Source organism: Peromyscus californicus, unplaced genomic scaffold (assembly GCF_007827085.1).
Source record: "Peromyscus californicus insignis strain IS unplaced genomic scaffold, ASM782708v3 Scaffold_3__1_contigs__length_106647218, whole genome shotgun sequence".
NCBI classification, from domain to species: Eukaryota; Metazoa; Chordata; class Mammalia; order Rodentia; family Cricetidae; genus Peromyscus; species Peromyscus californicus.
The window spans coordinates 46,104,946-46,176,606 of record NW_026294551.1 but is presented as its reverse complement, the minus strand read 5'-3'; the positions used below and the strand labels follow the sequence as shown (position 1 = coordinate 46,176,606).

Sequence of the window (71,661 nt, the reverse complement as noted above, 5' to 3'; positions counted from 1 at the left end):
ACACAGCCAGTCCATGGCCATCCTGGGCTACATAAGAAAGGAGTCCCAAGTCTCACAGAGAAATTTCTTTGTTCATTTTTACCTTTGCCTCATCCACCAGTCCAAAAAAACCCTTCAACTCAAGACACAAAGGTCGTAACTACTGCCTTCAAAAGCCTTCTGAAGACAGGATGTGGGAACACGCTGGCAACGCTGATGCTTGAGAAAGAGGCACGTTCTTCACTTCAGATTCCATCTGGAGTAAGTACCACCTTCCTTCACTCCTCCTTCCTCTTCCTCTTCCTCTCTAAAGACTCAGACCATATGCTAACTCTCTCACAAGAGATGGTCCTTACCATTGCAGCTCATGCACATTTTGTCAGGGGGAAGAGTTTCTGTAAAGTTGTAACTGAGTAAAATCCATATATATATATTATATATATAATATGATCTTGTTACATACTAATTACTGAAGGTCCTTCTAGTTCTTAAGTTTTAAAATCCCACACAATGCCTAAATGTTGTCAATGTAAATGACTAGTTGTGCTGCCCCCAATAAGAAGGTGCACAACCGGCATCAGAAATGAAGCAGTTCTGACCTGTGGGAGTCTCCCCTTATTCCATTCTCCCCTAAGCAGAATCAGAAAGAAAGGCAGGGAAATCGGTTTCTGTCCAATGTCAGAGGAAGTGCTGGGGGTGTCATTTGCTATTTCTGAGCGACATTCTGTCTCCCTGGCTTCGGAGCACTGAGTAACCAGGCTTAGATTGCCCGAGTCTAGACAACCAGTTTGCCCCTCAATTTCCCCCCGTATGCAAAACAAGAGTATGAGCGGTGTCTAGAGGATGTGAGTGGTGGTTAGGTTGCCCGGTTGTGGTCAACATCAAGTGATATAATGCAGTCACAGAAAGTGCTTGCCACAGTGTTTCTAGTGATGACATCGACAGCTTAGCCTCATAATGAAGGTGCTAACTTAAGAATCCTTAAAATCTTACCCAGCGCTCCTTACACGATGGTCCTTCAAAAATAGGGGCGGAATGACAGAAATTGTCCCCTCAGGCTATGCCCTGCACAAATGACAGCCCCAGAGCAGGCTTCTTGACAATGAGCAAGATTAGGATGCACTGCAGCCCGGCCTTCGTTCCAGTTACAGAGTGTCACCCTCCACCCTGACTGCCCCCCACCCCTTAGGCTGGCAAGCATTGTTTGAGCGCCTAGTGGGTGTCGGGATCACAGCCTCCTGCCCTTGAAGACTTCACGTGGGTGCGAGAGCAGGGTCAGGCAAACACTCACTTGTTCTTGCGGATCCAGTCGATAAGGGCGCGCACCTCTGGCACCTCATCTAGGGAAGGGGGCTTGCCGGTGCTGAACTGGTCCGGGAAGCTGCGGTTGAGGTCGCGGCCTCGGCTGTTGTAGCGGCCACTGGTCCCGGGCGGGCCGCTGTCGCCGAGGCCGCAGTCGCCCTCGCGGGAGCGCTCGAAGCCATCAGGGTTCAGGCTGGGCAGCAAATACACGTCGGTGGTGTTGAGCAGGCGGACCAGGCGCGGGTCCCCACGGCGGTAGCCCGACGCCAGCTCCCGGGCCAGGTAGACCAGCACCTGGCGCGACACCGTCTCGTCGCCGTGCATGTTGCCTACCAGCTTCACCTGCGGCCGGCCGGGCAGCAGCGGTCCTGCGGCGTCCAGCCCCGAGGCGGCGGCGGTGGGCGGCGGCCCCAGGCCGGCCGTGAGGCGCAGCACCCACAGCGGCCGGCCCTCCACCGAGCTGCCGATGCTGAAGAGCCGCGCCAGGCCGGGCGGCCCCGCGGCCGCCGCCGCCTCCAGCGCCTCGCCCAGCGCCGCTTCGTGGTAGTAGTGGTCGAACTGGCCCTCGGCCGCCTCGGAGCCGGCGACGGTCGTCGTGGTCGCCTCAGCCTTCTTGATGTGCGCGGCCTGGGCCGAACTCCTCAGGAGCAGCAGCAGCGACAGCAGCAGCAGCGGCAGCAGCAGCAGCGGTGGCGACGGCAGCAGCTGCAGGCGACCCAGCCGCCAGGGCGGCCGCTCATGCCGGCCGCTCGCCATCTTCCAGCAGCGCCGCTAACCCCGCTCCGCTCCAGCGGCTCCGCACTCCGGGCGGCCGCAGCCCGCCGGATCCCCTCCGCGCCTAGCAACCCCATCCCGCCCTCCGGCCTCAGCCAATCGTGACCCGGAATGTCTGGACGTCACGCTAGGGGGCGGGGCCTTCCTTAAAGCGGTCGATTTCCCTCTGGGCGTGCCTTCTCCACTCCAGTCCCCGGGGACTTTAGTCACTTTCCCTTCTTTCACTAAGGTTCTCTTCTCTGTCTTCCCCGCCTCCTTATTTCCTCTTCCACATCTGCTCTACGGCTTCCCTTTTCGCTCAGTCTCTTCTTTATAGCTTCTCCCCTGAAATTCTTACCCTCCTTTTCTCTGAGAGCTTTTATTATACCCCTTCTTTGTTGCTGCGTTTCTCAGCTACCCTTTAACGCTCTAGAGTCGATAATCGAAAGAAGTAAACGGTTCCAAAAATTCAGAGGACTCCTGAGAAAATCAGTAAGTTAGGAAGAATCTGCGTTGAAGAATCAAAGGCCTCCTTAGTCCCATCTCCTTTGCACGTTTTCCCCCCTCCTGCCTAGGCTTGAGCCCACCTGCCGGCATGCAATGGAAGAGAATGAGACACCTGAAGCACCTCATAAAGCAATCCATTCTGTTTCTGATTTGCCACGTGGCTAGATGTCTCCTTTCTGAAATGGAAAACCGTAGTAGGCTCCCTCTGTGTTAATGCGGTCTGTTTCATTGGACACCCAAAAGTGTTGGACTGCGACTGGTCTTCTGTGTGTGCTGGTCTCAGCCCTCGTTGGGGAGATACCATTTTATAGTAACCCTTCCCTCCTCTCACACTTCTTTTGAGTAACAGCATCTAGATCACCTCTGTACAGCTATAACTGCAGTTTTGGAATGCTGTTTTTAAGAGATAGATTTAGCATTTCTAGAAATTACTGCTCAGCAAGCATAATTCCCCCAATCCAGTGTTTGGGTAAGTCCAGAAAACCTAACCTTCCAGGTAGGCTTTCATCACTTCAGCTTGAAGAAATATGAAGTTTGGCGATCCTGTTACTAAGTGTGAAATTCTAACCCATCGAACCACATAACTGTGAGAACCATTGTTTATTATTACTATTATTGCTATTCCCTGCTTTCAGTGCTGGCTATTTCAATATCTCTTTTCTGAACTATAACTGACTCTTCATAGGACCTGTGGAATTCACTGATTACCAAATATTTATTGAGTAACCAGTGTGTGTCAGAACTGGATGCTGGGAAGCAATGCATAGCTCTGCCTAGTTAGAGATTCAATGCAGTTTGTAATGAACGCGGCAGTACATCTGCGGAGGCATTCCTGAGGAAAAACTCATTCAGCCTGAGGAGGAGGAAAACAGGAAGACAGGGAAGAAGCCCAGAAAGAAGTGAAGAATTCTGGGTGGGAGGAGGAGCAAGCACAGCAGGTTGCCAAGTCTGAGAGCAGAGACTATGTGTTCCAGAATTGTGTGTAGGTCCAGGTTACTAGTAAAGGGGATCACAGAAGTGGAGGTAACGAGAAACAAGATATGTTGGGCCAAAATGGAAGGACCCTGCGAACCAGGACCTGGGAACTACATTTGATCCAGAAATCCACAGAGTGCAAAGGATGGGTTTGAAGCTAACTTAGAAGAATCCCCCTCTGACAGTACCTTGGAGAATGGACCAGGCAATCTCAAAGATGAGGCACATAATCCAAGAAGATGATGAGGCTTGGACAAGGGCGGAGCTGGTGGAAGTGGGAAAGAGGAAATGGATGCAAAGGGCTTTAGGAGTGAAATGGAACAGTTCCTGCCGACCCAGGGAGAGGATGGTAGGCTGGCTCCAGATTGAACTAGCACTTTGCCATGGTAACAAGCAGTGTTGTGTGACATTATTCCTACAGAGACATGAACAGGCGTCTGCTCACCGCAGCTAAGGAACCGGTGACAGACCAAAGCAAGGGCACCACCAGAGTCTGACTTGGTGAACTAATGAAGTTTATTGAGGTTATAGGAATATGGGTGAGGGGTCACTGACAGGAGCAGAAGTGACTCAAAGACAGCAGCTGCATCACCAGAAGTCCACCCAGTATGGGTGATGGCTCGTAAACCGGAAGACTGGAAGGCACTCTACAACCTGCAGACAGTGCAGCAGGTTACAGTGTTTGTCTTTCAGTCAGTTCGGTTGGTTTGTGCCTCCTCCAGGCAGCTCAGCTGGTCGCCCTGTCTTCTAAGCAGCTCAGCAGGTCTGACGAGTGTCTTTCAGCAGTCTTTATGGCTTATGTGCTGAGGGAGGGAGAGAGGGGTCTAGTGAATCTGGTCGGTTTCAGGGACTTCCTGAAGCCACTGAAGTGTTTCCTTCTAAAACTTCGCAGCAGGATGGAAAGTTTCTCCTCTCCTTTTGACATTCTGCATCTTAATGAGATTTCCTCCAAGATGGAAGGTTTCAATCTTGGAGGAAATTGCTACAAAACACACTGTCATTCTGGTGGTGTGAACACTTCTTCTTCATGTCCCACTCACACTGCATCATGCACAACAGCTGTAACTTACCCCAACAGCATGCAGAGACCCTCTTCCCCTCTGGGAATGCTTAATCACTTCACTGTGCATTTTTGCAATCACCCAAATCCAAGGAGCCCAGGGAACACATTAACCTCTAATCATATGTTTCCTTCTTTATCGTGATCATTCTTCTTTGACTGCCCCTCACTCTGGCAGAGCAGCTTCCCCACAGAGGAGTGGCTGAAACACAAATGTCAGCGAAATAATGGTATGTAACTTGAGCCAGTGCTCAACCTGGCACCCTTAGGCCTCCCACAGTGCACTCCTGGGCCCTGAAAGGGCTGGAGCTTTCTTCTTTTCAAGTACAACTTGGCCTGTCATGAAACCCAAAGCTACAGACCAGGTCACTGACTGCTCAGTGAAGGGGAATAGAAGGGTGGAGGGCTGGCTTTGTAGTTACCCACAGCTGAATACCGCCTCTGTTCCAGAACTCGAGGAGCTTGTGATAGGTGTCCCTTTCCTAGTCCACCTCCCACAAAAGCATTGGCTCGCAAATAAGCAAACTTGGGGAAAGCTCAAAAGGTTAAAAAAAAAATTACTGGCTTCCTGTTTACAGTAGCTGAGTAGTAATAATCTGGATTAAAAAAAAAAAAAACAGGACAGAAGATAGTAGATAGCCTGCCTTATTCAATAACCATTTTCTTCAAAAGATTTGTAGATAGGGGACTGGAGAGATGGCTCATCGGTTAAGAGCACTGGCTGCTCTTCCAGAGGTCCTGAGTTCAATTCCCAGCAACCACATGGTGGCTCACAACCATCTATAATGAGATCCAATGCCCCCTTCTGGTGTGCAGGCATTCATGCAGACAGAACACTGTATACATAATAAATAAAATAAATCTTTTTAAAAAATGTCGATAATTCCAACAGCATGATCATGCACTTGTAAATGTCTTATTGTCTGGCATAACACCTACATATTTATAAACTTAATGTGACAGTCATTTATGGGACACACAGGCTAAGGAAAGTTCTGCTTTGTGGGCACAAGAGGACTGGAAGATGAAAGGGGAAGGTCTCTTCTCTCCCAGAGGCAGAATCTACTGAGGGACCAGCACAGACATAACAAATGACAAGAACATGTCATCAGGGCCAGCCTATAACATGTACTTGTAAAACCCTGGTAACTCACAGTCCAAGGAGGTAGGTACTATTTCCATTTCAAAGATGAAGATATTGAGGTGCAAGATCACTCCAGGGACAAGCCCTAGAAATCTGGCTTTGAAAATCTGGGTGTTTGACCTCTGTTACAAACATTGTCTCAATGTCATGAACTTAAAAACAAACACTTGCTTTTGGAGCACTAAGGAAAAAGCATTTATGGAGAGTCAGAGAAAACCTCCATCATGTTGTTAGCCCATTGGCTTTGATGTCAGTACTGAGTTCCTATCCTCCATTAATCATTTTCTAGATTCTTCATCTTGAGCAAGTTACTTTATTTTTATGAAAATCAAATGAGATGATTTACATGTACAATATATAACAAGTCATCACTGCCTCTGTGTGTGTGTGTGTGTGTGTGTGTGTGTGTGTGTGTATGCACAAATGCTCTGGGGATTGAACCCACAGCTTTGTGCATACTAGGCAAATGCTGTATCACTAAACTATACCTCCAGCCTTAGTTTTGTTTTAATAGTAATAAAAACATTCTCAAACAGAAAAAAAAAGAAAGGTAGAGAAAAGCACTCCAGGGAGAAGGGACAACCAAGGTATGCAGGGAACAGTGGCTAGAACAGAAGACACAGTGGGAGAAGCCGTAAGAGGCAAAGCTATAAAGGTAGGATGGTCAAATAATGAATGATCGAGAATGCCATGCCCAGAGGGGTTTGTACTATTCCACATCCAATAGGAAAGCTGCAGAGCTATGTGTGAGGGTGGCACAGACAACACTTGTGCTTTAGCAAGAACGTGCCAAGTGTGTGGAGTAGGTTAAAAAGCTCCGTTTAGACAAGAGCTGATTCTGCTAAATTCAGAAAGACAAAATGATTTGGGGCTGGAGAGATGGCTGCTCTTCCAGAGGACCCAGATGCAATTCCCAGCATCAACACAGTGCCTGTCCGTAACTCCAGTTCCAGGGGATTGGACTCCCTCTTCTGGACTCCAATGGCACTGCATGCATATGGTGCACATAAATACATGCAGGTGAAACACCTATGCTCATAAATTATTTTTAAAAAGAGTGGGCTGGAGAGATGGCTTGGCAATTAAGAGCATTTGCTGTTCTTGTAGAAGACCCAGTTTTGTTCCCAGTACCAACATGGTGACTCACAACCACCCATAACTTCCGTTCCAGAGAGTTCAATGCCCTCTTCTGACCTCGCCAGACACACATGTGTCCTTATACATACATGTAGGCAAAACGCTCATACACATAAAATGAACGAAACTTAAGGGGAGGAGGATTTGAAGTATGTTTAGGTTGTCGGGTTTACAGGGTTTAACAATTACCTGGATAAGAACGAAGGAAGGAGGAAAAAAGAAAAGCCAGTGAGGGTGACCAGGTAGGTGGCTTTGCCATTATCCAAAAGAAAGACTTCAGAAGAAAGGAAGCTAAGTGGGAGGAGCTTGGGGAGAAGGAAAGGAACTGGGTATTGGGCTGTAGACCTTTCAGATCTGAGGTGCCCGTATGAAATCCAGAGTGGCCGTGCCTGTTCACCTGTTCATTTGTATGCTTTTCCCTTTGAGACAGAGTCTCCTGCAGTCTAGGCTGGCCTCTAACTTACTATGTGGCTGAGGATGGCCTTGAACTCCTATTCTTCTCGTCTCTAACTTCTGAGTTCCGGACTCATTATGTGTGTGTGTGTGTGTGTGTGTGTGTGTGTGTGTGTGTGTGTGTGTGTCTGTGTCTGTGTCTGTGTCTGTGTCTGTGGTGTGTGAGAACAGGTCTCAGAGGCGTGGGCATGTCTAGGAGGTTTGGGAACAATTTCAGAAGCAGTGTCCCAGAAGTTTGTCTTCCAATGAGTTGAACAGGCTGGATGATGTCTGAGCTTGTGTAGCTAAGGTACTGAAGAGAGGCACTGAGGCCCATCTGAAGGCAAACAGCTCTCTTCACAGACCAAAGCTGCAACTCTGAGAATTCTCAATTTAAATGTGAGATACTATATTCATTTATTCAATAAATATTTATTATATGTATATAATATGCATAATATATACTATATACCAGACATAATTGGACAGCAATATACAAAATAGAAGAAAATACTTGGACTAGGGTTGTAGCTGATTGGCAGAGTGCTTACCTAGCATGTGTGCATGAGGCCCTGAATTTAATCACCATCACCACAAGAAGAGATCCCTTCCTTTGGGAGAGCTTATGTAACACAAGAGACACGAATATGAACAGATGGAAAGGGAATATTCAAAATAAACGGGCTTCAGACAGTGTATTAGCTATTCTCCTCCCTGCTGTGACATATTTGACAGAAGCAGCTGAAGAAAAATAGATGAATTATTTGCGTTGATGTCAGAGGAATACGGTCCGTCATGGTGGGATGGCCTGGTGACAAGCGTGTGAGCCAAGTGGTCATCATTGCAGTCATGAAGCACAAATGAGTGCCAGGGCTTAGCTTTCTCCTTTTTTTTTTTTTTTTTCCCAACTCAGTGCAGGGTCCCTGCCATTGGATGGTTTGGAACAGGTCATGGTAGAGGTCAAACTGTTGAGATGTAGCCGTACTCTACATATATCTTGAAAGCAGGGTGATAAAATTCACTGATGGATTAGTGTGACAGAACTAGAAGAACTGATAACTCCAGGATCTAATCAACTAACAATAAAGAGAGAATTGCTATTTACTGGAGGAGGAAGGTTTGGGGGAAGGGCAGGCCTGTGGGGAAATAGCTGAAGCCAAATTTGTAGAGCTGCCTATTAGACATCCAAGGGGTGAACAGGCAGCTGTTTATATAGATCTGAGGTCCTAGGAGAGGTCTGGGCTGAGGGTCTCGGTTTGAGTCCAGGGCAGGGAGACATTTCAACTGTGAGGCAGGAGCACCACAGGAGTGGGAGAGAAGGAAGAGAGCCGGGAACAGAGATGTGAACACCTGATCCTATCCCCTTGGGGCCCTTTGATGTGTGCAGGTGGGAAACAGAGGAATGAAAGAAGAAAAGCCTCTGGGTGGTCAGAACGTGAGAGAAAAGTCAAGAGAGCAGGAGTTCTTGGAAGCCGGGTGAGGGATGTGCTTCACGGTCAGGTGTGGTCGTGGATGTCTGGGAGGGAGGTACGGCAGGAGAATAGAGAGATCCAGGCCAGTCGGGGCTATACGAAGAGTTCAAGGTCAGCTTGCCAGTCTCAGAAAAGGAAAAACAAAACAAAGCAAAACAAAAAACAAGGAAGGAAGGAAGAGAAAAGGTGGAGAGGGAGAGGGATGGGGAAAACAACATATTTAAAGGAGAAAGAATGGATTGTGTTAAATGTTACTCAGGGTCAAGTATGCCTTGACTAAACTAAACCATTGAGTTTAGTAATGCAGAGATTACTAGTGAATTTTCTTTTGTTTTTGTTTTGTTTTGTGAGATAGGGTTTCATGCAGCCCAGGTTGTCCTCAAACTCTATAAGTAACTCAATAAGTAATATCAAACTCCTGATCCTCCTGTCTGAAAGCAAATTTTAAATAGGCAAGAATAATATCATTATTTGGTTGGGAGCTCCACCTCAACCCTTGGCACCCTGGTATCCCTATACCCAAAGAGTCTGGAATGTTCTGATGGAAGATCCACCTCAACTCCCCTCCCCTATCTCTTACCCTAAACCACCCCTTCAAAGCCCACCAAACACAGCTCCTCCCCCAAGAGAGGCTCAAGACCATTCCCACAGGATATTTAAGCTGCATCCCAGAAAACAGACACGTGGTTCTTCCTGTCTCTGTTCTGGTCTCCTCTCTGAAGGGCCGGGAAATCACCTGGAACACTTTACCCATTAAACCTGGGCTTTTCTAATTCGCTCTGATTCAGTTTAATTTGGATTGCTGCGTCAGCGGAGAGGTCTTCAGGGCGCAAGACTTATCAATCATGTCAATCATCGTCTGTGTAATAACATCCCCTTATGTTTACGTGTGCTTTTGTGTACATTATCTCAGGCAATGCTCACAGCAACCCTGCAGGCTGGCAGGGCACCCTGAAAGGGTCCTAGTTTTAAGTTGCCACTAGCCAGCTCAGGTAGGAATCCAGCAAGACACAGCAGAGCCACAGACATCTGCCACATCTGGGGAACCTCTCCAGAGCGCCTGTTAACTGCACCGTGGACTTTATTTGTTCCGCATGAAGTATATGCACATTATATACTTACATAACTCACAGTGAGAAAAAGTGAAGGGCAGTCACAAGCAAGCCTAGAACAGAGACACATGTCTGTGAGAACTGCCGAAAGAATGGGTGAATAATTTTAAGGTTCACTGAACACTAACAAAGAAATACAATGCAATAATGCAGGTGAGCTTGTACGTGGTTAGTGCCTGTGGAGGAAGAAATCTGAAGAATTAACTCGGGACTCCAGAGACCCATTAGCTTAAAGAATACTAGAGGAGCTGACAGAAAAGATGACGAAACCATGCAGCACAGCTAGAATTTTCACGTACTTGCTGGGATGTTGCGTGGGAAAATAAAGGGAGTTTCACTTTTAAAGGGGAGTGTTAATGAAGGGAAAACTCACAATGGACTCTGGCCCATCTGTTCTTGCGGCTGTTGTCATTACCAATCTCCTGGTTCCGCCCAACCCTTCCGTGGGAGGACTTCTCTTATCTGACAGGCGTGGCTTTTGCCTTCAACCCACCGTTGGCCAGGTCACAGTTCACCTCCTGGCCTCTGAATGGGACACTACTTTCTATGGAATCAGACTGCAGTTCAAGCTCGTTTATCCTTCTTAGCTTCTTCCTTTAGCTTGTCTCCCTTAAACCTTCATAGGTTTCTCCTCAAGACACTCCCCCAGTAAATCCCTCCTACAAGCTTCCTGTCTCAGGAAATGCTTCCAAGGAACCTGCATTTAGACAGCCCTGTGTGGAGCTGGAGAGATGGCTCAGAGGTTTAGAGCCCTGGCTATTCTTGCAGAGAACCTGGCTTTGGTTCTTAGTACCCACATGTCTGCTCACAACTGCCTATAACTCCAGCTCCAGAGGATCCAACACCCTCTCTGGCCTTCACCGGCACCAGGCATGTGCATGGACACATACATACATACATGCAGACAAAACACTTATACATGTAAAAACTTAAAAACTGGAATATGTTTTTGCTTTCTTTTGTATTTTGTTGATGTTATTTTTTGTTTCTGTAGCTTTTTTGTCTTTCGGAATTCTTAATTCCCTTGAATCTCTTCCTTCTATGCCAAAGGGAAATGAAATATGTTTATTGAAGTTTCAGATTTGGTTTTGGTTAAGTAGGCCTATTCTATTTCTTCATTTGTTTTGCTCTATTTTGCGATGAGGTCTCACACTGTAGCCCAGGCTGGCCTTGAACCCACTAAAATAGAACCATAGGTAGGACTATTCTGTTTTAAAGGAGTTTTTTCTTTTCAGTGGTGGAGATGGAAGCCAAGGCCTTGAGTAGGCTAGGCAGATAGATGCTCTGCTTAAGCTTCCTCACCATCCCTGTTGTAAATGGCAGTTAGAGCCAGTTTCTAGGGCATAGGTCGCTGCTACTGAATCAGGAAACCAGGTTAGTAATTCCGATCTACATTTCCAAAAGACTCTGAGCCAACACCAGAGGGACAGTTTGTTCCTGTGAGACAGGCAGGGAAGGAAGCAGGTTTCAGACACTTTCAGTTGTATACATTGGAAAACCTGACTCAGTCTTGCTTAAATAATAAATGGAATTTATTGGCTCGTATAACTGAGAAGTCCAAAGAGAAATCTGGTTTCAGGCATTGCTTTATCCAAGTGCCTCATTTATTTTTGCCTCTTGGCCCTGCCTTAAGCAATGTTTACTTTATTCTAAGTCTGGCTCCCCATGTGATTCCAAGAAGGTTGCTGGTTGCCACGTGTTTTCTCATTCATACCTGGCAAGAAAAACAGATCACGCCCTTGGGGTAGCCAAATATCTGGTTTCACTCAGATTGGAGAAACTTGGGTCTCATGCCTACCCATGAACCGATCACTGTGGTCAGGGAGAAGACACTTGCAGCCTTTGCTGGGGTCAGGGATGGTATCTTATGCCCACAAGTCACCTGGCTCCACAATGGAAATCAAAGTTCTGGCAAGGAGACATCAGAGAACAGAATCTGAGGAGACCACCTGGAAACACCGACCTGCAGGACATCTTCCTCATGTAACATCTCCCGGGGTGCCTTGCCTGGATTGGAGGGGGTGTGGGTGAGCGCAGGACAGAAGAGGAGCAGTGCCCTGAACTAAGCACCAGTAAGAACAAAGCACTAATAGCCTGGGCCTGCACAGCAATTTAGTTTGCAATATACATCTCATCCAGTTTATCTTGATAATCGCCAGTTTGAAAGGAAACGTGTCCCGTTCTTGGCTGTTTGGTATCTGAGTCCCTCCCCCACTGGAGCAACCCCCCCTCACCCTTAGGAATCTTAGGCAGCACCTTCTGGTGCTCCTGCGCAGGGCCGAGCAGATGAACCCGTGACAGAGTTTACACTGGGAGCTGGTGACACAATGAAGCATAGGCTGTGGCTAATTCTAGCTGGGGTGGAATAGAAAAGGCAGAAATATGGTTTCTGGGGCAACACAGAAAACAGGACACTTGGCTTCCAGAGCCAGAGGTGATGGCAGGACAAGCCGCAGCAGATGGCACTTGGTGACTGTAGTTACTTTAGTCCGGCCACTTACATTGTTCTTATCTGTGTATAATGTCCAACATTCTGGCAAATCTATGAATGAGTCAGTGTCTTTTTACTCTGCTTTGTGTTTATTTTAAGCTGAATATATTCATGTGCTGTCACGGTTCGGGTCATAAATAGCATCCCATGTGTTAAGGCTTGGTCACCAGACTGAAGCACTGCTGGGAACTGACAGAACCTTTAGGAGGGACTCGGTGGAAGAAAGTCAGGGTACTGAGGCCTTGTCCTTGAAGGGGATAGGGGACACTGGTCTCTTCTTCTCTTGTTCCCTAGTAGCCAAGAGCTGAACAGATGGCCTCTGCCATATACTCCCATTATTATGGACTGCACCACCACTGGTCCAGGGCCAGCGGCCAGTCAACCAGGGACTGAAATCATGAGTCCAAATAAAACATTCCTCCATTTAGATGGATTTAATCTCAGCTGTTCGTCACAGCAATGGGACACTAACTAACACAAGTCGTGCCATAAGGGTTTGGTTCTTCTGGGATATCTTTTTTTTTTTCCCCCCCATACAGCCTTCTCTTCAGGGATAATTTGGACCTCTAGATTTGTGTGGTTTTGTGGGGTTTTCCAAGTCAAGTAAATAGTGAAGCAGTCTTTGCAGATCATCTCAGGCCACTTACAGAGAAACAAATCTTGCTTACTTATTATTTTTCTTTCGGGGAGTGCCAAACCTCGTGCCAATCAGGCAAGTGCTCTGTCAGAGCCACGCCTCGGCTCGCCATTATCCTTGGACTGAATGCATTTTCCCCCAGAACTAGTTGCTTAGGGCTACACCTTATTGAAACACAACCCTTGGAGGGCTGGATTAGTCTCATTTTCCAGAAGAGAGTACAGGTGGGGGCACTTAGGATCATGTTTGTCAGCTTCTCTGGGAACTTCAAGCACCACCCCTTTTATAAAGCATATGCATTACTTACTCAAGGTAAGGAGTAACCGAAACAGGATCTTTTGTTTCCCAAAAGCACCCTTTCCTCGCCGCATCTGTCTAGTGCCTAAAACGCACCATTAGGAAAGGACTCCAGCATTTCAAAGCTTTTCTTCCATTAAAAAAAAAAAAAAAAAAAAAGCAAATGAGAAGGCATTGAAGAGAACTCTTTAAAAGTGTGATGAGGGTGCTGAGGTATAGCTTTCCACAACTGATGGCTTCCGGTGAGGGTTCAGGAGGGGAAGGACCCAGTTCTATTCAAGGGGCAGGCCACTGAGAGTTTGACTATGCTGCAGTAAGTATATGGATGATACAAATTGGACTTGTTAGCTGGGCGTGGTGGCGCATGCCTCTAATCCCAGCACTCGGGAGGCAGAGCCAGGCAGATCTCTGTGAGTTCAAGGCCAGCCTGGGCTACAGAGCGAGATCCAGGACAGGCACCAAAACTACATAGAGAAACCCTGTCTCAAAAAACCATAAAACAAATTGGACTTGTTTTCTTATTATTTTCCTATTTGGGGGGTGGTGGTCACAAGGGAGGGGAGATGGACGTGGAAAAACTGGGAAATGAGTGTGACCAGGGTGCATGATATGAAATTCCCAAAGAATCAATAGGAATATTATTTTGGGGGGGAAAAAGGAAATGAGCTGGAGAGATGGCTCAGCAGTCAGAACACCTGCTACTCTTGAAGTTCAATTCCCAGCACCCACACGGCAGCTCACAACTGTCTATAATTGCTGCTCCAAGGGGTTTGACATTTTCTTCTGACCTCCAAGGGCAACAAGCAAGCACGTGATGCACATGCATGCATGCAGGCAAAGCATGCACACACATACAATAAAATAAATAATTATAAAAATATTGAAAAAAAAGCAAATACTCCAATGGGCTTAAGAATGTGACTGCTGATATCTAGGGATGGGGTGTTGTGTGTGACCTTTCCATGGGGCAGTTTGAACAAACGGCTACTGACCCCATATTGGGCACCAACAATAGATGGGAATAAAGAGCCCACCTAAGTCTAGCTTGGTGAAACAGTTAGTTTGTTAGGCTTAATTACAGAGCATGGGTGAGTAGTTACTGACAGAATCCGTGGTGACCTTAAAATAGTTATACCACCAAGTCTCAGCCCGCGTGGATAATGACTTCCCCAAAGCTGTATAGATGGAGTCCCTCTTTCAGGTAACCTTCCATACTTAGAATACACGAGCCCCTCTGAGACCATGAGACCACGTGCAGCAGGGGCAGAATTACCTGCACCTAAGCAGGAGATGTTGCAGGGAGTCCTGAATCTCAGGTGAAGATCTCAGGACCCTTCCCGCCCTCCTTCCATGCCTCCACGCCTGCGCATCAACAGGCTGGATCTTTGCCGGGTACTTGCAAGTCGTTGTGGCTGCTTCTGATGAAGAAATCTGGCTGTTACGCTTTGAAGACAGCATTCCTCAAAGTCCTCTGACCCCAGAGAAGATGTAACAGACTGCATAGGAGCTAGAGCCCTGAAAGCAGACTGCATGTAGAGAGCACAGAACAAGGTAAGACACTAAAATGAAAAGACTTTAGTTGCCAGGGGCTACTTACGTGGCTGGGCAAGCAGAAATTGTCTGACATTTCTAAAGTAGATCATTGGCTTGGCTGCCTATGGTCTAGAAAAAGAGTGGCACTCTATGTAGGAAAGCCCCAGGGAAGACTAGATTACTTGCGGGGGCAGGAGGGGGGCGCAAAAATTTGTGGTTTGAGGATTTAGCTCAGTGGTAGTGGCCTAGCAAGCGCCAAGTCCCTGAGTTTGGTCCTCAGCTCCGGGAGTGGGCGGGGAGAGGGGGGCGCGAGATTACTGTCAAGTGATGGGTGCTCATCCTAATTATCCATTAGAATTTAATCAATGTAATTACAAACAAAACCAGGTTCAGTGGCGGGACTGACAGCTCAACGCTTCAGTAGTCCTCCTTGTTCTTGGGAGAGATCCTGAGACTCCTGGTAGTCTAAACCATATAGAGCTCCTCCTAAAACCATATAGAGCTCCAGGGTCCCGGTCTCAGCTTCTTCCAGCACTAGAATTATCGATGTATGCCGCTGTACTCAGCTCTTACGAGGGTGCTGGGGATCTGAACTCAGGTTCTCTCAGCTTCTTCCAACACTAGAGTTATCGATGTATGCCACTGTACCCAGCTCTTATGAGGGTGCTGGGCATCTGAACTCAGGTTCTCTTGTTTACATGACAAGCACTTTATCACTGAGCCATCTCCCCAGACTAGCATTTGGATGGTTTTTTGTTTTTGTTTTCTCCTTCCCTCACTAAAGTATTTTGCCAGTGTCCCTACTTTCATGCTCTGAGACCACTCCTAAACAAAATAAAAGTTAATTGGCCCCAAACACTGTAACACTGTAACAGTGGAGCTGATAACCCAGGTGACCATCAACTGACTCATAAGAGGGTAGCATATACAATGTAGAAACTGGACAAAGGATAATTCATGTTCCATACTGGTCAGAGCAGGACAGTGTAGGATTCCATCATATTTCTCAGGATGGTATGCGATTTAAAACATCTGAATTGCTTATTTCTAGAATTTTCCATCTCATATTTTTGTATCTTGCTTCACTATGGTAACTGAAACTATTGAAAATGAAACCAGGCCAGGCGGTGGTGGCGCACGCCTTTAATCCCAGCACTCGGGAGGCAGAGCCAGGCGGATCTCTGTGAGTTCGAGGCCAGCCTGGGCTACCAAGTGAGTCCCAGGAGAGGCGCAAAGCTACACAGAGAAACCCTGTCTCGAAAAACCAAAAAAAAGAAAGAAAGAAAATGAAACCAGAGATAAAGGGACACTGCTAAGTAAGTTTTCCTTTTCGGATTATAAAACTTTACAGAACTCAACAGAGCTAGTCATGAGTATACCAAATGCTGTTGGAACATGCTCTTTAAAATGACTGACATAGCTAGGCATGGTGGCTTTATCCACTGAACCATCTCATGGGTCCTAGAGCTTCCTTCTTGATATCCCCGAAGTAGCTACAGTGAATATTCACCAGTTAGTTTTTACAGTTTTTGTAGGAGTGGATCTGGATTTCTTTTATATGTGACTTTGCCATTAGGACTTAGTGCAACTGGGTTATAACTTCAGTTGTATCTTATACTCATTTTATAGGTTTGCCAGAGACTGGCCCTAGATCCTAGCAACAAATTCAAATGCTCCCAAGTGTTTGTTCTCTTGCCCAGATATTAAAAAAAAAAAAAGTACCCAGAGTCAAAGACCTTTTCCAATTAATGAAAAGTGACAAGAAATCAGAACTGTTCTCTTGCAGATAGAGCTCAGAGTACAACTCACAACCCTTTAACCACACACACCAAAAAATAAAAATAAGTAAATAAAAAGTTCAGTTACTAAATGATATCCCGGCAGGCAACAATACCCGCCTCCAACTTTAATGAAAATGCTTGCTGAGACTCAGTCGGCATAAAGCCCATTCACACCCAGCCAGCTGGATTGTGTCCCAAGAGGACAAGCTGAAGCACCAGAAGGTGAAGAAATTGGTGCTATTTCTGGGGACAATCTGCAGCCACCTCTCTGTTACAGGTCGGGGAGAAAAGTGATGCTTAGAGCCCTGGAGAAAGCAGCTGCCCACATACCACAAGCCTGCACCAGACAGCCAGAGCACCCGAGGAGACCCCACTCACAGAGCAGGGCAGAAGGCTTTTGAAAGTACCTCGTAGGAAAGAATTACTACCTCATTGCTCATTATGCATTGGAAATCCTCAGAGAGAGGAAAGAACAGATAAAATCCAGATAAAAATTAGGGAAACTGGTGCAACCAAAGATAAGACAAGATTGGTGGAAATTGTTGCAAATTTCCAAGGGCAGCTGAAGTTCCGGCTAAGCCTCCAATGTTGCTTCCTACCCTGGTCCCCAGATCTTGTCTTTATCATTTTCTTGCTCCTTAGTTATGGTCTACAAGCTCTCCCAGCCACAGAGTAGCTCACCCAACAGATCTGGATTAAGCACAGTCTCTATGTGGGCATATGGAAGTAAAGAAAACACAGGTCAGATGAATTAGAGCCTTGGAGGCTTTCAGCACTGTAAAATGAGGATGTCCCTTCCAGCAAAAGCATTCTAGATAAAGTGCTGTGTTCAGGATGGCATGGACACTTACCTGTATGCTAAAATTACATAACTTCTTTCTATGCTGTGAAATTGATATTTTTATTAATTAAAGACGAACATTTCTGTCATTCTTGTTTTCTCCCTTAAAGGATGACCAATAATAGATATTCAAAGCTACTAAGGGAAACTTTATGTAAATCTGAAGAACTCACGATTCAATGGTTTAGGTGGAATTCTCCTCTTTTTTTTTTTCGAGACAGGGTTTCTCTGTGTAGCTTTGCGCCTTTCCTGGAACTCACTTGGTAGCCCAGGCTGGCCTCGAACTCACAGAGATCCGCCTGGCTCTGCCTCCCGAGTGCTGGGATTAAAGGCGTGCGCCACCACCGCCCGGCTGGAATTTTCCTCTTTCAGAGAGGTTGAATAGCAAGTACTTAACATCCCTTTGCTGGCGTCTTCCAAAAACCCCAGGGTCCTTCTCTCAGCCCCCACATAAAAACTCTTGCTACAATGTGGTTGCTCCTTACCACTTCCTGTCAGTTACTTGCTGACTCAGCCTCCTGCTTGCAGGTTAATTTTACTTAATCAAACACATGTGTGAATTGTTAACAATAGCAGTAGGAAAAAATGTAGCACACTTTAAAATAATATTCCCCAACAGAATTCTTTGCAGCAAATCCACTAGATTTTTTTTTTTGTAATTGATTGGGGGAACCAATAAAAATTTGCACAGAAGTAACACCACACACACACACACACACACACACACACACACACACACACACACACACACACCCTAGAATGGTTAAAATTCTAAAAACTGACAATACCAAATTGTGAACTGTGGAAAAAAAATGAGACTCTCATGCATAGTTGGGAGAGAAGGGAATAAAGGAAAAAAGCAAAAACCTTTTGGAGTGTTTGGGGATGTAGCTCAGTTGATGGGGTACTTGGGGATGTAGCTCAGTTGATGGGGTGCTTGGGGATGTAGCTCAGTTGATGGAGTGCTTGGGGATGTAGCTCAGTTGATGGGGTGCTTGGGGATGTAGCTCAGTTAATGGGGTACTTGTGGGATGTAGCTCAGTTGATGGGGTGCTTGAGGATGTAGCTCAGTTGATAGGGTGCTTGGGGATGTAGCTCAGTTGATGGGGTGCTTGGGGATGTAGCTCAGTTGATGGAGTGCTTGGGGATGTAGCTCAGTTGATGGGGTGCTTGGGGATGTAGCTCAGTTGATGGGGTGCTTGGGGATGTAGCTCAGTTGATGGGGTGCTTGGGGATGTAGCTCAGTTGATGGGGTGCTTGGGGATGTAGCTCAGTTGATGGGGTACTTGGGGATGTAGCTCAGTTGATGGGGTGCTTGGGGATGTAGCTCAGTTGATGGGGTACTTGGGGATGTAGCTCAGTTGATGGGGTGCTTGTGTAGCATACGTGAAACCCTGAATTTGAACCCGAGTACTGCTTAAATCCAGGCACAGTGGTAAATGGTGGTAACCTTAGAATTTAGGGTGTAAAAGCAGGAGGATCAGAAGTTCAAGGTCATCCTTGAATACATAATGAGTTTAGGGCTAGCCTTGACTATCTGAGATCCTCTTTCTCAAAAAAAGAGGTGGCTGGAGAGAAGACATCATGGTTGTTGCATGTACTACTTTGAACTTTGACTTTGAGAATGTAGTGTTGCTGCAAAGTCCCAAATGCAGTTCCCAGCATCCATGTCAAGGGGCTCACAACTGCCTGTAACTCCAACTCCAGGGAATCCAATGCCTTTGACTTCAAGGGCATGTACATGTATGTGCACACACATAATTTAAAATTAATAAAGTAAATATTATAAAAAACTGCTTTAGGGCCTGGAGAGATGGCTTAGCAGTTAAGAGCACTGACTGCTCTTCCAGAGTACCCAGGTTCAATTCCCAGCACCCACATGGCAGCTCACACCTGTCTGTAACTCCTGTTTCAGGGTATCTGACACCCTCACACAGACATACATGCAGGCAAAACACCAATGTACATAAAATAAAAATAAATAAATTATATTAAAAAAAACTAGGCCCTCTTCCAACTTCCACTGGCATGAGGCACACACACGGTATACATACACACAGGCAAAACATTCATACACAGAAAATAAAATAAATACATCTAAAAAAGATCTACAAGAATGTCTGGGGATGTAGCTCAGTGGTAGAGCATGTGCTTAGGTTCAATCAGCAGCAATACACACACACACACACACACACACACACACACACACACATACACACACACACAGAATTTATATAGTTTATTCTTTTTTGGGGGGTGGTTTGAGACAGGGTTTCTCTGTGTAGTTTTGGTGCCTGTCCTGGATCTTGCTCTGTAGAACAGGCTGGCCTCAAACTCACAGAGATCCTCCTGGCTCTGCTTCCCAAGTGCTGGGATTAAAGGTGTGTGCCACCACCGCCCGGGGTATAGTTTATTCTTATTCTTAACCTGGATGCCAGCAAAATGATTCTGAGTTTTAAAAATGGTGTACAATGAAGAGGAATAAATTACAATCACGTAGCTGAATCTGAAAAACATGGAAGAGTCCAAGAAGCCAGACACAAGCAAGTACTGCCATGCTGTTGTAATTCCATTTGTATCAAGTTAACAAGATAACTAACCAACGGTGATAAAAGTCAGAACAGTGGTTGTTTGGGAGAGAATATTGATTTAAAGAGGCACAAGGGGTCCTGTTTTCCAGGTAGCCTCCCTGGCGTTGTGAGTAGCAGACAAGTCATCCTTGTTCCACATCTAGTATCCTGCTATGAGTGAGTACATGCCATGTTTGTCTTTCTGATTCTGGGTTACCTCACTCAGGATGATTTTTTTCTAGATCCATCCATTTGTCTGCAAACCTCATGATGTCATTGTTTTTCTCTGCTGAGTAGTATTCCATTGTGTATATGTACCACATTTTGTTTATCCATTCTTCAGTTGAAGGGCATCTAGGTTGTTTCCATGTTCTGGCTATTACAAACAATGCTGATATGAACATAGCTGAACAAGTGCTCTTATGGTGTGGTTGAGCATTCCTTGGGTATATGCCCAAGAGTGGTGTAGCTGGATCTTAGGGGAGATGGATTCCCAATTTTCTAAGAAAGCGCCATATTGATTTCCAAAGTGGTTGTACAAGCTTGCATTCCCACCAGCAGTGGAGGAGAGTTCCCCTAGCTCCACATCCTCTCCAGCATAAGGTGTCTTCAGTGTTTTTGATCTTAGCCACTCTGACAGGCATAAGGTGGTATCTCAGAGTTCTTTTGATTTGCATTTCCCTGATGATTAGGGAGAAAGACACGGGGATCGCCCAATGACAGAGAAATGGAATGAGATCTACATGAACAGCCTGGACATGAGTGGGGGTAGTGAAAGGCGAGGGTCGAGGGAAAGAGAGCTTGGGGGAGCGGGAGATCCCAGCTGGATCAACAACAGAGAGGGAGAACAAGGAATAGGAGACCATGGTAAATGAAGACCACATGAGAATAGGAAGAAGCAAAGTGCTAGAGAGGCCCACAGAAATCCACAAAGATACCCACACAACACACTGCTGGCAATGGTCGAGAGACAGCCCGAACTGACCTACTCTGGTGATGGGATGGCCAAACACCCTAATTGTCGTGCTAGAAACCTCATCCAACTACTGAGGGATCTGGATGCAGAGATCCATGACTAGGCCCTGGGTGGATCTCTGGGAGTCCAATTAGCGAGAATGAGGAGGGTTTATATGAGCGAGAATTGTTGAGACCAAGGTTGGATAAAGCACAGGGACAAATAGCCAAATGAATGGAAACACATGAACTATGAACCAATGGCTGAGGGGTCCCCACTGGATCAGGCCCTCTGAATGGGTGAGACAGTTGATTGGCTTGATCTGTTTGGGAGGCATCCAGGCAGTGGGACCGGGTCCTGTGTTCATTGCATGAGTTGGCTGTTTGAAACCTGGGGCCTATGCAGGATTGCTTGGCTCGGCCTGGGAGGAGGGGACTGGACCTACCTGGACTGAGTCTACCAGGTTGACCTCAGTCTGTGGGGAAGGCTTTGCCCTGGAGGAGGTGGGAATGGCGGGGGGGGGGGGGGGGGGGGGGGGGGGGGGGGGGGGGGGCTGGGGGGAAGGTGAGGGGGACGGGAGGGGGGAGAACAAGGGAATCCGTGGCTGATATGTAGAACTGAATTGTATTGCAAAATAAAAAAAAACAATAAAAAAAATAAATAAAGAGGCACAAGGGAGCTTCCTAGGATAATTTAGATATTTTGTATTGCAATCTGGGTGACAGTTAAACTGATCAAAATATGTGTGTTAAAGCTCATCAAACTGCTCATGTGTGTTTTAGTTGGGCATGGCAACACTGGCCTGTCATCTAAGCACTGGAAAAGTGGAGGCAGGAGGATCAGGAGTTCAAGTCCAGCCTTAGCCATCTAAAACTTTGTTTCAAACAAATTAGAAACAAGAAGAAATAAATCCATACATTTGATTGTGTATAAAATTATTGTTCAGTCTTAAAAAAGAATATTCGTGCAATCTGTGTTTATAGCATGATTATTCTCAATGGTGGAAAGATGGAGGTAACACAACTATCAACAGACGCATGGATAAACAAAATGTGTTAGATACAGACACTGAGGTATTAGCCCTAAAAAAGAAGGCAGTTCTAACATACATCCCAACAGGGATGAACCTGGAGGGTATTACTCTAAATAAAATAATCCAGGCATACCCAAAAACATGGCACACATTTGGAATAGTTAAATCCATAGAGATGGAGAGTCAAATGATGGTGGCAGGGGCTGGAGACATGGAGGAGTGGGGACACGTTTGATAGGCAGAGACTTTGAATTTGGCAAGACGGTAAGAATTTGGGAGACAAGTGGTCAGGAAGCTTGCACAACCATGTACACATGCTTAACATCACGTATACTTCAACATGGTTGAAAAGGTAAATTCTAAATTGTGTGTATTTTTTTTAACCACATGGGAAAAAGTACTAAAAAGCAGTTGCACAGGACAAAGGTGAGGTTGCCTGTTTCGCATTTTGCTGGATGAGGACCCCAGAAGCAACCCTTCTAGTGTCTACTACTTATATTTCATTGCACAAGGGATGTTTTTTATACTAATAAACATACAAAGGACATAGTGCTGTGGGATATCTTTCTGTACACTGTGAATGTGTTGCTCTGATTGGTTGATAAATAAAGCTGTTTGGCCAATGTGAGGCAGAATAAGGTCAGGTGGTACATTGGAGCTGGAGAGAGAAGGGAGAAGAAAGGAGAGTGGGGCAGATGCTGGAACAGCCTCCAGGAGAAGCAAGATGTGAAAGTACTGGTAAGCCATGAAGCCATGTGACAATGCATAGATTAATAGAAATGGGCTGATTTAAGTTGTAAGAGCTGGCTAGTGAGAAGCCTGAGCCATTAGGCCATACAGTTTGTAAGTAATATAAGCCTCTGTGTGTTTCTTGGGTCCGAGTGGCTGTGGGACTGAGCAAGACACAGGAAAACTTCTGCTACATTTTGGCACTCAATGTGGTAGCAAGAATTTCCACCCAAAACCCGAGAAAGCTTTTTTTAAAAGATTCTAAAATGGAGCTAAAAAAAGGTTCCTAGTTGTGTCTCTCAGGCAAGCTATGATACAGAGATGCCACGGTGTGTGGACTTGAGCTACAGTATGGTAGGTTCACAGCATGTAGGCTTGGTGGATTCCTGCCATGGTACACAGAGATATCTCCAAGCCATGCAGCACACTGCATGGTGGATTTAGCTTTTGCTAGTACAGACCAAAAAAAAAGAGGTTTCTGGGCTACATACACACTACTGGATGAAGGCATAGACCCACTGCTTCCCAGAATCAGTGGTGTTCATGGCTCTCAGAGCTGGCAATTAACGTACCTCCACCATGTTGGAAAAAATGAGGGGGGCAGAGTCAGCAGCTAGGGCTGCAGCTTTTGTCCCATCCACACAGCTTAACAGTTTAAAATCTCTCCTGGCCAGAAAAGGATTATAGATTCACAATAAGGCAGATTCAGATGGAATAAAACTTTAAATGGTTTACAGTGTGTGTAAAAATATACATAGGCTTGGAAGAGAGAGAAAAATGAATATAGACAGTTATATAAAGAAATAGTTTTAAAAAATAAAGTGTTTAAAGAGAAAATAAGAATATAAAAGTTAAGCCACATAAGGATGGAAATTACACAAAGAATCTGGATACTGCATATTATTATATTGTTTTAGGGATTTTTAACTGGAGATAGACATTTATTATAAAGACTGATGAGTTAAACATATATATTAAAGATATTTTGACTTCAAAATTTGGATCTAAGGATATGTTGCTTTGGAAAGGAGGCTCTGCTTTTGTTTCCACAGGAAGCAAGAGGTTATGGATTTGTTCCAGGTTAAGATGAATCAGATTTGATCAAGCGAGACCTCCTGAACCTTGACAGATGGTATCTATCAGCAAAGGTTATAGACAGTCTTCCCAGGACTTGACCATTATCTTGAATTTTCTCAGAATCCCCATAAGATTAACAGTACCCCCCCAATCAGCAGGAAGTAGCCTAGAAGACTATGCCCACATTCCTCTTCTCCAAAAAATGGATTATGGATGTTTGTCTTTGTTTAGGAGTTTGGTTACAAATTGTTATTGGTAGTAGTCAATCTCTTTCTAAAAGAAGAAAGAGGGATATAGTATAGAAATGTAGGATATAGAAATGATAGGATAAAGGGATAGATTATTGACTCTACTTTTTTTTAAAAAAGCAACAACTAGTGTGAAAAATTTTACATTGCTATGGATTTTAGTTTATTGATACAAATTTAAAATTAATTTTGCTATACTGTATGTATATTTCTACTTTTGTTTAAGGGGTTATGTTTAGGCAACTCATTTTAAATTGTAATGTATAATTAATAAATACAGACTAATAATTAGTCATCTATGATAATCAAACTTATAGTCATGTTAGTTAAGCTTTCTAGGTATACATAGATATATTTCAATTAGGTAGGTAATTTTCAAACACTTTAAAGACTTACAGAATATGGCATTTAAAATGTTTTAAAAACTTAGACTTTTCTGGACAGTGAGACATGTCTGCTCCTGGCAGCACCAATTTACTTCAAAGAGGAGGATGGGCATCAAAGACACTCTATATGGAGTGTATCTTCTTCTTGGCAAAACTGGCCATTTGGGCAAGAAACTGCCCTTGCCTGGACTGCTTAACAGTATGTTATAAAGATTGGACATGCAGGACTCATGGGAAAGTGACCACTGAACTTTGCCTAAACAAGGTGAGATGGTCCTTAAGGTTCCTACTTCACAGAGGAGACAGCCAGACATTGAGCAGGACACTAGGAAAAGTGACTACTGAACTCTGCCAAGACAGGGTAAGATGGTCTTTCAAAATTCCTGCTTCTGAAAATGGTCTGTCAGATATTCTAGGTCTGTAGCCAAATTGGATGCCTCAACGATGCTGAGAAACTTTAGTTGGCTGTCCAGGCTGCCAGCTGTCTCTGTCTATTCTCATGAGAATTTTTGGAAATTGCTTGCTTGCATTTCCATTTTCTCAGGTATTATTTTCCTTCTCAGGTCTTTGATGGAGTTGAAGAGTAGATAGTTATAATTATAGTCTTCCTTAGTTATGATAAAAGATCAATTAGATATGAAACTTTAGACTCACAAAAATAAGATAGATGATAGATTATTTTCTTTAATTTTGCTAAATACAAATAGACTAGATATTATAACTATAATTCTTGTTTGATAACTGTTTTGTTATATGTAATTTTACTATGTTAAAGTTAAAACCTTCGTTTTTGATTAGACAGAAAAGGGCAAGTGCTGTGGGATGTCTTTCTGTATACTGTGAATAGGTGTTGCTTTGATTGGTTGATAAATAAAGCTGTTTGGCCAATGGTGAGGCAGAATAAGGTTAGGTGGTACATTGGAGCTGGAGAGAGAAGGGAGAAGAAAGGAGAGTGGGGCAGATGCTGGAACAGCCTCCAGGAGAAGCAAGATGTGAAAGTACTGGTAAGCCATGAAGCCATGTGGCAATGCATAGATTAATAGAAATGGGCTGATTTAAGTTGTAAGAGCTGGCTAGTGAGAAGCCTGAGCCATTAGGCCATACAGTTTGTAAGTAATGTAAGTCTCTGTGCGTTTCTTGGGTCCGAGTGGTTGTGGGACTGAGCAAGACACAGGAAAACTTCTGACTACAATATCGCCTCATGATAAATACAGCTCCTTTCCTAACAATAACACCCAGTATGACAGCTATTTTGGTTGTCAACTTGGCTACATCTGGAATTAGCTAAGACTCAAAAATGGCTGAGCACACCTGTGAGGGATTTTGCTTAATTGGATCATTTGAAGTGGGAAGATTCACTTCTAATTGGGATCTTTGAGGTGAGACACATGCCTTCAATCCAGATCTTTTGAGGCAGGAAGACTCCTCTATTCTGGGGTCCATCTTTTGCTGGCAGCCTATATAAAGGAAATGGAAGAAGGAAATTTCACTCTTTGCCTGCTTGCTCCTGCCCTCGCTATCAAGTCCATTCCTTGACTGGCATTAGAGCCTACTTCTTTGGGATTCCAGGGTATCCTGAAGAGCAGCTGAGACACCCAGCCTCATGGACTGAACAACTACTTCATTCTTCGACTTTCCTCTTATAGATAGCCACTGTTGGATTGGCTGGATTGCTGCCTGTCATTAATTCTAATAAATTCTCATCATATATAGGTATATGTGAGTACGCCTGGATATATTCTCCTATGTTATCACACTGTTTTGGGTTTGTTTGTTTCATCATAGGTTATTAATTAAAAAAAATCTTTCCAATCAGCTCCAGTTTGAATTAGAGTTTGGAACCACTACAGATACAAAGTGAGTTGATGGTACTACCACTAATTAAAAACTCTGAGCCCATAGGACTTTATTTTGACACAATGTATCTTTTCCGCCCTGTCCTAGAAGCTGCTTCATTCAGGTAGAGTAGGAAAGTGTGTAGCGTGAAACTGTCCTACAGACAGCTACTGGAAGACTGAAGGCCAGAGAGGCCTCCCTTCCAGAGGATGAGTAAGAGCTGGGAAATAGGTCATCCTTGCCTCATACATTTAGATGAGTGCACTTCTGGCTACCCTGCATCTAGATTCTAATGTGTGTGCCTTTAATGCGGCACCAGCCTCTCCAGCAATAGCTCTTGCAACTTTGGCTTCTCAGAAGACAGGAAATGAAGCAACCCGAAGTTTGATGCAGTCTCGAGGCTACATCTGTGTGGAGGTGTCAAGGTAGCATGAGAAGCTAGTGCGGGGGCTGGGGATGTGGCTTAGTGGTAGAATGCTTGTCTAGCATGTACAGGCCTTGGGTTTGATGCCTTCTACCACAAAAAGGAAAAGAAAAAAAAGTGTGAAATCAAATGAATTTAAAAGTTGGCTCCAACATTCAAGCATGAAATTCTGAAAGTCGGCACAGTGCCTAAGCTCTGTGTGCCTATGAGTGGTGGAAAGGAACAAGGAGACTGGACATGGCAAGCTGAGGTGGTCTGACAGGTCTCAGGGTCTATATGTGCAGTCTGTCTTTCTGTATACTTGTAGTCGTTTTTAAATGCTTATAACACATCTCCACACTGGTACACCTAAAATTATGTATTAGGAAAGCAAGACATAGTTGAAAGGAATTAATGTAAATAATGTGATATACCTTGCATTTCTGTACATGTGTATCAAACAGTAGTTTAGGTATATTTTAATGTTGCTTTTTTCCCAGGTAGTTATCTGTAATATCAAGGAGGAAAAAAAATCTGGTGAGTTAAGACTTTTTTTTAAAATTTGAGAAAGAGCATCATGTACCCCAGGCTGGCTTTGAACTCACTGTGTAATAGAGGATGACTTTGAACTTCAGCTCCTCCTGCCTCGGGCTCTCTAGTGCTAGGAATGCAGGTCTGTGCCACCGTATCTGGTTTACACAGGAAAGCACTCTACCAACTAAGATTCATCCCCAGCCCACGGTGTATTTTAAAAATCAGTCACATAGTTTAAGAAAAATGGCAAGTAAATAGCACAAACTTTAAAAAAAAAATATGGAGTGCTAGAGATTGGACCCAGGGCCTCCCAGTCTAGTCAAGTGCAATCCCCACGCCAGCCCATAAAAATGAAACAAAAAGAAACTTTTTATGCCCTTTCCAAGGACTTCGTTTTCTCTGTTGTCACTGTTCTCACACTGTGTTGCTCCAGTCCAGGAAATGTGCTCATGGGGATGACCTCTCTGCCTGGGGTCTGACAGCACCGCCTTCATGTTCGGACACTTTCCTCATCTGACTCAGACTCCGATACACACTGAGCCTCCCTCACCCCACTTCCCATCCCTCACCCTGCACAGGCTCCTACCTTTTGCACTGAAGCAGCCCTCCAGCACAGGGATGGGGGCTGGATATTCCCACAAAATATCGTCTCAGTTGAGCTTATTGACCTTCCCTCACTGGAGAGGTCAGTTCAGGTCGTGGGGCCCTCATCTGGGTATCCAGCTGCCTCCATCAACCAGCTGTATGCAATTCAGCTATAATTCTCTGCATAGAATAGGGTCTTGGGGGAGAGGCTAGAGGATATAAGTGGCGCAGGACTACGGGAGAGGGCTCCATCCAGGCACCATTTCCCTTGCCATATAAAGACATTCTAGTGTGGCCTTTCCGGGGGCGGAGCACCCAAAGTCCTGTAAGTAATGTCTCACCCACTGCTTTGTAAGTAAGCCCAATGAACTCCTTGGTTCCCCAGAGTGAACTTTGGTGAAAGTATGCCTGGGTTTGCCATTGGAAAGGCACAGGCAAAAAGGCAGAGGGGTACCTCAGGCAGAGGGGTAGGGTTTTTTTTTTTTCTGTCTCCCCATGGGAAGTTGAGCACCACTTGACTTGTGGCTGGTAGGAGGACCCAACAAAACCAAAGATGAGCTTGGGAAGAACATTGGTGTCCCTGGTGTGGGAAATGAGACAAACAACTGAAGTGACATTGATAAAGGGGCCGGAGATAATTTTGAGAAAATGTTGACATGGTGGTCTGTCTCTATAGGGCTTGTGGGGGTAGTGGCAGAGGCATAAAAAGTACAGGGGATAGTGAGACATGTAACTAATATAAGGGCAACTGGGCGGCGGGGGGTGAGGGTGTGGGGTGTGGGTGGTAGTCTGGGTGATATGGGGTGGCATGCTTGCTGGATAGGGTCCACACTGGGAGTATGGAGAAAACTTTGAGAACAGCTAAAGGTCTAGAGCAGGTGTGACAGGCCCTGGGAGTGGCTCATCAAAGATGGAGGTATCAGCAAGAGCTGCAGAGGCAGCCTGGCTGCTGCTCTGGACAGCAAGAGGTCTATCCCAGGCAGAGGTGACTACCCAGAGGGAGACTGCAGGTGTAACAGATGAACTACAGTGAGAAAGGGATGTAAGTGCTGGCTTCAGTATTGGCCGCAGACTTAACAGGCAATTGGATAAAAGATAAAGAGAAATGGAGATGCTGGCCCGCCATTTTTCATGGCGCTAGGGGGCCAATACGGGAAGGGGCCCAGATAAGACCAATAATATAGAGTCCCTTCTGGGACCACAAAACGTGGACTCCTTGGGACAAGTCAGACAGCAATGAGGAAGGGAGAGTGACCCATAAGTGACAGAAGATGCACCTCAGGTCTGACCTTTAATGCAGAGAAAGGGAAAATCTGTGGTCCAGCACACCAATGGAGGTCTTAACAATAGTCTGGTGTGTGGGGGCCCAAATTACTCAGGGTCAGAGAATCTGAGCTTGTTTTACCCAGCAGGGCTGAATAATGAGATTATTTGGCCAGGGGTGTGTTTACCAGTGTTTGGAAGGGTCTACACTTGGCTGTATGGGTGTGCTTTGATCTTGCAAGGGGGAGGTCTTTTGCCTCTCTCCTTGGCATGTTATAAAAAGCCCTTTTGAATAAACCTCTGGGTGGCTGAATATTGACCTAGGGACCTCCTGAAGCTATCCTGTATCTCTTTCTTATTGTCTCTTTCTAACTTTCTACCTAATATTTCCTCATTTCTCTCTCCTCCACCCAAGAACCCTTTGAAAGGTGGGAGTAGGTCAGAGCTGGTCTTCCACAAACTCCCACACTGGTGCAGACCATGGTAACCAGAATATCTGGCATCAGAGCTGTTGGAGCTAAGGAAGACTTTGAAACAAGCAACGAAGGAGCCCCTTGTAACCTGGCTTTCGAGGCTGTGGGACATGGAGGCACACGTGACCTGTTTGGTGCTGCAGAGGCATAGAAGCTGAGCAATATGATCACACATCCTTCCTTGAGACAAAGGCTTCACAATCTAAGGCAATACTAGGTAAACTCTGATGTCAGCTCATGTGAGCCATTGGGGACATAAGGTTATCTCCAGCTGAAATGCCCGTGAATATCAGGAACTAGAAAGCAATAGCCAGGCAGGCACTACGGAGGGAACTGGGGAAGCAGGAATTGTTATCTGATGCCCACAGAATGTGTTTATGGGAAACCTAAGAAAGAAACTGATTCAGCAAGGACCTGAGACTGGTATGGAGCATTGGTGGCAGTGCTGAACACCTTAGTGGGGCAGGATCTTTATGAAACATTTCCTTCCTGTACAAGGTGATGCTAGAGCTGGAGATGGTTTGCCCAATCAGGGTCTCCCTTAGCATCCAGGTGTGGATGGAGAGTCAACAGCTGTGAGTGTAATCACAATGCCAACCCAGGAGCCCTTGGACACAGGAAACCAGTAGGTACCACGGGGGACAGTGGGGCCTACCTCTTCCTTGACCCTTGGAGGGGCCGAGCACATTGAGCCAGCCTCATGGAATACATCAGAGCAAGAGAAATGCAGGAAGGTCCCATGGAAGAGTTCCAGGACACAGAAATGGGTGGCTTGGAGAGCATGATGGAAGATTGTGGAGAGCTGACTAAGTTAGTGCTTGTGTTCCATGCAACTGTATCCAACATTGATCCGTGGAGGAATCAATGGATATAAAGGGATGGAATCTTTCTGTGCTTTATTAGACCTTACTGAGGTTTGACTTCATTATCTTTTTAGTTTTAAACATCTGTGGTCACTTGACACCTGCTTGGAGCGACTGGCAATGGACTTTCAGAGTACTTCCCCAAGGAACAGTGGCTTGGGGCTTTGCATCATTGTTCTGCCTATAAACCTCTGTGCAGAGGTTTTGCTATATAGAGATAGCATGATGCTGACCTTTCAGTGGGCCTATTGACTATTTACCTTCCCTCATAGGAGGCAGTGGGGTGGAGCATCATGGGACCCTCAACCGAGTAGCAATGGCACAGGAGCCCATTTATTTTCCAATAATTATAATAAACAATCATTATAATAAATTTTTTTATTTGTTTGTTTTGAGACAGGGTTTCTCTGTGTAGCCCTGGCTATCCTAGAACTTACTCTGTAGACCAGGCAAGCTTTAAACTCAGAGATCTGCCTGCCTCTGCCTCCCAGGTGCTGGGATTAAAGGCATGTGCCACCATGCCCAGAGGAGTGCCCATGTTTTAAGAAGTCAAATTTGTTGTTTCCTATGATAGCATCTTGTACCAGGCTTTTTCTTTTAGGCCACCAAACAGCTCCCAAATCATGACATGGAGACTTACTAGTTATGAATGCTCAGCCTTATTTTAGCTCTTATTTAATCTGTTTCTCTTTACCTACATTTTACCTCAGAGCTTTTTGCCTTTATATATATATATAAAGATATCTCTCTCTCTCTCTCTCTCTCTATATATATATATATATATATATAGAGAGAGAGAGAGAGAGATAGATATAGATATATCTCTTACTTTCCCGCTGTCTCCATGTGAGTCTGTCTGACTGGTTTCTGGCCCTGGGTGTGTCCCCCTCTTTCTCCTTGTTCTCCTCTTTTCAGCTTCTTCCTTTGCCTAGATTCCTCCTCCTACTTATTCTCTCTGCCCGCCAGCCCCACCCATCCCTCTTCTGCCTAGCTATTGGCCATTCAGCTTTTTATTAGACCCATCAGGTGCCTTAGGCAGGCAAGGCAAAACAAATTCAACACATCCTTACATGGTTAAACCAATGCAGCATAAGCAAATGTAACGCACTTTTACACCGTTGGAGTAATATCCTGCAGCATGAACAGAGGTAACACTTCTTTGCCTAGGTAAAGCAATAGTTCACAACAGCATCTTTACAGGATCGTACTGTAGAACTGTAAAACATGGATTTGGAAATTTCTTTAAAAAGCCATTTTGCCAGCTGTCCCTCAGTTTCTCTTTCTCAACTACACCGCAGGCCCTTTCACTGGATGTCCCGAGAGGCACTTTGGTTCAGCAGAGTTAAAGAAGAATCCGTTGCTTTTTTCCCTGATACTTTCTCCTCTTCTCCGTCCAGGCGACAATCCTTCACCGTTCCGTAGCTCTCTGTGCTGCTGGTTGTCTGCGCTCCACCGCATCCCCAGGCCTTGTTCCTTCTCAGCCACCGCCCGACCTCAGCCGCCTCTGACCGTGGACCTGGAACACTGCTTTGCTGAGACAGTGACTGTTCCTTACCTCCTTGTTCTCTTCGTTCTGACTTCTGGCTTCTCTCATACATGGACTCAGAGCTGTTCTGAGGCAGGGGTCGCCAAACCCTCCGGGAAGCACACTGTATCCATAAAAATGATTGAGCATAAATCTCTAGTATTATGTGTATATTTAAAATAATATATATTTCTAAATCATGTACCTGGATAACTAAATGTACATAATTACAAAATAGAAGTATATATTAATATGAAATTAAAAGGAAATAGAAAGTGAACATCCCCCCTGCCCGGTACTGAGGAGTAAACCCAAGGCCTCTAATATTCTAAGCTAGCATTCTACCACTGATCTATATCCCCAGCCTGGTTTTTAATTTACATTTTTGAGTTTTTAGAGGTCAAAACTGTTTGTTCTTCCTATAATTGAGAAACACCCGCTATTTTCAAAACATATCGGCTTACCAACTTGTGAGGCGGTAATTCAGATGCACACTTCTAATTTCAGTTCACTTTTAAAAATAGGTTTTAACTGCCATCATAGCTGACAAGGATATTCTTAGTTACAAGCACCAAATGCACCCAAAGTCCATTACTAAATTCCAACCTTCATTCCCATACAACAGTCATGAAAGGTCTCACTGAGTTCGGCCGACAGGGAGGCCAGCATGTGTGCTTGTCATTCCAGAACAGCGGTCTGTTGTTCTGTTGTTGTGTTTGGCGGTGCTGGATTGGAACCCAGACAAGCATTCGCCCACTGAGCTACACCCTCAGCCCTTCCAACTTCGAATTCACAGCAATTAAGAAGAAAAAGAGAAGGACTAATGATGGTGTCCACTGGCAGTCGTGATGACAGAAACATCCATTCCCAGAGGCAACTTCAGTTTCTGCACTACAATAGCCCAGTGTCACTGTGTAATAGCCCAGTGTCACTGTGTAATAGCCCAATGTCACTGTGTAATAGCCCAGTGTCACTGTGTAATAGCCCAGTGTCACTGTGTAATAGCCCAGTGTCACTGTGTAATAGCCCAGTGTCACTGTGTAATATAGCCCAGTGTCACTGTGTAATAGCCCAATGATGTCACTGTCACCTCTCTTCCAAGCAGTAGAGATCGCAGAGCTCTCTGGCTGATTCCGGTTTATGATGTTATTTAGACTGCTGCCTAGTTGCTGTAAGGGCCCTCTCGCTCTACCCATTCTCAGAGCCTGCTACTCCATCTTCATTAACAGTATCTCTTTTTGTAAATTCTTTTTGTGCACAAATAAACTAGGGTCAGTTTCTGCTCCTTGTGACTAATAACCTTGGCTAAGTGAGAATAAACTTTGCATGTTCACTGAACACAGTGCACGCGTGCCATAAAATTGAACAACAAACACTTAAAAGAATCCATCCCTAGATAGTGGTTTATTACAACATCGTAACTATATTACTATGGTACTTAATGGTGAAAGACTGAAATCTTTTTCCTAGTATAAGGAACAAGTGTTCCCTTTGGCAGCACAGATACTGAAATTGGAACAATACAGAAATTAGCATGGCCTCTGTGCAAGAATGACATGCACATTCATGAAGCGCTCCATATTTTAAAGCAGGATGTGGTGGCACACCCATCAGTCAGGGTAATTAAATGAGGAAAAAGAAATTAATAAAAGTCATCTAAAAAAGAAAAAAGTACAACTACCTTTTTTTGTAGATGACATGACCTGATCTCTAAATAGACAAGCCCAAGGTATCCACCAAAAATCTAGAATAAGTTCAGCAAGGCTGCACAAAACAAGAGGAATGTGAGTTGTACTTTTTAATGTTTTTTGAGACATGCTCTGGTTGTGTAGCCCAGGCTAGCCTTGAACTATCAATCCTCCTGCTTTAGCTTCTAAAATGCTGAGATTATGGGCCTATGCTTCCACACTTGGCTTCAATGTATTTCTGTGCTCTTGACACGTATGTATGATGAGAAAATAAAGAAAACAAGCCATTTATAATGGCATCAGAAAGAGTAAGATGTTTAGGAATAAGTTTAACAAAAGAAGTACAAGATGTTTACATTGAAAAGCTATGAGAAGAAGCTTTCTCACTGAAAGAAATTGGGACCTAGGGCTGGAAAGATGGCTCAGAGGTTAAGAGCACTGGCAGCTCTTCCCGAGGTCCTGAGTTCAATTCCCAGCAACCACATGGTGGCTCACAACCATCTGTAATTTGTTCTGGTGCCCTCTTCTGGTGTGTAGGCAGAATACTGTATACATAATAAATAAATAAATAAATCTTAAAAAAAAAAAAAAAAAAAGAAGAAATTGGGACCTAGATAAACAGAAAGGTTTCCCATGCTCATGACCAGATGACTAGAGAGTGTTAAGATGGCACAGCTCTGGGGGCTGGAGAGATGGCTCTTCAGTTAAGAGCACTGACTGTTCTTCCAGAGGACCTGGGTTCAATTCCAAGCACCCACATGGCAGCTCACAGCTGTCTGCAACTCCACTTCCAGGGGATCTGACACCCTCACACAGACATACGTGCAGGCAAAACACCAATGCACAGAAAATAAAAAATAATTATTTAAAAAAGACAAGATGGCACAACTCCAAACTTCTACATATCCAGTGCGATGTCTATCGAGATGCCAGCAGCGGCGGCGGCGGCGGCGGCGGCGGCGGCTCCATTTTCATCTTCTTACTCTTTTTTTTTTCTTTCAGAAATTAGTGAGTTGCTTCTAACATTTATAGAGAGATGCAAGACTCAGAATAGCCAAAACTCTCTGGAAAATGTAAAAACCTGTCAACCCTATCAAAAAGCGGTAGGCAGCTAAGAGTTCAATTCCCCAGTACTCCATAAACTGGCCATGGTGGTGCACATATCTAATTCCATCACTCAGGAGGTAGAGGCCAGAGAAACAGAAGTTTAAGGTCACCCTCGGCTACATGGTGAGTTTGAGGTCAGCATGGGATACATTAAATTCTGGAGGAGAGAGTAGCAATCGCCTAGGGGTAGATATTAATGGAATGGAACCGGGTGTCCAGAAAGCCTTCCCAGTTCTTGTCAACTGATTTCCAACAAGGGTGTTAAAACTACCAGGGGGAAATAATTGTCTTTTAAACAAATGGTGCTGGGTCAATTGGATGGGTAACTTGCAAAATAATGAATGTGAACCATCTCATGCTGTATACAGCTAAATGGATCACGGTTCTAAAATCATAAAACTCTCAGAAGAAAACATAGGAATAAATCTTTGTGACGGTGAACAAGGGAATAATGTCTTAGATATGTCATCAGAAAACACAAGTAACAAAAAAGAGCCAGGCATAGTCTCACATGTCTGTAACCACAGCCTTGAGAAGTGGAAGTAGAGGGATCAGGAGTTCAAGGTCATCTTCAGCTACATAACAAGTCAGTCTGGACTACATGGAACCTTGTCTCAAAATGGAAACTAAAGCCGGGCGGTGGTGGCGCACGCCTTTAATCCCAGCACTCGGGAGGCAGAGGCAGGCAGATCTCTGTAAATTCAAGGCCAGCCTGGACTACCAAATGAGTTCCAGGAAAGGCGCAAAGCTACACAGAGAAACCCTGTCTCGAAAAACCAAAAAAAAAAAAAAAAAAAAAAAATGGAAACTAAAACACAGAATAGGGGTTGGGAGGGATAGGGCTCAGTGATAAGACTGCTTGCTGTGCGAGCATTAGGACCTCAGTTTGGAATCCCAGAATCCACATAAAAATCCGGGAATGGCCTTGTGCTCACAACCAGAGTGCTGCGACAGCACACACCACACACATACAATCCATGAAAGCAAAACAGCAGCTAACCTTTTAAAACATTTATGTGTGTGTCTAAGGATGAACTCTCACGCTGCCACCCACGTGTGAAGGCCGGAGACAAGTGCAGAAGTCCTAGTCCTTTTTCTCCCACCGTGGGGATCCTAGCAATTCGACTCGGCTTGTCAGGTTCACAGTCGCCTTAACCCACTGAGATACCTTGCCAGCCCTCTGTTTGTATTTTATATTTTAAATTATATGTACATTTGTGTGGGGGTGGTGCATGAATGCAGGTATTTGCAAAAAACAGAGGGCAGCAGAGCCCTGGGAACTGGAGTTATAGGTGGTTATGAACCACCTGACAAGGTACCGGAGGAGAACGTGGGTCCTCTGGAAGCTGTATGTGGTCTTAATCGCTGAGCTAGCTCTCTAGCACCGCTCCCCTTTAAAAAAGTCAGCTGGCGGCGGTGGTGCACACCATTAATCCCAGCACTCAGGAGGCAGAGGCAGGCGGATCTCTGTGAGTTTGAGGTCAGCCTGGACTAAAAGTTAATTCCAGAACAGCCAGAGCTACAAAGGAGACCCTAAGTCTTCTGACGGACAGCTTAACGTCCTAGCCTTCAAGTGTCTCCGTTTCCCTAACAAAGACTACAGGCATACACCACCCTCCTCTACTCAGCTTAGACTTCTTTAAAATTAAAAATGTCTATTCCATAAAGAACACTAGAACGAAATTAAAAAGCAACCTACAAACTGATGGGAAATATTTGTACATCATATATGATAAGGGACTTATAATTTGAATATATAAAGATCCTTATGACTCAATTTAAATGCCCAGTTAAAAAAAGGCACAATATTTTAACAAATATTTTCCTCTAAAGAAAAATAATATACAAATGTCCAATAAGCCCATGAAAAGATGTTCCGTATTATTACCCACTAAAGAGAAACAAATGAAAACCAGCTTGAGACTAGCAGTGTTAATGCTGAAAGGCGGATTGTAGTGATTGCTGCTATGACTTGTGAATGTAGAAAAAAAATAACAACCAAACAAAAATTGAACTGTGACTGTTACAGGGTGAACTGTACATTAGTGAACTATAACTCAGTAAAACCATTACAACTCCCTGGGCCCGCACACCACCACCACACAGACACTTATACTGAGATGTCACTTTTCGACTGTTAAGTTGGTGAAAAAAACTGCAACTCTCCATGACTGATGATTCGATAAAATAGTTCCATTTTAGAAAACTGGGGTTTAGTTCTTAAAAATGTGAACCAGAGTTACCATCTGACTAGCAATTACACTCACAGATACGTACCCCAAGGAAATGAAAGCGTGTGCACTTGAAACTTCTGTTTGGGCAGCATGGCTCACAATAGCTGGAAACAACCTCAAAGTTTGTGAATTGATGAGTGAATAAACCTATAGAGTGACATTTTAATATAACAAAGAACGAAGTCCCTGGTGTCTTATAGATACCATGCTGGGCTGTAAAGATGCCTCAGCAGTTAAGAGAGCTTGCTTTTCTCTTATTATTAATATTTTTCATTCTGGTGCATGGGTGTTTTGTCTGAGTGTATGTCTGCACCATGTGCATGCCTGGTGCCTGGGGTCCTAGACGAGGGCATCAGATACCCTGGAACTGGAGTTACAGATATTGCTAGCCACCATTTGGGTGCTGGGAATTGAACCCAGGTCCTTTGGAAAAGCAGCTAGTGCTCTTAACAGCTGAATCATCTCTCCAGTCCTGAGAACTTGCTTTTTTTGCAGAAGACCTGAGTTGGGTTCCCAGCTCCTATGTTGGGTGATTCACAACTGCCTGTCACTCCAGCTCCAGGGAATCTGATGGCTTTTTCTGACCTCTGTGGATACCCACACTCACATGCACACACACAGAGATTCATATACACCATAATTAATAATAAATCTAAAAACAACACTTATGATAAAAGAAAGAGGTCGGTTAAAAACTAAACACAAAGTCAGGAGGGGGGGGCGCACGCCTTTAATCCCAGCACTCTGGAGTCAGAGCCAGGCGGATCTCTGTGAGTCTGAGGCCAGCCTGGTCTACAGAGCGAGATCCAGGACAGGCACCAAAGCTATACAGAGAAACCATATTTCGAAAAACCAAAACAAACAACACTGAAAACAAAAACCACCATTTTGTGTGGTTATGCTCATCTAAAATGTTCAGGACAAGCAACTGCAGAGCCAGAAAATCACCTAGCAGCTTCCGGGGCTAAAAAACGGGATAGGGAGAGATTGCTGAGGATTTCTTTTGGGGCAGTGAAAATGTTCTGAAATTAGATAACAGTGACAGTTGTACAATTCTGTGACTACACTAAACAGCACAGAATTGTAATTTCTAAAAATGTGTTGTTTCCCTGCGAGCACACATGTGCACCCTGTATGTGTCTGGTACCCATGGAGGTCAGAAGAGGGCATCAGAGTCCCTGGAATCTGGATGGTTGTGAGCCTCAACATGGGTGCTGGGAACCAAACCCAGGTCCTCTGCAAGAGCAAGTGCTGTTAACCGCTGAGGCATCTCTCTACCCCCACAAAACTGTAATTTTAAAGGGCAAGTTTTATATGAATTGTATATCAAGTTTTTGTAAAATCATAACTAATAATGCAAAAATCACACACCAGAATAGCATTCTAGAGCCAAATAGTAAACAGAATGCTAGTTAAAATGAAATGTGACGCTGTATAAGTATCTGAAAATATGATTATTCTACAAATGTAGGCAATAAAAAAAATTCCAAATAATAGAAGGATGGTATGACTGCACTGTTGCATTTCACTGTGTGTTGTATCACTGTTATTGTGCGAGCCGATGCCCACGAAGCTGGAAAAGCATTGTTTGGGGGTATCTAGGAGATGCTCTTCTGGTAAGATCAGTAGATCAAGTAAAGAAGACCGGCCATTGCCAGTCCCTACCGTCATCCAGGTGAGCATCCTCCAACCCACAGAGGGAACAAAAGGGCAGCGAAAGCACACATCATCTCTGTTTGGGCTGTACCATCTACCTTCTCCTTGCTTAAACCAGGCTCTCCTGTGTTTCAGGCCTCTGGATTCAGAATGGTTACAGCACCAGTTTTCCCGGGTTTCAGCTTGCAGGTGGCAGATGGTGGGACTCCTTGGCCTTCATGGTGCTAGGAATCAATCCCAGAAGTCTCATCACGGACAGAGAAAGATAGACAGGTACATAGAGTGAGACTTCTGGTTCTTTATATCCCTGGAGAATCCTTACAGACACACTGAGTTCACAATTTATTCACTCCTATTTCTGAATATATTGTTAATTTTTAGTTTATATATGAGCAAAACACTACCCATCTTTCTCTTTTCCTTTGCTTTTTTTTTGGGGGGGGGGTGTTTTTGAGACAGAGTTTCTCTGTGTAACAGCCCTAGCTGTCCTGGAACTCACTTTGTAGACCAGGCTGGCCTCGAACTCAGGTCCTCCTGCCTCTTCCTCCTGAGTGATTAAAGGCGTGCACCACCACTGCTGGGCTCTCCTTTGCTTCTTATTTATTTATCTTTGTGCTGAAGACAGAGGCCAGGTCTCACACAGCTGAGCACTTGTTTTTCTACTGAGCTGCCTGTCCCCCAGATACCACCCATGGCTGTTTCTATTGGGTTGTCTGTTCTTGTTTAACCGTCATTTTCAAACAAATCACAGAGACTTGTCCAGTGTGGAAATATTTTTTCCCTCTTAGAACAAGATCTTGCTTTCCAAATTGATGAGTTTTTATGTCTAATGGACTTAGTAAACCTCAAAACCACTGGAACATCCCTGATGTCTGTATTTATTGAGTCAAAACAAGGCTGTAAATCAGTCCATTGTTAAGATGGCACAGGCCTGTTCACAAAGCTGACAGGACTCATGTGCAATGAGAAAGCGAACAGAAGTCTTTTATGACAGTCTGAGCTGTTGCATAAGTTTGACAGCACACAGAGTGAAGGCATCAGAGAACATTCAGGAAAAAACAAACCCAGTTCCTCTACTCTTACTCAACAGCCAACAGAAGAAAGACTTGTGTGATCAAATATTTGGGCTTTCTCTCACAGACACCAAACAAGTGATCCTTCCTGTAACAGACATTCTCTGATTCTGTTGTGTGCTGACCCTGGTTAGACCCCATGGGCTCAGTCCCCCATTCTGCTACCCTTCCCCACGTCAGGGGCTGTCGTGAGCCCCAGTGATTCTGTTGTGTGCTGACCCTGGTTAGACCACATGGGCTCAGCCCCCCATTCTGCTACCCTCCCTCACGTCAGGGCCTGTCGTGAGCCCCAGTGATTCTGTTGTATGTTGACACTAGTTGGACCACACGGGCTCAGCCCCCCATTCTTCTACCCTCCCCCATGTCAGCTCTGGTCTCCAGCCACAGGCTGTTTTATTTGTGTTTTTGACTTCAGACTTTACAGCCTCATTCTCCACTTTGGTTAGTCTTCTGGAGTAGCTCATAGAACTCAGGGAAACATTTAGGATTACTGGTTCACCACAAAAGTACCTATCAGAGACCATGACTTGTGGGCTTGTGTTCGTAATCCCAGCACTTGGAAGGCAGGAGCATTGCCATGAGTTGGAGGTTGGCTTGAGCTACATAATGAGTTCCATGCCGGTCTGAACTACACCTGTACTCACATGCACGTACTCATACACAGATGCACACATATACCCATAATTTAAAACTAATAAAAATAAATACTTAGTAAAGCAAATAAATACATAAAATTAAAATAAATAAAATTAAAATGAAGGGGCCATTGAGGTGGCCCAGCTAAATCCCAAGGACCCACAGAGTAGGAGAGGACCATCTCCAGCAAAGTGTCCTCTCTGACTGTTCGGGCACACACACAGACATGTGTTCATAGAAATAATAAAAACAGTGACAGATGTTAGGAAGGTTTCTGGCAGCACTCAGTGGTAGAGTGATTGCCTAGCGTGACAAAAGTCTGGATTCAGTTCCCAGCACCATGAAACAAAACAAAAATGAAAATCAGAGGCTTCTGATAAATAGCATCACATGAAGATGAGGGTTAAGTAAAGCACAGAGGAAGGGACGCAGAGCCTCCATACCCTCTCCACCTCTCAGCATCCCTGTGTTGGTCAGCTACCTGGAAGTTCTCCAAACAGACTGCTGGAGGTTTTATGGAGGCATCATTATACCAGGCTGATAGAGTCAAATACTGCCCACTGATGATCAACTTAACTTTCAGCCACTCTCCTAGTCCCCTGCTGGGAGATTGAGAAGTAGGGCTCATAAATCCCAACCCTCTAATCACGCCTTGGTCCAGACCAGCCATCATCCTGCAGGAATCCAGAGGCTGCCAACCACCATAATCACATTAGCATGTATGAGGCTCATCACTTTGAAGATTCCAAGGCTTTAGGAGTTGGTATACCAGGAGACACAGGAAGACTACATATATGTTGTATGATATCACAGAAAAGTAATTACTAGTATGTGTACATCCTAGAGACATTTCTTACCACAAAGGAAGGAAAGGGCTAACACTGAGCAGAGATCAGACTCTAGCAAATGTGTGCAACCCACGTGTGGGAAAGTATGTGAGGGCATTTTTTTTTTATTCTATCATTGCAGACTTGTACTCTGGGAGAAGGTATTTTTCATCTACAATAACTGTTTTGTGAGAAACATATATGTTGGGTATAATACCTATGGAATCCTCACTATTTTTTATTATTGTTCTTTAAATGTATGTGTATGAGTGTTTTGCCTGCATGTATGTCTGTGGACTACATGTGTGCCTGGGGATGCCACAAGACTTTCTAAAAAGAGGCCTGTTGGCTATCAGGGCATTTACTACAAATTCTTTTTAAATATAGGAAGTGAGTGAGCCTGGCCTGTCATCACATCCTCTCTGGGTGGCTGATGCAAGAGGATTACAAGTAAAGGTCTTCCTGGGCTACAGAGTGAGTTCAAGTCCAGCGATTTAGTGTGAGCCTGTGCCAAAATAAAAGCTGAGACTGGATGTAGTGGTCTAGGCCTGTAATATAACACTAAGGAGTTGGAAGCTGGAGGATTAGGAGTTCAGTCCATCTTTGATTAGATAATGATGCTGAAGCTAGCCTGGGCTACCTAAGACTCTGTTTCAAAAGCCAATAAATAAATGAAAAGTGAAAAATATGTGTGTGGGGGGGGGGGTATAGCTGAGTGGTAGAGCATTTGCCTAGGATGTGAAGCCCTAGGTTTAATCCCCAGGACCTCAAAATAATAAATAAAATTTAAAAGGCTGTGATTTTAATCATTGACTCTTTTTGTTTGTTTTTGTTTTTGCCTAAGACAGAGTCTCACTTTGTAGCCCTGGATGTCCTAGGACTAACTAACTATGTTGAGCAGGCTGGTCTTGAACTCACAGAGATCCACTTGCTTTTGCCTCCTGAGTGCTGGGACTAATAGTGTACACCACCACACACAGCAATCATTGGTGTTTTTTTTAAAATTTTCGTATGTATGAGTGTTTTACCTGCATGTATGTCTGTGCACCATGTGTGTGCAGTGCCTGTGGAGGCCAGAAGAGGGCGCTGAATCCTCTGGAACTGGAGTTACAGATGGTTTTGAGCTGCCATGAGGGCGCTGGGAAAGGAACCTAAGTCCTCTAAAGGAGCAGTGGTTGCTCTTAACCAATGAGCCATCTCTCCAGCCCCATCACTGACACTCTTAATGCCTATTTGTATTTCTCCACTCTCAAGTGGTTTGTGTCAAACTCTGTCTTCCCATCTGGCATGACTCGAGCCTGTTACTTTCAGGACTGATGGGCACAACAAACTTTATGAGATGATGAGAATAAACAAAAGAATTTTTTAGGAATATCCAAACCTGTATTGCAAAATAGGTTATATCAAAACTTACTGGGTAAGTCATAAAAATATATATTTGATAGTGAAAGTGTAAAATCCAAAGTGAAGTTACACAGCTGATGTCTGGGTTCACTTGGTCAGCTTGGCACAGCCTAGAGTCCTGAAAGAAAGCTCAACTAGGTCAGATAGACCTGTGGGCATGTCTACAGGGCTTGTCTTGATTATTGATTGATGCAGGAGGGCCTAGTCCACTGTGGGCAGCACCATCCCTAGAAAGCTAGTTAAGCATGAGCCTACGAGTCACCCAGAGAGCTAGCCAGTAAGCCATACCCCTCTATGGTTTCTGCTTCAAGTTTCAGTCCTGCTGTCCCTTGATGGATTGTGATCCAAGAGTAAGCCAAATGAGTTCTTTCCTTCTCTAAGTGGCGTTTTATCACAGAAACAAAGGAAAACTAGAACACCTGGTCTGGCTCTTGGATGGGTCAGACCTTAGCCTACTGTCCTTTCTTCCCATGGCAGAGACCAGGCTGCCATATCAGTCTTGGGCTATCTCTGGGCTTGTCAAGTATGCAATAGAAAATGAAGTTTCATTTCTAAAGTCACTTTTAGATTACTCTGTTATTCCCGGTGGAACATAATGTCAATTAATCGGATGGTTTTCTTTGTTTGAGTCCAAATGCTAAATTTATTCTAATTAAATCTAGCTAGGTCGTAGCCTGAGCAGCCCTTCTACTTCCTACAGTGTTCTTCTAGTGGGTGTGTTGTCTCTCTATGGTGAGCAAAAGGCACAGCAAACATTGACAGGGTCCCACTGGCAGTGGGTAAGAACTCCAGCTGGGCAGATGGCTGGCTGTGTGGGGAAACTGGCAGAGAGCTGGATGCCCCTCCTGAGCCACAGGGATGAGGCTGGGTAGAAGAAGGGCTAGTGCTTGGGGTTTCAACGTGTGGAGCCCCATGGGAAGCTGTTGCTCCCCTGCTATCTTTCCGAGTGCTGCCTGAGTCCAAAGGCCTGAGATCCACAGCACCAGTGTGTACCTTTAAGAACAAAGAGTGGGAGGGGCTGGGGATGAGGAAGTACAGACAAGAGATGCTTTTCTACTTCTGGGAGCAGGTGGAGAAAGGCTACAGAAGAGAAGTCTGTACTGAGGCATCAGGGCGGACAGTGTTTGCTTTGTGCATACAGTGCTAACCAGGGGCTCTTGGAAAACAAAGGCCCTGCCTGATTTCTTCTCTCCTCTGATCCACCGCTGTCAGTGTAACCCACACTCAGGCTTATGCCAGGGCTATGTTCACCTCCCACCCTCCTTTTCATGGCATGCCAAGGACACATAGATGGCATCTGCAGGATCCAACAATTGCAGAGGTGTGCCCAAGGTGCCCACCAGTTTCTTAGGCCCAAAGAATTCTTACTGTATAAAGCAAGTTCTGTGCTGTAGAAAGGTCAGGAGTCCACTTTAGGTAACAGGAGACTGTTAGCAAAAAAAATCTGAGCTTTTTTAAATTACATTTAAAAACTCTGTGTGTGTGTGTGTGTGTGTGTGTGTGTGTGTGTGTGTGTGTGTGTGTGTGCTGCACATGTGTTATGTGGGAAGGTAGAGGTTAGAGGAGTTTGTCCTTAACTTCTACCATGTGGGTTCCAGGGACCAAACTCAGGTCATCTGTCTTGGTGACAGGTGCCCTCACTCTCTGATCCATCTCCCTGACCCTTAAAGAAAAGGGGACTGTGCATGCCTGGCATGTGCTCTGCTGCTGAACTACATTCCCAGGCCTTGGGATGTGGACATATACTTATTTCCAAATGCCTCTGAACTATACTTAATGCAGTGCTGAGAACTGAACCCAGGCCCTCATGAATGCTAGGGAAACACTCTACCACTGAGCTATCTCCCCAATCCTAACACTTAACCTTAATCTAATAATCTAGGAAGGTCTCCCTCTATTATCTTCCATCTGTTCTTCCTTGGGATGCACTAGCCTCAAAATGCCTCTAGTCCAAAATCCATTCCCCCGCCTATCGATGTAAAATATGTTTCCCCTAATTATGCAGAGGAACTCTGGCCCAGAATTGATCAGTGTGAGATATTCAGTGTAGACTGCAAAGGTATGGCTCTCAAGTCAGGCAGATTGGCTCAGAAACCAAGATTCTTACGTAAGAGTCCAGAGATACTATCTGTAGTTCTGGAAGAAGAAACAAAGATATAAAGGGCATCACAGAGAACTAATAAACCTTGGCAAAACCTTGAAGCATTGGGGATATAAAAAGGAAATGTTGTTAGTATATGAGCGAGTTAAAAAGTTATTAGGGTTGGAAATGTAGCTTAGGGGCATTGGGTTCAAACCCCAGCCCAGAGGGGAGGGACAATGTGGTTTCAACAGATATTTACCATGTGCCAAACACTGTTCTAGACATGAGTACACCAAGAAAACAAAACAAAGTCACTGTACTCATTACTACAGTAAGAAACCTTGAAGACAGTGACTACCAGAGCAAATAGTTAGGAGTCTTAAAAAGAGATGCCTTGGGGAACAGGTTTGGAAGAGGGGAGCCACGGACAGAAGCGCGGCCTGGGGTTCTTTTTCCTTATGAGTCCTGCTGTGCACCTTGATTTAAAGTTTTAAAAATGTTCAGTTATTAACTTTTATGAACTGTATAGTGGGTTTTTTTGTTTTTTCTAGTTTTTTGAGATGGGGTCTCACTTTGTTACTCAGGTTGGCCTTGAACATAAGGTCCTCTTGCCTAAGCCTCCCAAGTGTGGGGTTTACAAAGGTGTGCCATCACACTCAGCGCCCCCCAGAGGTATACCATCACACCCAGTGTCTCCCCACCTGCCGTGTGTGTGTGTGTGTGTGTGTGTGTGTGTGTGTGTGTGTGTGTGTGTGTGTGACTGATGACTGAACTTAAGGACTTGCTTATGCCTAGTCAAGTGTTCTACCACCAAGTACCTCTAGCACCTCAAACCATTTATTATAAGAGTACTTGGTAGCAAGTGGGCATGTGGGTGACCACTCCCTCCTGTACATCTTCCCATGGTATGCCCTGAGATAGCCATCATCTGGGCTGGCCTGAGCAGATCAGATGACTTCTCTTTGCCTGTTTCTCTCTATCTGACACAAAGCTGCTCATGTAAAATTTCCCCAGTGTCCTAGAGGGACAGGATGTTGTTCATTGTGGGACTTCTGTAAGGACTTCAAGCTTCTTGGAAGAACACTGGTCAGGGCACAGGGTGGAGCTTGGTAGACAACGTGTCTACCATCAGGGATGAAGCCAGGTGGTGCAGTCTCTACCATCGCAAAGGCACCCAGACAGACACCAAATCATGACATTGCTTCCATCTGGATGGTACTGTGCTGCTGTTGATGGCATCTGTACTGCTCACTCATGGAAAGACAGGGTAATTTGCTGTCCTGGCTGGATTATTGCCACAGAAGCTTTCACAAGAAAGCATTTAATCCCTAAAGCAAGAAGGGCCTCCAAATGAGGTGCAAGGGCAATTATGTATTATAAAAGAAAGAAAAGAGGTAACTGTCGGGAATCAGGATGTAGTTAATAGGAAAACACTTAAAATACCTGCGTAACAGAACAAGGAAGATTGCCCGGGAGGTGAGCAGGTGCTCCTCTGTGAGTCCATGCACAGACAAATACAGATGCTTCGGGCAGTTCGGGTGGTACACACGTGTGCTGGGGTGGCACAGTGATGCTCTGGTAAATGTCTGACAGCTCCGGAGAGGAGAGCCTGGCTTTGCAGTGGTTACCAATTTCAATTACATAAATTCTTTCACCTTGGCCAATTTCAAGTTACCCCATTGAAGTCACTGGATGTGGAGCTGGGAGGGAAGCCGTCAGTTCTCAGTGGTGCCTGTTGGCTGCTAGGTTCAGTCAGGTTCCAGCACTGTGGTTCATTAAAAACCAGAGAGGCCCTAGGTTCCTCAAGTCATCTGCCCTTAGCCTCGTGGATGTTGCTTGGACTTTTATCCCAGAACCCATCACATCTTCCAAACAGAACTGCCCGTCTTGTTATGGAACTGTACCAAGAGTTGTGGCTGGCTTCCCAGACGTCCTAGGTCTCTCCAGAGGCAAACAAAGCATTGAGAGCCCAGGGACAACGGAAGTAAAGATGCAGAGAGCTGAAGACAGGTGGTTATTTGAAGCAGAAGCAGAGAGCACCCTGTCAGGAAGGGTGGGGTTTCCAAAACGTTTGGAGGACTGTGGGCTGGCCCCTGGCCCCTCTCCTCCTCTGATCCTCTTTTCCCTCGCACCCCCTCCTATTACATCATCTCCTAAGCCGGGATGATCCTTGGCCCAGGGAAACACCAAAGGCAGTGCAGTGTCCCAGCTGCGGAGTAGTCCAGCTGTTACATAGGAACGTTAGCACTTCCCCTCTGGGCTCTCCACACCGCCGCCCTCCCCCGCCCCCACTGTCTCTTCCCCAGAACTCCTCACAGAACCAGGTCCAGGTCCGTTTGCCCCTACACAGTATACCAGATTCTGAAATGGCAGGTTTTGCAAAAGGAGATTACTGGCAGGGTAGCCAAGCTCGTGAACTCAGATTTCAAATCCACTCCCGGGAGGGTGGGATTTGGGGCTGTTTGTAACCTCAGGTGTGGGGTAAGGTGAGCGGATTCTAATCAGGAGCTGATAAAACAGGTATTCCGGAACTGCGAGTAGGTGGTTTCCTTGTCACTTACGCCTTTGCAAAGTTCACACCACAGGAATTCTGGGACTGTCCTTTTGGTGTTGGGTTTTTTTCTTCCAAAATCCACACAATGGTTGGCAAGAGCATTGTTTATTCAGAAAGCAGCTAACAGGATGCTGCAGGCAAACTGCTGCCAGCCACGGGAACCTTTAGGCCGGCAGGAGGAAGGACTCCCTCACCTCTGACTGCCAGCCATCACCCCTTGGAAGTTAAGTGGCTGCCGTGGGTCTTTGGCCCTTGAATGAACCCTCCTACACCCACAGGAAGCCCTCCCTGGTTAGTCTTGGGGCGGGTGCTCTGAACTCCTGGCCTCCTTTTCCTCTCTCATTAAATCCTCTGTACTGGAGCCAGTGGGGCTAAAGCCAGGTCCCACGGGGCTCGCTGCTTATATGGAGAGGCCCCTTTAAGGAAAAGAGTACCAAATTACCACCATTCATTGACCGACCATCCGGGCCTTTAGAAAGGGCCTGTGCACATCATGGTGCCTGGAGCTGGAGCTCCATTAGATCTTACTAGGCAGTTCGAGAAGGAAAGCGAATGTTTGCAGGTGACGCAGGTAGTGGATCATCTCATCTGGGAGTGCCGCCACCACCTCCTCTTCCTCTCCCGCTTTGGATAAGGAAGTCTCAGAACTCTCTTTCCACTTCAATCAAGACTGACAATAGAATCCATTGTCCCCTCTTTCTAAGGGACTAACTTTATTCTCCCTGGCTTGATCAGAATAGACCAGTCCTGCCAGTAACGGAGACCTATGAAGAACCATTGTGGGTGAGAAGTGACCTCTAGTGGTCAGTCGCAAAGGTCACCCACTTTGGCTCTAAACAGTGCTCCCCTACCCCCCTCAAGTGGAGGAAGAATGTGGTGGCCAAAGCAGGTTTGGAGTTTGAGGCCAGCCTGAGCTACATAGTATGATTCTGGGAGGCCAGTCTGAGCTACCTAGTAAAACCCTGTGTCAAAGATAAGATAAAGGGGCCAGGAAGATGTGGGAGTGGATACAGTGCTTGATATATATGGAAGCCCTTTTTCAGGTTCCTCTTGACTTTATCCAGCAGGTCCGCATAGAGAGGATGAGTCAGACCATGGGCCTGAGTACAGATGTCTGAGATGGTCTGCACTTGGCTGTGCTGGGGGGAGGTCTTTTGCTCCACCCCTTGGCAGAGACAGTCAGGGCTCTTTGGAATAGGTTCCAGGCTATACTTTATTTTCCATCTGTTTATCTCCACAATCTAAATCCTTCTATCTAATATTTCCTGCTGCTCACACTCAAGAAAACTCTGGGGAGCTGTGGGGTTGGTGGGTAAACGCCCCTGAAATATACAAGTGTGAGGATCTAAGTGTAGATCCCCAGTACCCAGGTCAAAACCAGATGTGAAGAAGGCACCTGTCATCCAAGGGGTGGGTAGGGTGGGGAGACGGGCGTATCTGGGGGCTCCTTGACTAGCTAGTCTAGCCAAGACTCTGAGCTCCAGATTTAGTGAGAAATTCCGTCTCAAAAAAGAGGGTGAAGCTTGGCATAGTGACACACACATTTGATCCCAGTATGGGGGAGGGGTGCGAAGCAGGTGGGTCTCTATGAGTTTGAGGTCAGCCTGGACTACACAGTGAGTTCTAGGACAGCCATGGCTACATAGGAAGACCTTATCTTTAAAAATAATGAATAAATAAATAAATAAATAAATAAATAAATACAGGTGAAGAGTGATAGAGGAAGACATTTGATGTTAAAACCCGGCCTTCACACATGTGTGAACATATGCACTCACACACGTATATATCAGAGACAGAGAGAGAAAAGATTAAAATCATTTTCGCAGTCACTACTGTGCTATCTGCTTTGAGGACAGGGCATATGTATCCCGGGAACATTTGCACTTGGGTTTCTGAGTTACTAGTATTTTTGTTTGTTGATCTTATTTTTGTTTTTATATTGCCAGTAAAACCCAGGACTTTATGCATGCTGGGCGAGCTCTCCGTCACTGAGCCACAGCTGCCGTCCCGTCTTAGTTTTACCATCTTTAACCCAAGGCCCGTTAAGCCTAGCATCCTTCCATGGGAAATGGTAACTATCATGGGCGCCTTCTAAAAGGAGGCAAAGGTTGACTGAAAGAGCAGGTGTCAGGTGTAAGGAAAGGGTCAGCACGTGATTGGTACTCAGTAAAAATCAGTTCTCGGTCCTTCCTTCAGATCCAAAATTTATAGAGGCTGAGGAACGAAGGAAGGGATAGATCAGAGGGGAGGAACTGGTTTTGGTTTTTAGTGGAGGTAGGCTGTGGAGGGTAAGAGCCCAGGATGAGAGACCATCTCCCTAGGAAAATGTACACACACACACACACACACACACACACACACACACACACACACACACACACGCACGCACATCCTCACAGATTTGGCAGTTTTCCCAATGCTCTAAGCCCGTTTGTAGTAGTTTCAGAAGTCGCATCAAGATGGCTCGGCATGTAAAGGTGCTTGCTACCGAGCCAGAAGACCCGAGTTCAATCCCCAGGACACACATGGGACAACGAGAGAACACCTCACCTTCGCACATGAGGGGTGGCACATAGATGCCCTCCCCCTAGAAAAATAAATGTAATTTTTTTTAATTAAAGAAAAACTAAATACATCTGGAAAAGCATGTGCAGAGGGCAGTTTTCAATGGATTCGGATCCCCAGTTGGTCACTTAAGAGGTGTGTCCCCTTAGACAAGTCCCTTTCCTTACCTACACTCTCTCTTTACCTCTTAAAAGACACGTGAGGAGCTGAGGGCAGAGCTCAGCTGACCAAGCGATTGCCTAACCCGGGGTTTGATCCCCAGCCCTGCACAAACCAGGCGTGGTAGCCCACACCTGTAACCCCAGCACTTAGGAGCTGGAGGCAGGAGGATCAGAAGTTTATAATGGCGCTCGCTTTGGCAGTGTGTGTACAAAAAACCGGAGTGATAGCATGGCGCCTGCGCAAGGATGACGTACAGCTTTGTGAAGCATTTCGAATATTTTTTTTTTTTTTTTTTTTTTTTTTTTTTTTTTTTTTTTTGGTTTTTCGAGACAGGGTTTCTCTGTGTAGCTTTGCGCCTTTCCTGGAACTCGCTTTGGAGACCAGGCTGGCCTTGAACTCACAGAGATCCGCCTGGCTCTGCCTCCCGAGTGCTGGGATTAAAGGCGTGCGCCACCACCGCCCGGCATGCATTTCGAATATTTTTTAAAGGGAGAGTATCACAGCGATACTTGGCTACGGAGTGAACTAGAGGTCAGCCTAAGTCACGTGAGACTGGGTCTCAAAAGCACACGTGAGGAAGTCCCGGAAAGATGGCTCATCGGTTAAGAGCACTGGCCGCTCTCCCAGAGGATTAGCGTTCCCTACACAGAACCCATATGGTGGCTTGTAACTGGGTGTAGCTCCACTGCCAGGGGATCCAACACCCTCTTCTGGCCTCCCTGGGCACTGTACGCATGTGCTCCATAGGTGTATACGCAGACAAAATACCCGTACACATAAAATATAAAATAAAAACATTTTAAAAAAAAAAAAAACAAGTGAAGGTTAAACTGATGTAAAGTTGCCAGATACAGGATAAGATGCCTAACTACATTTGTATTTCAGAGAAACCATGACTTTTTTTTTTTAAGTATTAGTATATACCAAGTGTTGACTCTGTCATGAATTACCACATTAATCATTATACTGAACATACCAGCATTTTTTTTGGTTTTTCGAGACAGGGTTTCTCTGTGTAGCTTTGCGCCTCTCCTGGAACTCACTTGGTAGCCCAGGCTGGCCTCGAACTCACAGAGATCCGCCTGGCTCTGCCTCCCGAGTGCTGGGATTAAAGGCGTGCGCCACCACCGCCCGGCTCATACCAGCATTTTTAAAGTATTATTTAACCTAAAATTTAAATTCAACGGGGGTGTGTTCTATATTTTCACTTGCTAAATCTGGAAACCCTAGACTTGGTTTTTTGGTCTTTTTTTTTTTTTTCTTAAAGATTTATTTATTTTTCTCCCCCCGCCCCCCAGAGCTGAGGACCAAACCCAGGGCCTTGCGCTTGCTAGGTAAGCGCTTTACCACTGAGCTAAATCCCCAACCCCGATTTATTTACTTTTATTTTATGAGTATGAGTGTTTTGCCTGCATGTATGTATGTACACCATGTACATGCCTGGTGCCCACGGAGGCCAAAAGAGGGCACTGGATCCATTAGAACTGGAGTTACAGACAATTATAAGCCACCACGTGGGTGCTGGGCACTGAGTCTTGGTCTTCTGAAAAAGCAACAAATACTCTTTTGGTTGGGACTGGGCCTTGAGTCTGTTTTATGCTTTTGGTGGTGGAGGTTATTCGTCCTAGGGCCTGAACCAAGGGTCTCCCATAGGCTAAGCATTCTAACACCACTGAGCTAGAGTTCTGTGGGAATTCAGGTATTGATTGAAAGGCTATAGTTTTTTATGATGAGGAATCCTGATAACAGGGAATGGGAAGTTGCTTAAGCTAGAAATTCTGGAGGCCCCATGCCTTCTTTTTTTTTTTAAATACGGGGATTGAAGCAGGGCCTATGCTAGTCAGGCACTCTGCCACTGACCGACATCCCCAGCCCTTCATTTTCATTTTCAGACAGGCTTTGCTAAACTGCCTAAACTGGTCTTGAACTCACCATGTCATCTAGGCTGGCCTCAAACTTGCGGTTCTTCTGCCTCAGCCTCAAGTAGCTGGGATGATAGATGTACATCACGCCTGTGAATAACTGAAGGCAGTTTAGTGGGCACTGTTGGATTCTGGGTAGAAAAGACAACAGCCTGGGTCCCTGTGTTGATCCAAAAGCTTCTCTGTGATCACTAGGGTATGACGGCCAGATTCCTTGCTTTTCTGTCATTCTGTAACCTTCAGTGGCATTCCTAGTGACTTGTCTAGGCAACCCGCCTGATCTATGACCCTGTTGCTATGGACCTACAGTGCAGTCCCTTCTTGGGCCGGGAACCTAACACGCACCTCTAACTTGTGCTGGAATGAACATCCTGCTGTCCCTTCCTTCCTTCCTTCAGCTCTTGCCCTTGAGAGGCTGCTATGAAGTGGATGCTGTGCTAGATTCTGCCCTTTGGTAAGGGTTTTTTATATATATATAATTTAAATTTATTTTATGTGCATTGGTGTGAAGGTGTCAGATTCCCTGGAACTGGAGTTACAGACAATTGTGAGCTGCCATATGGGTGCTGGGAATTGAACCCGGGTCCTCTGGAAGAACAGCCAGTGCTCTTAACCACTGAGCCATCTCTCCAGCCCCTGGTAAAGGTTTTTACTTTACCACCCTGATCTAGACCTAGTTCTATAGTCCATGGCTCTCAAGGAGACTCACAAGCCACTCTGTCAGAACTGCTGGGGAGGCTTGTTCAGGTAAGACTCTGAGTCTCTTCAGAGCTGATGAAGGAAAGGTGCCTAGAGATGTTCCTAAGTGAGCATTTGTGAGGGGTATGTATGAGTGTGGGTGTAATGTGTGTACGGGATGGTGTATGTATGTGTATGTAAGGGATATGTGTGTGTGTGTGTGTGTGTGTATGTGGGGTTGTATATATGTGTGTAGGGGGTGTATATATATATATGTGTGTGTGTGTGTGTGTGTGTGTATGGGGATATATGTGTGTGTATGTGGAGACTATGTGTGGGGGGGTATATATATGTGTGTGAGAGAGTGTGTGTGTGTATATAGGGGATGTGTGTTTGAGTGTGTGAGTGTGTGTGTGTGTGTGTGTGTGTGTGTGTGTGTGTGTGTGTGTGTGTTACTGAAGATAATCTGAGGGCCTCATATGTGCTAAGTGTATACTTTACTACTGATAAGGCACACTTCTGCCCACCCCAACCCCATAATTCTCATGCTCACTTTAATCAGAAAGCCACAACTTCCTGGTCCTTTACTCCTTCTCTGGAATCTTTCCAGAAAGGCCTGGGTCTGGGGAATGTGGAGTACATATGGGTCACTATTCTTAGAACTTTCAAAGTGAAAGCTGTGGAGTAATAAACTATATTTTTTCTGTGCTTGTGACAGAATCCAGGATCCCATGTATGCAAAAGAGGTGTTCTGTTACTTGCCCCTACCCAAGTCCTGAACTTACTAATAGTCCAACCAGCCATATTCCTTAGGCTTAGGTTAACTTCTAGACTTAATTGTTAGCAGAAAGATGATTTTCCTTTCCCTCCGTTCCAGGAGGGGACTGTTCCAGGGATTTCTATGACTTTGGGCAATCACATCACTTCCCTGACTCTCTGAATAGGGTATCACCGTTCCACCATTTTCTTGTTGGAAATCCCTCCTCATCACCTGAAACTCTACAGGGTTCACAAGCTTCCTTATTAGTTTCTTTAGAATGACTAGAGTCATTTCCACCTTGGAGTTGGGAGAGTTGTCCTGCTCATTAGAGCATCCTCTAGGGTACCTACCCACTTAATGTTGTGAAGATTGGGGAGTACTAGGAGACATCAGAGCTTTGTAGAGTTACTTCAACAATTTTCCATAGAGGGCAGTAGAGGGACTTGAGAAGACACTGTTCAGGACAGAGCCATCATAATGGGCTTGGATGGAACTGGCATTCCAAATACTTAGTAAACAATAGGTACTCAATAAATACTTGTTTAATACACTGCTTCAACATTTTAGTATTAAAACTGTCAAACATACACAGAAGTTGAAAGGATAGCAGTTAAAAGGAAGATCTATATAACCCCCCTAACTGGATTCAGTAAATGTCAGTTAACATTTACAGTGTTTATTCTGTTGATTGGCTGTTTGTGTTGCTGAAGATCTCACCCAAAGCCTTGCACATGGCAAGCACCCACTCTTTCACTGAGCCAGATCCCCAGTCCTGCTTTTGCTGACTCAACTAACTTTTGAAAGTTAGTTGTCATTCTCATGACACTTAACCCCTACATAGTTTGCAGGCATCTCTTGAGAATTAGGGCATTCTTCCACATAACTGCAACATTGTTATCGCACCTATGAATAATCAACTATTGTTTCCTAATATTATCTAATATCTAGGTACAGAAATTGCGAGTGCCCTGCCCATATCCTCATGGCCTACATAGAAGTTGCCCACAAACAGTTCCCAGAGAGTGAGTAACTTCCTGTGTGTCTTGAAACTGGCTCACCAGGCAGGCTGGAAGTGCCGGAGAGGCATTGGCTCTCAACCAAAGATGGAAAGACACTGACGGCTAATAGCTCCTTGCCCTGCATGAACCGACTCTGGGCTGTATTGCACAGAACTCATTGAAGGCTCCACAGTGGTCACTTGCTCACCAGCACATCCTTTGGGAGTTCTCTCCTTTCCTCGTTTCACTGGTGATGCATCCTGAGATGGTTGTTAGAGGAACTGTTTATACTCAAAGCTTTATCCTAAGATCTGCTTTGGAGGGATCCAAACCCAAGGCATCGGGCCTTTGCAAAATTTATTCTTAAAAGTTATTTGTGTCAGGCTGGAGAGATGGCTCAGAGATTAAGAGCACTAGCTGCTCTTCCAGAGGACCCAGGTTCAATTCCCAGCACCCACATGGCAGCTCACAACTGTCTGTAACTCCAGTTCAGGGGATCTGACACCCATGACAAAACACCAATGCACATAAAATAAGAATGAATAAATCGTTTAAAAATGTTTTTTTTTTAAATGTTATTTGTGCCTGTAAGTGGGTGTGTGCTGTGTGCAGATACTCGTGGAAGCCAGAAGAGGGCATCAGATCCCTTGGAGCTAGAATTATAGGCAGTTGTGAGCCAGACATTGGTGCTTGAAACCAAACTCAGGTTCTCTGCGAGAACAACAAGCACTCTTAACCATTTCTCCAGCCCTGCTAAATTCATCTTTCAATGATAATAGTAGAATGCGCTGCTCTTGTATCCGCTGAGAAGCATACCACAAGCCTGCTTGGGGTGGGAGGGTTGCACCCAGCCAACAGGAGCTCTTCTTGATGATGATCCTTACTTGAACAATGCTAGAGCAAGGCTGGGCCGCAACCAGCCTATCTTCATAACAATAATAATTACAGCTTATGAAGAGCCTACTGTAAAGCAGCTTTACATGCTCCATTTCACTTAATCCTCACAGTGACTCTGTAGGGAGGGTACTATTACTAATTCTATTGTGTTCATCAAGAACTGAAAGCTCCTAGGGGTTAGATAACTTTTCAAAGTCACACACAGTCAGTAAGAAATAGATCTCTAGTATGGTTACCCAATGTGTTAAAATACATGCAAAGAGCCAAGTGTGGTAGTATACACCTGTAATCCTAACATTTGGGAGTGGAGAGGCAGGAGGATCAGGAGTAATAGTAGCCATGGCTACATAGTGAGTTCAAAGTCAGCTTAGGCTGTATGAGATCTTGCCTAAAAATAAATAAGTAAATAAACACAAAACAAAAATGGGGAGAGTTGAGGGTGTACCTCAGTGGTAGAGTGCTTGCCTAATATATGTAAGACCGGGTTTGATTCCCAGCAACAGAAAAAGAGGGGGTATGGATAATCATAAACATTCTTCTATTTTTTTAATGAGTGAGAACAATAGTACTTGGCAGATAAAATGTCCATTAGTAATACTACCCTAAAGTATGGGGGCTGGGGGCTATGTGCACGCACACGCATGAGCATCCATGCACATGTGGAAGTCAGGACAACTCTGGATGTCGGTCCTCATCTTGCTCCTTGTTTGAGACAGGGTCTCTTGTATATGGAGTTAACTGGCCAGTGGCCTTTTGGGGATCCTTCGGTCTCTTCCCCCCATCTCCACCTCCCATCTCACCGTAGGAGTGCTGGGATTACAGCTACTGTATCAGGCTTTTATGTGGGTGATAGGAGAATCCTCACTGAGTTATATCTGGCCTGGCTCCAGGGAGCCAGCACCGAGCCTTAATCCACCTTTGTTTCTCAGTTACCTTTGTTTCTCCTGTTGCCCTCTATGTGAATCTTGTCTGAGAGTTTCCCAAGGATACAAAGCCTGTGCAAAACTTGTTTGGGAAAAATCCCTGGCGAACTGTGATATTCCTTAGTTGGGTATTTGCCTTTGGCATTGTCCCTTTGGAGGCCGGTCAGGTTGTTTTGAAGATATGGAAATCAACTTGCTTAAGTGTAAATTTGGAGAACAATAAAAATGCCCTTGGCTAAGGGAAAGTGTCTCAGTCCTGAGAGATGCTGAGTCTCCTTGCAGCTGGAAAGGCTAGAGACATCCTAAAGGTGCGCTGTGTCTTGTTTCCATGAACCCACAACACAACAACAACATGTGGGCTCTGGAGATCTGTACTCAGGTCCTCATGCTGGTACCTTACCCACTGAGCCATTTCTTGAGTCTAACTTAAGTATTTTCATCAATAAAATCAGTTTAGCTCATTCTTGAAGTTATCGGGCAGTGGTTCCTCAATCCAGAGAGAGCCTCGAGGAGCTAAAGCTGTCTCTTGTCGCTTGGTACAGCTTTAGCACTGGGCTCAGGTTACTGATGATAAAAAAAAGTTTCCAGAATTAAGTTATGTGAAATCTTCAAGTGTTACGGCGATTGTGAAAGTCAAACCTCTCCTGAGACTTGTCCGGTCACAGTCCTCGAGCTATCAGATCGTCAGGCTCAGTCATCTCAGTCGAGGTGACAGTGTCGGGTGAGATGTGCTATAGGTTTTTGCACAAGTCCAGGCTTCCCTGGAACAATACACCCCTGTTAGTAATATCTGGCCCCACCCAGTAACCTAGGTACACAGAAAGGCTTAGGTCTTGTGAAGATGTCATTTCCAATTCCTGTCTTCTCTAAGAATCCAGAAAGGGAAACAGACTTTGCACCCAGTTTATCTCAGTTACTTGACCCCACTGTCATAAAGTGTTCAAATTCAAGCATTATAAAGGATCACAACAGGGAAATAAGTCAGGGTTCCTGGGCAGAGGAAGAGTTAGCTGAGGAGGTCAGCTGCTCAGTGCTCAGCAGGTAAGCGACAAGCTTGTCTTTTATAGAAAGTGAAGTCCGGTGAGGCAGGTGGGTTTCTGTGAGTTCAAGGACAGCCTAGTCTACATAGGGAATTCCAGGACAGCCAGGGCTACAAAGAGAAGCCCCATCTTTAAAAAGGCAGGGAGGGGGGAAGGGAGGGAAGGAAGAAGAAAGGAAGGAAGACTCTGTTTTAAAACAAAACAAGTAAGTATTTGTAGGGCTTAGTTGTGATTGAACAAATATATATGAAGTGTTTAACAGTGTCTAGAAGTCATTTCAGATATATTTCTGCCATATGTGGAGTAGTACTCTTTTCTTTTCTGTCTGTCCATCTGCTGTAGTTCTAGTTTTGGGCATCAAACCTGGGACTTTGCACACTTGAGGCAAATATTCTACTACTGAGCTATATATACTCCTTGCCCCTAGCTCTAAGGGAAATCGCGTATACAAGCTTTTCCCGGACAGACTTGAAATATCTTAGAAGGATGGAGCATCAATGTGCAGAAGATCGGAAAAGGAAGCCTCGACTATCCATTCTTGATAGTCCACATGTGACCAAGGGGAAGAAATATTAAGACAAGAGGCCATGTTTACAACAGCTGGACACCTTTGAATCTGTAGTTATCTCAAGAACTCTCCATGAGGGGCTGGAGAGACGGCTTAGTGGTCAAAACACTTGCTGCTAATACAGAGGATCTAGGTTTGATTCTCAGCACCGACATTGCAGCTAACAACCATATGTAACCCCAATCCAGGGGACCCAACACTTTCTCCCTGCCTCCTTGGATACCAAGTGGTACACAGACATACATGCTGGCAAGATGCCCAAACACATAAGACAAAGATTTTCTTTTGAAAGAATTCTCTGATTGGAGAACGGCTTTCCAAATGTGACGCAAGTTAGACTTTCCAAAAAGAATGACTTCGCTCAGTTGGGACCACCTGAGAACAGAGAATTCATTTGTCTTTCTGTTAAAGTGACAGTTTTCTCATTGTTTCTAGGGCAGCCCATTTTTTTTTCCCTCTTCAAGGCCATCTGATAACTTGTCTATATCATTGTAGTTTTCTTCTTGTTGCCATTTAAAAAAAAAAGTCTTAAAAGCGTAAAGAACTTAATCAGAATTGTTTAATTAAAAACTAGGAGTGTATGTTACAGCTGGGGTGACTCACTTGGGACTTTATTTTAAGGGCCTAATAGGAAGAAAGTTCATAAACTCATTGGAGATCAAAGTACAGAACCCACTGCATTCTTTGCCTCCAGGAGAACCAACCTGCATTCATTAAGGATGGTGTGGAAGATCATCTGGCCACTGCAAGCATGCAAACTTCTCCTGGTGATTTTATCTTTGCCACAAGGGAGGACAAGTAAGTTCAATATTCTCTATGACTTCTTTTTAGATTAAAAAAAATTAGTTAAAATAATAATCTATGGACATCGGGAACAACCTTAAGTTCCATTTTGGAATGGCTACCCAATACAATGGTTCAGGCAATAGGAGTCAGAAAACATTTTTTTTCTTTTTCTTTCTTTCTTTTTTTTTTTTTGGTTTTTCGAGACAGGGTTTCTCTCTGTAGTTTTGGTGCCTGTCCTGGATCTCGATTTGTAGACCAGCCTGGCCTTGAACTCACAGAGATCCGCCTGGCTCTGCCTCCCAAGTGCTGGAATTAAAGGAGCGAGCCACCACCACCCGGCTCAGAAAACATTTTTAAAAGTGAAAAAAAAATATATACTGTTTTATGGCTCTGGTTGTACAAGAGGATGCAGTGTGCTATTCTCTCTAGAACTGTAGTCAGAATTTTCTCACATTTTGATATATTTTAGTACCAATTTCAAGAGAGATAATGTTCTGTCGATTTGAACACGTCACTTCTAGGAAAATATTGCCCACATCTTTGTCTCCATCTCTGCCTGAAAGTGGCTTCTCTCTTCTCTCAGATTTTAAAAATACTTATTCATGATAGAAACAAGCTAAGACAAAGGCTGTAGCTGTTGCTTGGTAGTAAAGTGGATATTTAACTGCTGAAAGCCTCCAGGTTCCATGTGAAACACCAGAAACCAAAACAAGGGGGCTGGGTGGCTGGCTTAGCGGAATCTTCAGCACTCATTGTAAAAGCTGGGCAGGTCTCTGTGCCCTTGTAACCTCAGCACTGGGGAGTGGAGACTGGTGGTGGAGACTGAAAGCTTCCTGACCAGCCGAGGAAGGCTTCTGCCTTAGTGAGAGACTCTGCCTCAAGGCAGTAAGGTGCAGAGAACAGAGGGAGACACCTGGAGTCCTCTGGCCTTCGCTGAAGTGTGTACAGTTGCAGGTACTGGCACACTTATAGTCAAGTTAGAGGCTATGTTAACACATATTTGGGGGGACGGCCTAGCAGCAGCCAGAGCTCTAACTTCTGAACCAGGAAAAGAAGAACTGAAATTCAGGTATATATTACTATACAATGAAAAAAAACTTATAAAAATCAGATCGAAAAAGCAGAACCCAAAACCTACAGGGCGTGGTGGTGAATGCTTTTAATCCCAGCATTTGGGAAGCAGAGGCAGGGGGATCTCTGTGACTTTGAGACCGGTCTGGTCTTCATAGCAAATTCCAAGACAACCAGGGCTACATAGTGCGACCTTGCCTCAAAAAACAAACAACAAAAGAGACCTGCTGCAGATCCTGATTTTGCACCCTACAAAATCTTGTCTACCTCAGAAATCATCGTCATTTAAACATTTAAATGAGGCAGAGCCAGGCGGATCTTTGTGAGTTCGAGGCCAGCCTGGTCTACAGCGGGATATCCAGGAAAGGCCCTAAGCTACACAGAGAAACCCTGTCTCGAAAAACCAAAAAAAAAAAAAAAAAAAAAAAAAAAACAAAACATGAGAAACGCAAGAACAAATTCATCCATGTTCCTGTCCTCTAACAAGAAAAGTATTTTTTTTAATTTTTTTTTTATTTTTTGGTTTTTTCAAGACAGGGTTTCTCTGTGTAGCTTTGCGCCTTTCCTGGTACTTGTTTTGGAGACCAGGCTGGCCTCGAACTCACAGAGATCCGCCTGGCTCTGCCTCCCGAGTCCTGGGATTAAAGGCGTGCGCCACCACCGCCCGGCAAGAAAAGTATTTTTAAGTAAGTCTTTGCCAATTTTGATGCTTGTGATAGTTATTAGAGGTGGAATTTGTATTCTACCTTTGGACTTTTGTTTTAAATATTTTTCCATTTTGCTAATCTTTTTCAAGTCCTTGCATTCTTACTCTACCCACCCTCCTCAAAAAAAAAAAAAAAAAAAAAAACCTGATATTTCTCCGCTTTTTACCTCTGTTTACCAGTTTTAGTCTATATAAATATATGATATTTTCCTAAGACTTTTCTTAGTGAACATCCCATTTATTATTATTTTTTCTATTAGATCACTCTGGAATTGTTTTGTACACACTGTTTCTAGCTTGGTGGTTGTCAAACTTCACTGTACATTTGAACCACCCAGGGAGCTTTTGAACAGCCCCAATACCCAGGTTGTACTCTTGCCAATCAATCAGATGGTCAGGGTACGAGCCTAGCACCAGGATGTAAAAGATCTCCGGGTGATTTCAATGTGCCGCAAAATATGGTGGCCACAATTTTTAACGTTTTTCTTATTTTAGCTAATAATCATGCTCTCACACAGGTAATCCTAGCACTTGGCAAGCTGAGGCAGGAGGATCCTCAGTTTGAGAACAACTCATCAATCAACCAACCAAACAAAAAACATTGTTTCTATCTCCTTGTAAAATCAAGTAGATCTATATGATTGTTTTTAATTGTCGAGCGTATACTTTATTGCATTGATGTAACATAATTCATTTAACCAGTCCTCTGTTGGTGGACATCTAGGTTAGACATTTTCCTATCTTAACAGTTGTTTGTTTGGTTTTTTGGTTTTTTGTTTGTTTGTTTGTTTTTTGTTTTTATATCCTCAGGTTCTGTTTTAACTGTGAATGGTCAAACTGAGGACTATGTCCTGGACACCACATCTGGTGGCCAAGCATCTCTGGAATGTGCTGTTCAAAACCACACCAGAGATGAAGAACTCCTCTGGTACCGAGAAGATGGAAGAGTAGATTTGAAAACTGGAAACAAAATCAACAGCAGCTCTGTCTGTGTCTCTTCCATCAGCGAAAACGACGATGGAGTCCGCTTTACCTGCAAGCTGCAGAGCGATCAGCAGGTGTCTGTCTCCGTGGTGCTCAATGTTACTTGTGAGTGGCGGGAAAAGAAACTGCCAGTCAACCTTGGATGTCTGCATTTTGTTAAGTGACAGTTGAGGTCCCAATCTTGATTCGGCCACACTGTCCAATTCAAGTTCCCATATGAAACGTCAGAATGCCTATTACCGCATCTCCCCAGGATCACCAAGTATCTGCCAGTCACAGTGAAATTCTCCACCCTCCCACATGCGTGTCTCTCATCTCACAATGTTGCCCAGGCTAGCTTCAGACTTACGAGCTCAAGTGGTTGCTCTATCTCAGTCTTTCAAAATCAGCCACTGTACCTCGCTTATTCATTTTTTGAACTAAAAATGAGGATATTCACCCTTTCCTCTACTTACTGACTGTTCATGTTTCTTCTCTGTGAAATGTCTGCCCATGCCTTTTAACTATGTTTCTATTTGGGTATTTGCACCTTTTATTCATTAATTTGTATCAGCAGCAGGGCCTGGTGCTTAAACATTCATTAATGTTAAATGATTAAAGGGAACGGTTAGTAGGATGTGTCCAAAAGTGGGACCATTGTTTGGCAGTTCTGTTCTCTATTCCAGCAACTTCCTGTGTGTCTGAATACCACATAACACCCTTGTTGGATATGGATACAGAATTCAAGCTCATTCCAAAGAGCAACAAAATGTCATTCTTCTGAGAAAGTTGTTAATAACACAACCCACTCAGGGTCTAATTATTCAGTGTGCAGATGATACAAGCTCCTTTCCCTCCTTCTCCAGGTTTACCTCCTTCCTTACTGCCCACTCTAACCATTGGTTAATTTCTGGAACATCTACCAATAAACACAAAGGGCATAGACAAGAAGGGAAAACTGACTTGGTCATTTCTCCTCCTGGATGTGGGTGAGGGTTGGAATCATCTGATGAAGACGAATGTGTCTGACTATCCACAGCTACAATTCTTGCTGTGGAGGATGAAAGAGAAGAGGCATGAGGATTTATTAAGCTTCCGTAGAGGCAAGATTTACCATACTTAGAAGGCTTTCCTGAAGCAGGACGTTCTTTTTAGAGGGCCACTGGGCCAATGAAAATTTGTGGCCAGGGCAAATGTGGTCAGACAAAATGCAAAACTTGAGGGTGTGAATAGCTTTCCAAACCACCACCACATTCGTAATAGTAGTCAGCGTGATATCAGCTTCTTTGCAGGGATTGTCTCAATCTTCACAGCAACAGGAAGGTAATATCATCCAAGTTTTTTTTTTTTTTTTAATTTTTTTGTGAGGAAACTGAAACTTGAAGAGTTGAGTAGCTGTCACAAATTCACACTAGAGGACATGCATGGAATTACTGCTAGCTACCATGCCTGTCTTTAGTATTGTACTGTTTTAGCCAACCCTTGTATCAATCAGATTACTACATATGCTCAGAGAGCAAGGACTGGTTTTGAAACAGGGTTGCACTACGTTGCCCTTGCCAGCCTGAAATTTTCTATGTAGACCAGGCTGGCCTCGAACTTACAGAGATCCACCTGCCTCTGCCTCCCAAGTGCTGGGATTAAAGGCATGCGTTACCATGCTCAGCTATTATTATGTATATATTATGTTCCTTATCATATACAGCTTTAGGTATATCTTTTTTAGGAAAAACCTCTACATTGAAATCATTTTATTTTATTATTATATGTGCATGAGTATTTTACCTGCATGCTTGTCTGTCTACTGTGTGTGCCCAGTGCCCACAGAAGCTCGAAGAAGCCACCAGATCCCTGGAATTGGAGTTAGAGACAGTTGTGAGCTGCCATGGAAGCAACGGGAATTGAACCTGGGCCCTCTAGAAGAGCAGCTAGTGCTCTTAAGCGCTGAGCCATCTCTCCAGTCCTTCACGGTCATCTTTCCAACCTTTGAAGTTCTATGAAGTTAGGAACTGAATGCTTGTCATTTACTTTCATGTCCCGGTTACTATCTCTGTACCTAGCACACAATAACTGGCCCGTACATTTTTTGTCTAAGGGGTGAATATACTCTGAGAAAGATGGAAGGGAGATCTCCAGTTGCTGACAGAGAACTAACTACTGCTTGTTTCTAACTAACCTTCAATGCTTGAGTCTTACAGACCCTCCTCTTCTAAGTGGAGATGCCTTCCAAACCATAGGGGAAGACAAGGATGTAAGGTTGGTTTGCAACGTGAAATCCAACCCCCCAGCGCAAATGACATGGCATAAAAACAACAGCGTCCTGGTTTTAGAGAAAGGCCGTCACCAAATCGAAGAGACAAGGGAATCTTTTCAGTTGTCCATCACCAAAGTCAAGAAATCTGACAACGGAGTCTACAGCTGTGTTGCTAGCTCGTCCCTGAAAACTGAGACCATGGACTTCCACCTGGTTGTTACAGGTAATTCCTCTTAAGTAATTGCTCAGCATGATGCATCACTCAGAAGACGGCTCAGGAAATATTATCAGTGACAGCCGATGGTGGTGACCATTATGCTTTGCAGCTAAGATTTTTCATTGGAAAATTATCCCCAGCCAGGAGAATTTCTTTAGGAATTCTAGTCTGAGTCAGAGCTGGGTGCCACAAGCCTATAATCTCAGCTATACAGAAGGCTAGGGGAGGAAGACTGTGAGTTCAATCTTGCCTGGGTAACTTAGTGAGATCATACTCTGAATAAAAAAGGGAAAAGAAGCCGGGCGGTGGTGGCGCACACCTTTAATCCCAGCACTCGGGAGGCAGAGGCAGGTGGATCTCTGTGAGTTCGAGGCCAGCCTGGTCTACAAATCGAGTACCAGGAAAGGCGCAAAACTACACAGAGAAACCCTGTCTCGAAAAATCAAAAAAAAAAAGGGAAAAGAGCTGGAGGCTGTGACTATAGCTCTGTGGGTAGGGTGCTTTCCTTGTGTGCAGGAGGTCTTGAGTTTGATCCTGGGCACTGCAAATGGCTGGGATAGCTCAGTGGTAGAGTATTTGCTTTAAAAAAGAAAAGAAAATTCTAAGCCTGGTGTGGTGGCCCATGCTCTTAATCCCAGCACTTGTGAGGCAGAGGCAGGCAGATCTCTGTGAGTTCAGGGCCAGCCTGGTCTACAAAGTGTCTAGGACAGCCAGGCTTACATAGTAAAACCTTGTCTCAAAAAAAAAAATTCTATTTTAGAAGAATTATGCCCACTTCATATAGACCACTGACTTTTGAGCAGAGATCTGGGACCAAGGTAGAAAGCATTTCTGGTGTGTCTACAACTTCCCTCCAGTGTTGATGTGTGCAGGAACTAGCCTTTTGAGTTCACAGCCTGTAACAGAAGAGAATTCAGAAATACACAAAAGAAAAACATGGGTTAGATTTTTTTTTAAAAATCTCTGAAATCATTCCTAATTCTTGACTTCTAGCCTGTTGCCTGATCAGCAGAGGGAGTGGGGAAACACGGTTAATCAGAGGGCATTCTGCTCCATTCACTCAAGCTTATCACCCTGTGCTCACGGAGAACCAGTGAGGTTTGGAAAGTAGTCTCCTTAGATTTTGTCTCCTTTTAAAAGATTTCTTCACTTTGTTTTATGTGTGAGTGTTTACCTGAGTGTCTGTATGTGCACCATAGGCATAGTCTCCTTGGGCTTCTTTCCCAAAGAGGAGATTGAAATGCCTGATGCCACAGTGCACACCATTCCTCTGTACACGGTTGGTCTTGGCAGGTATTCAGGGAGCGGCCAACAAGCCGAGGCTCCTGCATCCTGTTAGAGCATTACTCACCAGACCTACTCATCACCATTCTTGCTGTTTCCCGGGAAACAAACTAAGCTCCTTCCTCCTATCTGGACTGATGTCACCAGAGCATAGCTTCTTCCTCCCCACTCCGGGGAGCCTGGGATACAAGCCCAGCGGCGGTGGGAGCCAGAGTGGCTGTTAGTTGACTGCCCCATCACTGTGGTTACTGGGTTTTTCAATAATTTGCCCTGCAGAGCAACGACAGTATGCCTCAGGGCTATTTGATTAAAACCACAAAACCTGCAAAAGAACCTGTGTCCAAAGGGCAGAAGCAATGGAACAGACACCACCTTGAAGCTTGTGACTTTTTTTTTTTTTAACCTTCCCCAGAACCTTTACAAAAACATGATGGGGTGAGCCTTATGCGGTACTATCCTAATTAGATATAAGACCACACTTGGAGACTGAGTGATTATAGCATCCTTCTTGGTTAGGAAGAAAGCATAATTGCTCCATAACCACGTTTGGGTTTTGTTGTTGTTTTTGTTTTTTTTTAAATCACACAGCTTGTGTGACAATCAGCACATTGCCTTTGAGGTGGGCAGAAACTTATTTTGGGTGGAGTTCTGCCAACCCAGCTTGTTCTCTTATTCTTTTTTGCTTTGTTACTTCCCAGGCTGTCAGTGTGGCTTTTATAGCACACATGGTCTGCTGCTGGTGCTCAGTGGGACTTGAGGCCAAATTTTCCCCACAGGCTTTCCCCGATTCACAGTGGGGGTTGTTTCTAAAGGGCTGTGAGATGCTGGAAATGGCCTGAAGCCCTTTGCCAGTGTAAGAGTGAGCACACATGTTAGAAACTGACCAGAACAGTCTGAGGGAGAGGGACATCAAAGCAGGACAAGGGAGGAGTGCAGGCCATCACACGTGTGTCAAAGTCACTTCAACCAGGAACTTGGAATGCCAAGTGAGCCAGTCAGTCGGTGCTTTCGGCTTGGCTTGTAGAAGGAAACCGGTCACATGTGGCTGCATGACTTCCAGTGTGGTGAAAGGTATTCCTATCTGGGACTGCTTTCTGATTTCTCCTCCTCATCCGATCGCCCCTTCCTCTCTGTTCTTGTTGGGTCTGGGGTCTCACGATCATGGGGGACAGACCACCGAAGTCTATTAAACCAGAAGCAAATTTTATTCCAGAAAATATAAAGAATAAAAAATTATAAAACACCGAGGGGTACAAAAGCTTATCGGCTAGCTGAGACCCCAGCCAATGTTGGAATTCTGGGGCTGTGGCAATGGAGACGGGTGCTGGCCCCCTTTTATAGTATCAGGCATGGGGTGCATGCTGGGAATCACGTAGAAACAACTATTGAAAGTTAACTTTGGTTTCAGTAATGAGTAGTAGGGGATTATCAAAGAATAGCTAACCCCAGGGTTGCCAAGGGCAATCTCTAGTAAAAGAAAACTAACATTTGGGATGTTGACAGATCTGCCAACCGTAAAACACGGAAGGGCCCAGTTAAAGGTTAATCCTTCCCCCCCCCCCCCCCCCCCCCCCCCTAGCCAAGCTGATGGCTGTCAGTTGTTTTTTTTTTTTGGTTTTTTGTTGGGTTTTTTTTTTGGTTTTTCGAGACAGGGTTTCTCTGTGTAGCTTTGCGCCTTTCCTGGAACTCACTTGGTAGCCCAGGCTGGCCTCGAACTCACAGAGATCCGCCTGGCTCTGCCTCCCGAGTGCTGGGATTAAAGGCGTGCACCACCATCGCCCAGTGGCTGTCAGTTTTTATTCCTTAAGTTTATAATGTTATATTTTTATATTCCTGGACACTTCATTCTGATAGCCTTCCCTGGTGAGCAAGTAGAGGTCTCCAGTAAGGTGATAAACCCAGTATATCCCAGAGTTGATTAGTATAGAGGGAGGGTTTTCTAGAAGGCTCATCAGGCCAACCTCTCAGGAGGGGTGGCACTACCCACACCGTCATGAGAATAATTTGGAGGAGAAGAGCTAAGAAGGGGCAGAAGCGGAGGATACTCTGCCCTGGGGGTGTAGCTCGGTGATAGAATTTCTGCTTGGCATGTGTTAGGCCCTGGGTTCTATCCCTAGTATCCCCATACACACAAAATGAGGGCTGTTTTATCCATTTACTCCCCCCCCCACACCCCCGCATTATCCTGAGCAGGAACCGAAAGAAATAATTGGAAGAAAGTGTTTAAAAGATAGTTGTTTGGGCCAACAAGAGAGCTCAGTGGATATTCGCTGCCAAGTCTGACAACCTGAGTTCTATCCCTGCTTCCCACGTGGCAGAGGGAGAGAAGTGACTCCTACAAGTTGCCCTCACACACCTACACACACACACACACATAGATAAATGTAATACAAATAAGCGAAGTTTATGTACGAGTAGCCTTCACTTCCAAAGCTGTCCCGGCTGCCGCCGCTCTCTCACTGTCCTTGTCGTTTAGAGAGCCATGGGAATCTTTGCCGAGGTTGGGAGGGCTGATGACTGAAATTCTACTTCCTTACAGACACCTAGCAGCCCCTCTCCGTACGTCTCCATATCTGCCTGGGGCACTAACACAGCTCGGGACCGCTGTGTGCATTGCTCCTTGGGCCCATCCGTGCCTCGTGTCTTTCTTAGTCTAGGGAGCCCTTTCCGCCTCTGTCCTCTTGCTCTCCCAGCCTCCTTCCCTCTCTTTATCCTTCTGAGAGTCCTCCTAAAAACCTCTGTGCTTTTGAGAAGGCATTCACTTCAAATTTGCTTCTGCTTTCTGTGGCAAAAATAAAAACAGAAAAATAAAGAAAGCACAAAATGGCCTGAGCGGTCATTTGGGGTGAGGTACTCATATTTCAGAAACTTCTTTCACAAAGGAATGGGTTCAAAATCTGCCTCTGCCGTCTGTTAATTCTGTCATTTTGGATAAGTAACCTAGCCTCTGGAAGACCCTCATTCCTCATCTATTGGGGTTGTTAGGGGGATTTAATTAAAAGGGTGGTGTATGCAAAGTGTAGGGGGCCATGCCTGGTTCATATTACAAACACGTAAGTTAGAAGTTGACTGTTCCTTCCTGCATTTGCTTTCCCAACAGACAAGGTTCCAGATTTACCGATAGAAGCGATCATTGCCGCTTGTGTGGTGGTCGTCCTGACACTGGGTTTTGGACTGCTTGCTAGGAGAAAAAGAATAATGAAGGTACCTAAGTAGTCTAAGTTACTGGGGTAAAAAGTCGTCTGAGAGGCTGGGGCTACGGCTCAGTGGTAGACTGTGTCCTGCACATGCAAGGCTCTAGCATCTATCCTGTGTATAGCTTTACAAGAAGCCTGAGTGGAAATACCTATGGTGTCATAGGCGCGGGCTTTGAAGTCGGTTTTTCTTCCTTTCAAATTTCTCCTGACAGGTGTGGGTGGCAATGCACACCTGTCTTCCCAGTGCTGGGGAGGGAGAGGCGGGAAGATCTGGGATGTAAGTCCAACCAGGGCTGCATAGTCAAATCTTGTTTCAAAAACAAAAGCCCCAATCAATAATTTGCCCTTGCATTGTTGCTATGGTGCCCTTGGTACAATAAACAAACGCAGGGAGGAACAGGCTGCATGCCCTGCTCTTGAGTACAGCCACACGCTCCACTGCTGTGGGCTGCAGTTTGACTTGTCCAAGTGTTGACATCATTGTTTACTGCGATTCAGAACATGTGCGTGCTTAGGTTAATGCCATGCATTTGACTCTGCCAGATCTCTCAGGGCCAAAGAGGGCACATGTGGCAGAAAACCTCTAAAGAGAGACAGAATGCCCTAGGCTGAACTCGTCAGTCAGCAAGTGCCATTCTCTGTGCAACAGTAACTTGATCTGATTCAGGGCAACAGTGTTTCCCAAGAAGAGATTCGCCCCACCCTCGATTCCAGTCCAAAACATGTTTTCCAAAGAAAGAAAGGAAGGGAGGGGGGGAAGGGAGGGGAGAGAGAGAGAGAGAGAGAGAGAGAGAGAGAGAGAGAGAGAGAGAGAGAAACAAACTAGATAGAGAAGATGGTTTAGTGGGTAAGGATACTTGCGGCCAAGCTCGATGATCTGAGTTCAATTCCCAAAGCTCATATGAGGAAAAGAATGAACATCTGCAAGTTCTCTTCTGTCCTCCATATATGCACTACGGCATGATACTCCCTCACCATGTATGTGTACACACACACACACACACACACAGATTTTTTTTAATATTTACATAATGAAGACCTAACTGTGAACCTTAGAAATGTTCTGATTAAGATCTATATCTTCTCAACGCTCAATAAAATCTATCCATGTGGTCCAAGAGACCTGCACCCACACAGAGATGGCTGCCTTGTAGTTCCGCAGCACCCGTTGTCATGCTGATGCATTCAACATGTTCCCTCCTGACCTTCGAAAAGGAGGCAAACCCCTGAGTTTGTGCTTGCCTTTTTAGCTCTGCATGAAGAAGACAGACCGGAATACAGACACAGCTCTGTAAGTACTCCGGCAGGGGTAGGGGTGGGAGTGGGGGTGGTAGGGGCAGCAGGGGCTTACATCATCAGCCCATCCCAGGCATCCTTCTCCAGAGACTGCAGGTGCTGGAAGATGAAAGGGGTCCAGAGGAGACTAGACGGGAGGGGGGGGGGGCGACACGGACGACGGGGGGGGGGGGGGGGGGGGGGGGGGGGGGGGGGGGGGGGGGGGGGGGGGGGGGGGGGGGGGGGGGGGGGGGGACGACGATGGGGGGGAGGACCCTGCCTCCACTTTAGAGGAAGCATTGGGAAGGTTGCCTGAAGCAGGAACACCTTGGGGCTTTCTGCCTGCTCTCTAAGCAGGTTTGGCCAAGGCTTGCACAACTGCCTTGCCACACAAGCAACTGAGGGAGCTTGTCCCGGAAGGAGCCACAGCTCCTATCCTCACAGCAAGGCCAGGGCACTTGGCCTCATCCTCCATGCTGTGACCTCTGGGGACTGCTCCTTTTGTTCACACATGGCAAGTGGGCAGTGGGGAAGAAACAAAAGCATTCTGCCTGAGAGGACGGATTTTGTTTTGAATCTTTTTTCCTTATTACTACAATCATGGTTCAAATGAATTTCTTGATTCATTTCAGATGAGAAAGCTGAGCCGCCACCTAACACATGCCGAGTTTTTGCATCAGGACCACCTCAATTTGTGTAATGTCATCTGTATTTATTGCTACTTTTCAATTCACTCCGATCAAATTGTCAGAGGTTATGAAGAAGTATTTAATTGTTAATTACTAAACAGTAGTTGTTATGACTAATTCCATCTACTTATGGAACTATTTTATGCACAAGGTTTTGTAATGAAAAGATTCTGTTAAGTTCCTTGAAGTACATGTTAATTAATTGTGATTTATTCCTGATAGATTAGTAACTACTTACTATCTGACATATTTTTCTAGATAGGAGACTAACTGACATTGGGGTTTTCCAAATCAATGCAGTAGCAAAAAAAAAAAAAAAATCAAAGTAGAAAACATTATCGAATGATGACATTCCTAAGTTGCCAGGGAGCACATAAAGATGTAAATTATCTCCTGCTTGCAGTCTCATTAATGTCTTGGGACTAAAGAAGGAAGGATCTAATCTCAGACTGTAAGATATTCTTTCAAATGGAATAAATTTAGTATCATGGAATTTTTAGCATATGTCCTTGTTTTTCTTATCTCAACACGGCTGACACTGTCGTAAAACTGATGGGTGGCATGGAATGTACAAAGGGCAGGGTGGCTGGATGGTGCCTCTTGCAAGTATCCTTCACCTCTTTTCCCATCATCATTTGCATAGACCTTTCTGTATGCATTATGACTCAGCCTGTACTCAAGCCCTATAGATCAACTTTAAATTGCAGCTCACTTATCATTCATCATTGACTCCCTCTGCATCCATTCTTTGCCTTGCTGATTTTTTTTCCTCATAAGAATTAATCTCCTCTCCCATACAACTAGAGTGAGCTGGGCAAGAGACAGCACTAGCCAGGCCCATCTTTAGTATGTTCACAGCAATCCCCTTCTAACTTGAACGAAATTTCTTTTCTGTTTTTTTTTTTCTCTGTGTTTTTAAGTACTTGGAGTTAAATCTCGTTCTCTTTACATCCTAGACAAGAGACTCAGCCTCTCTCCCCTCTTCAGAATGTGTTTAGTGTAATAAATATGCTAGAAAGGGGATGGGGAGAGAGGAGATGGGTGGGTGGAAAGATGATCTGGCTTCATGTAGGATTTCTCCAAGTAGAATCCGGAAGCCCTGGTAAGATGCTACAAGGGTAAAGTAGGAGGACTGTGGATAAGTCAAAATGCTTGGATGATTAGGTGGAAGCCTAGAACGTATAAAGACAAACCAGATCTCAGGCAATGACAGCTTGTGGCAGTTTGTTTTGAAAGGCAAAGGAAGTAAAGATGTACATATAGAAACGGAGGTAGAAGGGAGAATCCTGGCTCTGGTGTTGGCTGTGCTGTCTTGGGCAGTCCTTTTCCCTTCCCTGGGCGTTTGGAAAATGAGGGGGCTGGATTAAGAGAGCTTTAATGCGTCTACATTAGCTTGGCAATTCTGATGCCCACATACTTTAGGTAAAGCGCTGACAAGGACTGAAAAGGTAATACCTTTGCCCCACCTAGCAAAATTATGAATCACAATATGTTCTAGTACATATAAC

At 44.9% G+C, this 71,661-nt stretch overlaps 2 protein-coding genes and 1 non-coding gene across 3 annotated transcripts in view; 2 read left to right on the top strand and 1 right to left on the bottom strand.

Moving 5' to 3' along the window:
- The window catches only part of Cpd (carboxypeptidase D), a 68,849-nt gene extending 66,741 nt beyond the window's left edge, over positions 1 to 2,108 (bottom strand). The window contains exon 1 of the mRNA XM_052755982.1: positions 1,271 to 2,108. Within this exon, the coding sequence (XP_052611942.1) occupies positions 1,271 to 2,037 (767 nt within the window). The 5' untranslated portion in view covers positions 2,038 to 2,108. The remainder of the gene's footprint in view (positions 1 to 1,270) is intronic.
- A 31,307-nt stretch (positions 2,109 to 33,415) lies between these two features.
- On the top strand, positions 33,416 to 33,519 carry LOC128123509 (U6 spliceosomal RNA). Its single transcript, XR_008222691.1, has one exon. It is a non-coding gene; the product is annotated as a U6 spliceosomal RNA (small nuclear RNA).
- A 24,821-nt stretch (positions 33,520 to 58,340) lies between these two features.
- Tmigd1 (transmembrane and immunoglobulin domain containing 1) lies at positions 58,341 to 69,484 on the top strand. The gene is made up of 5 exons (XM_052759945.1): positions 58,341 to 58,509; positions 61,085 to 61,363; positions 63,436 to 63,714; positions 68,093 to 68,196; positions 69,440 to 69,484. Exons 1-5 carry the CDS (start codon positions 58,431 to 58,433, stop codon positions 69,482 to 69,484), a joined length of 786 nt encoding a protein of 261 aa, XP_052615905.1. The 5' UTR covers positions 58,341 to 58,430.
- Positions 69,485 to 71,661: the final 2,177 nt, after the last annotated feature.

Bases quoted from the DNA above. Each gene is read 5' to 3' on its own strand.
- Tmigd1 (XM_052759945.1), top strand. From the start codon at position 58,431: ATGGTGTGGAAGATCATCTGGCCACTGCAAGCATGCAAACTTCTCCTG. The intron at 61,364-63,435 runs GTGAGTGGCGGG...TGAGTCTTACAG, and splicing joins CGTGGTGCTCAATGTTACTT to ACCCTCCTCTTCTAAGTGGA. The intron at 63,715-68,092 runs GTAATTCCTCTT...CTTTCCCAACAG, and splicing joins CTTCCACCTGGTTGTTACAG to ACAAGGTTCCAGATTTACCG.